The following is a 72,089-nucleotide window of genomic DNA, read 5'->3' as shown; positions in this document are numbered from 1 at the left end:
AGGCAGACCTCTGTGAGGTCAAGACCAACCTGGTGTATATAATGACTTCTAGGTCACCTGAGAAGATCTTGTCAATAAACAGATAAAACAAAAGCCAGTGTAGGTTAAATGGTAAGTTCAGATCATCTACAAGCTAAGATCTTATCTCAAGAAAGGAAGGAACAGGAGGGAGAGGAAGGGAGGAGGGGAAGAGAGAGGAAGGGTTAAGGTAAATAGGAAGCCAGATGCAACACGGTACCTGTGTGTTCAAAAGTAAAAATAATCACACTCTTATATAAAAGGGTTATGTCACTATACAGCCCAGGCTGGTCTCAAACTCGGAAATGCACAGTTTCGGTCTCAGAATGCTGATGTTGCAGGTGTGTGCCTCCTCAGACAGAGAAGACCATATTGCATGAGGTAAAAACAAAAATGTGCTCCGTTTTATAAAATAGCAAGGCCATAAATAAAAGGTTTTAGGACAAGATTCCCCAGCCAAATAATAATGAAGGCTAGAGAAAGAAGAAGCAGCTGGGAAGGCCTGGCATAAATATCCGGCTGTAAAACTGTTGCAGCAACTCGTGTCACCTGTTACTGTGTGAAGTATTCAGAGACACTAACAAATGAATGGGTATGGCTGCATTCCAATAAAACTACTTAAAACCCCAGCCATCCAGTTCACAGGTCCTGGTTGATGTCACTGGGTCTAGTAGTCCCTGACTTCCCATTGGCCTTGTCGCTGCCTCTATCCTCTGTCTGCTCAGCTCCCAATCTGGACTGACACTAATTTTTCCTGATTTTTCTATAATGTGAAACCTTTTCCTGAAAGAAACAGGCAAAAACATCATGGCCTGTGTCCTGCCATTGTGACTTCAGACTCCATTTTACCTGTAGGGTGAAATAAAGTTCAGGTTCCCAAGCCCTAGGGGAGCAGGAACCTTCTGATGGCTGACCCACCTCCTCCCTAAAGCATAGAGACAGTCCTTATGCATCTTTAGTTCTCTAGAAACATTATAGCTGTTGCTAACAGAAGAAACAAATGAATCTTATTGGTTGGACCGCAAGGCTTGCATTGTATGCCAGTTGACAATGGTGGAACATTCAAGGAAGCCTCTAATCTCTAAGTCCCGATCGGTGAAAATTGTAACTCGGCAATTAATGTTTGTGGATTTTATGTTTATAAACCCCACTTTTGCCCCTGCTCAGGGCTGTCAGGAGAAACAAGACTCCCGAGTCCTTGTCCTGAAGCCCCAATCTACCAATGACCCACTATGTGGTGAATTATTTTTAAAAGCCAGGCAGTGGTGGTACATGCCTTTAATCTCAGAACTCGGGAAGCAGAGGCAGGCTGATCTCTGTGAGTTCGAGGACAGCCTGGTCTACAGAGTGCTACAGAGTTCCAGGACAGGCTCCAACTACACAGAGAAACCCTGTCACACAAAAAAAGGAAAGAAAGAAAACTTTGGAAACCATAAGGATTGTCTCTCTCTCCTTCCTTGTGACACATACCGGGCTAGGTGTAAAATTCTCATCATGCAATCTTACTATTATGAATTCTCAGCCAGAACATTCTTGTGCCAGATCCTCACCCAGCTCACATCCTAATTACATGAAGACATCTGTTTGAATGCCATCTCCCAAAGGAACCTTCTGACCACCTGATCTAAGACACCTCCATGTCCTATATCAGCCTCCTTTGATTCATAATTTCTGACTGGCATTTGGGCACCCCCCCCCCGCAGACTGCATTTGGAGTGTATTATGGTGAAGACCACCTTCCCTCCCTAGTATGTGCACACTCTGAGCAAAGGACTCTGTCCACATTCTCAGAACTGAGTCTCCTGGATCTGGACCACTGCCTGAGAGACATCACTGAGGCTCAGGGAATATCTGCTGAGTCGGCCGATGAATGAATGCGTAAATGATTCTAACATGATTCCGACGACGAGTGAGTACCACCTTCTCTTTTAATCTAGAGGAAAGAACGTTATTTCACGGTCAGTCTGGCTTTCTATCTGTGATGGTCTGAAAGTAGATAAAGAAAGAAAGATTACATGGTTTGTAACTGAGTGATATAGATGCTAAGACCTACTCCTAATAAAGGAGCTATTGCAGTTGACAGCTGCTGGGAAAGGGGAGTCGGTTTTCTCCAATGGAGAGTCACTGGCCATGTCAACCACACTCCAGGGCAGTCTGGATGCCCAGGAATAGTTAGCAAAAAAAATAAACTTCAAGGGGGCTTTTGGGGGAGCAGGAGTTTTATTTCATTTTGTTTTATTTTGAAATTTTTGAGTATATTGAATTTGTTTGGTTTTGATTTTCTTTTCTTCTCTTTTGGTGTTTTTGTTTGGGAGGGGGTATTGGGTAGAGAGATGGGGAGCATCTGGAAAGAGCCAAGGAAAACATAAGCAAAATATATTGTATGAAAAGTGTTTTAAATTTTAAAAAGAAAAGAGAGAGAAGGAAAGGGAGGGAAAAAGGAAAGAGAGGATTCCCATAGTACCTTAACTGACAAATAGCACAAAACCCCTCACAGACATACTGGGGTCCTGGGAATTACAAAGACAAAGCAAACTATTGCTAGCTTTTCAAAAGACAGTTCCAGGTTTTCAAGAATCTTGTATCATCAAAAGCAAAAAGTTCATATTGCCTTCTGGTCTAGCCTTCTCCCCTCTGAAGGGAATAACCTTAGAGAAGAAAGGGTCTTGAAAGTCACAGGGCAGAAGTGAAAATATTGACCAGTACCTCCACCCTAACCACACCCACACCCACCCCACACCACACCCACCAATCCCACACCCACCCCACATTTACACCCATACCCACCCATCCCACACCCAACCCCCATGCCCCGTCACCCAGGGCACTTCCCTGTGCACCCCAACTTTATGCAGTTCAGACATTTGTCATTCTCAATCTCAAAGGCAACATTGAGAAAACCACTGGCTATTGCATGTGAGGTTTCACGTCTGGTGGATTCCTGCTCCTCTCTCAATTATAAGTGACAGATGGATACTGACCGATGGATACAATCTCCGTGTCTTTTAGGGGAAAGCCCCCATTCCATCTGAAATCACTTTTATCTTTGAAGCCAAAACATTGGCTTTGGAGTTGAATTAGTTAACCCTTGGTATCTAAGGATTGGTGCTAACCAGAGAGGGGCCTTTCATCTGCTTTCAAGCCGCTTTCTCTGATTTACGGTATTTGAAGAAGAAAGCATGTTTTCATCCTGCGCTGTCCCTCCCAATCCCACAGAGGCTGGAGAAGGAAGCCAAAGTTATTGAAAACAACAATTGACTCTGTTATGGGATTGACTTCATATGACCTCATTAATCCTCAGCGCAGCTCTTTGAGGGGTTTATTTTCACTTTATGGTTTTTAAAACAGGTTGAAAGAAATAAGCTCTCTCTTATTTTTCCAAGTTAGGGAAGTAACACAAACACAGAATTCAGAATCAGACAGATTCGGATTTAAATTTCACGACCTTAGGCAAATTCTACTCTTCTCAGAGTTTCCAGGTCAGGAACTGTCCAGGTAGCATGACCGTGGCAATAAAAGTGCCCTACACCTGAGCTGTCCATGTGGACACCATGAACTATGCTGTGGGCTCTTGACACGTGTCATATCATCCATGTTCTGACTCTCGTGTCTCTTTGATTTCCACACACAGAGTTCAATATGAACAGCACTTTCCCCTTTTTTATTTTTTTTAAACAAGAACTCTGAATCTAATATCCTTTGGATAGCTTTTATTCAGACCATTATACATAACATACCGTAACCAACACTCTAAACAAAGATAAATATCCATAATCCATTTTTGGAAATATGGGCATAGTTTTCCAGGCAACTTTCTGCTGATTAGGGGTGCTGATAATCTTACAGGGACCTAAAGAAAATTTAGAATTATGGTCAAGTCCTGACTGGAAAATTCTGTGAGGCTTGATCATCTCAGCTAGCAGTCTTGAAACTGCTATGGATATAGAACTCAGAGGAAACTCCAACAGAGGTCCTCTGAAACGCTGGATCATCTGAGCCATCTGCTTCTATCAGAGATGTCCCAGGTGGTCTTCATTGATTAAACCTGATTTTTCTTATCCCAAAATGAATCCATAGCCTCCCATTTCCTGTGGAAACAAAAACAAAACCTCTTCTCCAAAGTAACCTATCTTTTGACTTAAATTTTGAAGTTAAAGCATCAAAATATGTATGTTGGATTAATCCAGCAACATTTATAATCAAATGTCTTTCAACAGCTGTTGATTCTTCCTCAGCATTTAAACAATTCAAACAGAACGTAATAACATACAGTATCCAGATTCTCTGTGTGTTTTCCATCTTTGTGTGGCTTTATTTAAATTCTATTTCTTTTATTTTTACTTTTAATTTTTGGCTTTTTGAGACTAGTTTTCTCTGTGTATCTTTGGCTGTCCTGGCACTCACTGTGTAGATCAGGTTGTCATTGCACTCACAGAGATCCGCCTGCCTCTGTCTCCCAAGTGTTGGGATTAAAGGTGTGTGCCACCACAGCCAACTACTCTATTTTTTTTTTACTTTAAGGACTTTATCTTTTTTCTTTTCTCTCCCAAGCCTACATATATTTTTAAACCCACTGTAAATCATTTAAAGGTTTTTCTTTACCTGAATCTTTTTTATTGTATATCTCTTTTTTTCTGACCACATGAGTCTTTAATTTGCTAAGCCATATAGCTAGGACTAAAGCTGTGGCTTTGACAGCTGGATCCAGCCCATTCCTTAGCTTTCTGAGAGTCTACCCTAATGGCAGAGGTACTGGCTGGAGCCATGTTTATTACCACGACTCTATGGCATTTCAAGGTCCCTGCCACTACCAAGAAGCACGCTGTAGGCTATTCATCAACACCATTTAGGTGCTTTGTGGCAGAGACTCTTAAAATGGCTGCAAAGGTTTTGCAGATAAAGTTGAGTCAGGAAACCTCTCTTAATGAGATGCACTTGCCTCTAGCAAACAGAGCAAACCCGGGAAGTTGCTGCTACAAAGAAGCCATGCTTAATACTGTTATTTTTGCCTAGAATTACTTCCCAAGTTCTCCCAGGTTTTCTGTGGATGGGTGCCATTCTGTTGACAGAAGTTTCTGTCCCCCACTCCCTGATCCCACAGACATTCAGTCCCAAAGAAACATGTAAAGGTCTACATTAATTATAAATTGGTTGGCCTTAATGGGATTCTTATCACTTTTATAACCTATATTAGCCCATAATTCTTGTCTGTGCTAGCCTTGTGGCTTGGTACCTTTCATCAGCGAGGCATTTTCATCTTGCTTCCTCTATGTCTGGATGACTACTGCAGACTGCATCTTTCCTCTCCCAGAATTCCTCTGTTCTTGTCGCCCCGCCATTACTTCCCCTTTGGACTACATTTTTGAGTTTAGTTTACAATTCTTGCAAATTTCCAACCAAAGAACACAATTCACCACCCTTATCAAGTTCCTGGCTATTGTGGTTGCTCCTGTGTGAAGAAGGAAATGGAGTTGTGAAAGTTGCAAAGCCTTGGTTGTATCTTTGCAGACCTGTCTTCCCAGGAAAGACACCCCTCGATTTACAATGCCATCCTGTTCCTGCCACCTGTACCTGTGAGCAACTATTTTTCTAACTTATTAAAAACATATTTACTTGTCTATGGACATGCACCTGCCCCAGCACAGGTTTGGATGTAGGAGGGCTGCTTGCTGGAGTTGAGTCTCTTCTTCCACATGTGGGATCCTGGAATGAAATGCAGATCTTCACGCTTGGTGTCAAGAGCCCTTGCCCATAGAGCCTTCTTCACAGCCCAGAAATCAGCCATTTCTAGGAATGCAAACGCTAAGAGTAAAGTTAGAGACAAAACGTCTAATCAACATATTGAGAACTCACTGAGAACCGCATCTACTTCTGCTGGACCAGATATCAATCAGTGCACCGGGTTTTGTTGGTGTTTGTGTCTTATGTGTGGCTCAAGACCATTCTTGATCAGGTGTAAACCCAGAGAAGCCAAAAGGTTAGACACTCTGATTGGGAGTATCAGAGGATGTTCATAAGTTATATGCAAACACAGCACTATCGTATATGAGGAGCCTCCACTGCGAACTTTGGTATCCATGTGGGGTCCTTGTAACAGACCCCAGGGGACAACTATTAAGAAGGCAACTTTGAACTTCAAATTTTGAGCTGTGAATACATTTCCCACCAGATATATGAATTTATCTTGCTAATTCATTCTTACTTACTTATAAAATTTTAATCATTAAATTAATATTTAGTTCTAATTAATAATTTATTAAATCAATAAAATAACAGGGTATGGTATTACATGAAGAAATACAAAAATGGCAGTATTAAACTATTATTTATAAATAATTGAGATGTCTAGCTGCATTGACTGTCTTGGCATAGAAATTTATGGCATTTGATATTCCGAAGTAGAGAATCATAGGACAAACTCTCAGCTCAGAACTACGATACTGGATTAGCAGCCCGCCCTCCACCAGACTGTGAGAGCTCAGGTAGTCTCTGTCTCGGCTTCATTCCTGTGATAAAACACCTGACAAAGATAACTTGTGGGAAGGGGGCTTATTTTAGTTCCGTGCTCCAGGCCACCACCCATCCTTGCTGACAAGTCACAGCAGCAGGGCCTCTGGCCATCTTGGCACATTACACATATAAGGAAACAGCAAGAAAAGAATCAATGAATGCATGCTAGAGCTCAGCTCAGCTTCTCGATTCCTACAATCCACGATGCCCTGCCCAGGGAATTGTGCTACCCACAGTGGGCAGTCTCCCCCACAGATATGCCATGGGCCAACCTTTTCTAGACAGCCCCTCACTAAGACTCCCTTCCCCAGTGGTTTCAAGTTTGAGCTAAACTTTAGATACACTTATTCCAGCACGTAATATCAGAAGAGTGAATGAAAGCAACACGGTAGGTTTTTAAATTCATTTTTAATAAATTCTATTGAGTCTAAAATCTAGATAACTTTATCTCTCACTTTAGTTTCAATAAACTCAAAGCCAAGGCTATCAAATTTGTAACTGGAATCTATAAAGGGTTGGGGTAGATCCTTACTTTAGCAAACTCAAGATAAGAACAGTTAAGCGGCCTGGAGAGATGGCTTAGTGGTTAAAAGCACTGGTTGCTCTTTCAGAAGACCCAGGTTGAATTCCCAGAACCCACATGACAGCTCACAACCATCTGTAACTCCAGTTTCAGGGGACTGAATGCCTTCTTCTGACCTCCACAGGCTCCAACCAACTTGTGTGAGGCACAGACATAGTTGCAGGTAAAACACCCATACACACACACACACACACACACACACACACACACATCTTTAGTTTAGAGGAAAACATCATTCCACTTGCATATGGTGAGCCCTTCCTTGAGCCGGCCCTCCGTGTGCCGGCAGCAGTTCGCACAGTGTGATTCAGAAGTACTAAGTTTACAGCAGCCAAGGCATCCTTCAGATGCCGGGAGCTAAGCTGGCTTGTGTCTCTCTCTCTCTCTCTCTCTCTCTCTCTCTCTCTCTCTCTCTCTCTCTCTCTCTCTCTCTCTCTCTCTCTCTCTTCTATCATTGCAGAAGCCCAGCAGTTGCTCGCTTCTGCCCTCTCAGACTCTCCGAACTAGATGATCACAAGGCTGGCCTTAGTCACAATTCTGACACCTGGTGTTCATGCCCTCTCTCCCAAAATAAATAAATCCCCAAAATTTATAACCTTAGAAGACAAGAGAAAATAGCATCTCTGCAATTCCATTGACTTTACCCTCCTTTTCATTTTTCACAGAAATCATGGGAAATGGGGGGGGGGGCAGCGTCTCCACCTGTGTAACATGACCCCAAATCTACACATTCTGCATCCTTGCAAGGAGATAAGCATCGATACAGAAAACTGAAAACCTGCCCCCACCATTTCCAAGCTGGGTAGCCCTGGCAAGCTCTCAGAGCTCTGTTTTCTTCCACAATAAATTTATGTAATAATATTTATCTCCCAGAACTGCGGTGAAGACTCTGGTAATATGTATAAATCTCCCGGCACACCCCAGGCATTAGCAGGCACTCTCGCTCCTCACTCCCACCCATTCTCAGCTATGGAGTGGGTTGTGTCAAACAAGAGAACGTACTTCCCACACCCAGGAGAGCATGCTGTGAGCTACAGAGGGAACTGACTTGACACAAAGCCATTACCAGAACTCACAAACATTACTGAAAATTCCCCTGGTGCTCATAAGCTTCTGCGAGTCTTTCACCCTTGCGTTTGTCAAAGCACGTCTGGGAGCAGTTTACATTTTCAACCTGCAAACCCTCCTGCGATAACAAGCCCCACCTGCTAGTCCCGGTCCATAATCACCTCCTCACTGACAGTCACGTTCAGGGAGGCAATGAGAGGTGGAGGAGGTCAAAGGCTGTGCCCAGATGTAGCCTGAATTTGCTACTTTCTGCCTGTGAGATCTCAAGTAAGCAGCTTGCCTGCACATTCTTCAACTTCCTGCAAAGTGGAGATGATGGTACCCAAGCCAGTTGTTCTTCAGCGTCAGAACCTGTGGGGCATGCTGGCTCTTAAGAGATTGCTTCAGGTATATATTCATATCACTTGTGTGGTCATTCTGGCCCTGACATTTTTACTCTCCATCTGAGGCACTCTCCCCTCCCCCTGAAGCTGCTCCATGATCCCTGTTGCTGAACACACTACATTTTCTTTCCTGAATCCTAATCCAAAAGCTCTCTCTTCCCCATCTCCCTCCTCCAGGAAGCTGCCTAGATTAGCAGCTCGCCCACCCTATTCTTTTTCTCTCAAGCTCTGCTCTGGTCTAACTGTCCTTGAGCTTCCTCTAAATTCTTTTTATTAATGAAACTAAGAACCCAAAAAGGAACCCTGATTTGAGTCTGTAGACATTCCTGCCAGGGCTCCCCGAGGCCTGCCACCCTCCTGGACATTGATTGTTGGCCCTTCAGGAGTCCAGTTTTGAATGCTGGCCCCACCCCAGGGCAGTCTTTTGTGAAATTGTGTCACAGATATTGGTATGGTCTTAATAAGACAGATTGCAAATACTGACTCTATCCCTAGATAGACATCCTGATGTCAGGCATATTTCTTGGAACCTTTGTCAAGCTAAATGACAAGTCTCTCTCTCTCTCTCTCTCTCTCTCTCTCTCTCTCTCTCTCTCTCTCACACACACACACACACACACACACGCACACACATGCACACACGTGCACACGCGCACACACAAACACACACACTCACACACACACGCACACTCACACACACACACGCACACACATACACACAAACACACACACACGCACACTTACACACGCACACACAAGCACACACATACACACAAACACACACACACTCACACACACGCACACACACTCACATACACACACACATGCACACACGTGCACACGCGCACACACAAACACACACACTCACACACACACGCACGCACACACACATGCACACACAAACACACCACTCACACACACACACACACACACTCACACACACACACACACACACACACACACACACACACAAACACACCACTCACACACACACACGCACACGCACGCACACACACACGCACACACACACACTCACACACACGCACACACGCACACACCACTCACGCACACACACACGCACACACACACGCACACACACTCACACATACACACACACACACTCACACATATACACACACACACACACACACCACACCCTGCATCTCTCCTCCCCCCTTTGCCAGGTCATATATCCAAACCAAGGGCAGTGCTCATACTTTCTCTCACCAATGAAACACTGTGAATGCAGTTTCTTTGCAATTCAGTCCTTCACATGACTGATAAAAGTTGTTTTCTAGCTTCATTCAAAAATTCCAGACAAATTTACCCCAAATCTGACTGAAGCTCAACTTCTTAATAACCTTGATGTGGGTTAAAGATTGTAAAGTTTTCTAACACTTTTAGTGCATCTGGTTTGAACTTTCGGTGTGGGAGCTGACATCTCAAACAAAGCACCCATCCTCTGTATGCTTCAACCACAACAGAGATGAGTCTCATTTAAATGGACTAATATAGGCCCCTAGAAAATTAAGCAAACATAAAATGGAGTATTTATTCAGCCACCTAGGTGGTAGATATTGTTGTTAACTTCTTAGGCTTAGAGGATTCTTTTAGCATAATTTTGACAAGTTTATTAAACTAATCAGCATCTCTAAACTTCTGTTCATTGGGAGCATGCCTAAAACTAACAATATTAGAATTCATAAAGGGTCAGCACGTTACTAAGGATATTTTTATTTCCTGCACTTAAATGAACGCATGTTGAACAAGCAGTGGGGTGATACATGGTCCTGCATTTGTCCATGGTCATGCGTGTAGGTGGGCGTGGCTATGATTCACCCAGAAGAGTGGTGTCCGTTCAGTGGCAGAAGAAGACAGGTGCTGAACAGGGGCATTGGTACAGCCTAGGAAGGAAGAGGACCAGGACAGCTACTGTGGATTAAAAATCAGGCTCTGTCATGGGTTTCTATTTCAGAGTGAACAGGGAAATAGTTTATTACAGACAGTTGAATGAGAGGGTTAGCTGCTCCTGTTGGGGTCTCTGTAGAAGAGTAGTCTCATGGTGCAGTTATCTGAGAGGATGAAGATGTGGCTTTCTGCTTTCTGTGCACACTGCCAGCATCTGTACTTGGACCAAGGGAAGGCATTGACATTCCCATAGGCATGGAACACTGGGACCCTTGACATGACTGTCCTCATGCCAAAAATATACATTCACTCTGATGTGAGATTCCCCTCTGTATGCTGTGAATATTTTTATTATACTTGGTTCATAAAGAAACTGCTTTGGCATATGGCAGAACATAATATAGCTAGGCAGGAAAACTAAACTGAATGAAGGGAGAAAGAAGGTGGAGCCAGGAACACACCATGTAGCCGCCCAAGAAGCCAAAGGTAACAAACCACGAGTCTCATGGTAAAATATAAAATAATAGAAATGGGTTGATTTAAGATGTAAGACTTAGTTGATAAGAAGCCTGAGTTAGTAGGTCAAAGAGTATGTAATTAATATTAAGCCTCAGAGTGGTTATTTTATAAGTGGCTTTGGGAACACATGAAAGGGGAAAACCTGGTCCTGGGGAACCAGTGGGATGGAGAAATTTTGTAGCTACATCACTCAGGACCTTTTCTGCTCCCAGCATTGAGGGGCCATAAATTCTTCCTCCACGATGCGAAAGGATGAGAGATGTGTACTGTATTCAGAGCCCCTTATAAAGGCCTTAAGAGACCATTGTGGAAAACTGAATCTTGAGTTGTGGTGGAGATCAAAACAGTTGGTATTGCCAGAACTGTGTGACATCTGCTAAGGGAGCTGTGCAGAGGGCGTGGCTCAACCCCAAGAGGGAGACGTTTGCTACAGTCAGCAAAGTTAGATGGGCAGAGTCACCTAAGTCCTTTGAAATTGAAGCCCCGTGTAGCAGGCATGAACTAAATGGTTGGGGGATTACACTGTTGGGCCTTGGTCTTATTTTGGCTCGACATTTTCTCACTGTGCCCCATTTCTCAATTTTGGAATGAGAAGAGATATTCTGTAGCATTGTATGTTGAAAGTATAGAATTTAGGTTTTGATTTTATGGTGCAGGGGATGACAGCTAAAAACTTGCTCAGAGAAGACATTGAACTTTTGAGTGTTGTTGAGACTGTTAAAGACTATGTGAGCTTTGGAAGTGGACTAAATGCATTTTTCGTCATGACCTGGCCACGCACCCATGGAGGGCGGCTGTATAACGTGATGGCTTGACTGAAAGTTGCCCCGCCCTCAGCTCGGCCTCAGACACTCGAACACATGGTCCCCAGTGAGTGCCCTGTTGGGGGAAGTGACAGAATCTTTAGGAAGTAGAGCTTTACTAGAGGAAGCGCGCCACTGGAGGAGGGCTTTAAGGTTTTATGTGCTTGCCCACTTCCTGCTTGCTCTCTCTGCTCTCTCCATTTGGAGAGTGTATTTGTTTGTGGTGTGGCACGTGTGTGTGTGTGCGTGTGTGTGTGTGCATGTGTCCTGTTTGTGGATGAAGTGTGACCAGCCAGCTTCCTTCTGCTACCTTGCCTTTCCTGCCATAACAGACTCTATCCCTCTAAAACTACAACCAAAATCATTTTTTTCTTTTTTCCCAGAAAAGAAAAGTAAAAACAAAAAAAAGCCTAACTCTAAGTAATTCATAACAATTCATATTCCAGCTTCTGAAAACTGAAAAGCAAACTGTAAAGACACTTATCTGCTGGGGACAGTGGAATGGCAGACGGTTCTCGTCAAAACACCTGGGAATACTTTCTATAACTGTCAAGTCATACAACCAATAAACATATCCTTCAGGAACTAAAAAAGATCAAGACATTTTCAGATAAATAAAATCTCAGAAATTAAGATATAATGTTCATGAGCTGGAAAACTCAAGAAATAGAGTTTTCTTGATAAGGAGATCTGGATATCTCCTTAAATTGATATCCAGATTTAATATGTCAAGATTATATAACTAATGACAACTTTAGTCTAAAGTACATGTGAAAAGGCAAGAAAAGAGAGATGAGGATTCTTGTAAAATTCATATTAAAGTAAAAAACTAATTACATTAAATAATTCTATAAAAGAATAAAGTGGGCTACCTGTTCTCCCTGAGCTTCAAATTTATTATCTTATGTAGCTATAGAAATTATGAATGGACTGTTGGTAGAATTAAAGGCATAAATACATCGGAATAAAGAGTCAAGAAATAGCTGCACGCATGTGCATGCATAAGTAACTGACTTTAACAATGGAACAAGCTACTACTCAGTAAGAAGATGGGCAGAAGCATGAAGAGATGCTGCGTGGAAACAGCCTTGTGCCCTCTCTGTATTCGAAGTCACATCCTACCATGACAACGGGCTAACATACATGTTCTGCCAGCCTGGAGTCAGGGCTTTTGCACTGTGCAATTGTTCCTTGGCATCCATTGGCTTATTGATTCCAAAACCCCCTGAGGATACCCAAATCTGTCCCTGGAATTAAATGGCAGTGTTTGCAGCAGAAACTGGGCAGTCCTGGGTACCTTAACCATCCCCAGATTATTTATATCCGGCAATGCAACTGCTGTGTAAGTCACAGTTGTGCTGCATTGTTTATGGAATAGCAACCAAAACAATTTACACGGTCGGTACAGATGCAACTTATTTAAATATTTATTTTTTATGTGTAATGGGTTGAATATGTACACAGCCAGCTGATACGGAGAGTTGAGTGTGCTGTTATCATGACACGAAGAAATTTCATTTGAACCAACACAGATTTCCCCCAAGCCATTCCACTTAGCCTATTTGCCAGTCACTCTAAGGCAGGCAGGCTGATGCCCACTGGGTCATTGCCACTCACCTCCCTGGGGTACTCTCCAGCACTCTGTGTTCTCACACTCCCACCAGCAGAGCTGTCTGCTTACCGAGAATGAATTTTATTAGTTCCCAAGCCCACTACAGCTCCTTGAGCTGTTTTTCTAATTGTATAATTAAAATAAATGTTATGAAAACCAATTAAATAGAAGTGGGATAAATAAGAGAGTTGCTGTTTTCAATGGCAACTAAATTAAGGGCTTTGGAAGGGCTCAAGAAAGCAAATGACTTACGTAAAATTATAGATGTTGAATTGGGTGTGGGTAAACCAACAGAGAGAGCTTAAGAGGGGGTGGAAGTATAAAAAAGGATCCAGAGGCTTTTACAAAGCTAATTCTTCTAGAACTATCCCTTTCACAGAGGTCCACACTGGGAACTGAGAACAAGCACACTGCCAGTCAGTTCTTGTGCAGGAAAATACGTGACACTCACAACAGTCTTCGCCCTGTACCAAAAGATCACCAGCACAATGTTTAGATACAGACATTGTCAGAATAAAATGTTTATCAGGGCTGCATAGTTCCCAGTTCCTCATTTTAGTTAACTACCACTCTCAACTATAGCCACTCCCTAATACCCACAGGGGATTGGTTCCAGGACCCTCATGGATACCAAAATCCACAGGTGATCAAATCCTCATATACAATGGTGTAGTGTTTGCATATCATCTGCACTTACCTGAGATTGCTTCTGCTGTTTAATGGGAAAGCTGTATAAATTTTTGTTATACTGCATTATCAGGGAATGATGGGGAGGGAAATATCCATACATATTCAGTATATTTTGATCCTGAGTCATTTTGGATATATGGATACAGAACCTGTGACAATGAGGAGTGCTGACCTCTGACAAGGGTTTCTCTGTGCTTCCACAGATATGTATATATACATACATATGCACACATCTACATAATCAAAAATGTATGGTTCAAACCACCCCAAGAATTCTACCTCTTTACTCAGTTATTCTACCTTGAGAAAGTTCAACTCGAAACAATTGTTCCAAGACCTAGAAAAGGCAATGTGTGTTAAGACGTATTCATACAATGGAAAGGTGACTTACTGTTTCCCAATCCCTGTGCCTTTATTTTTGTTGAAGGGTTTCTACCTCTGTCCTACTGTGGGCAGTTTCAACCCTACTGTGAATCTAGGCATATATCTCCTCTATCTGGCAAACATCTTCTCTCTTGAGACTGTGTGTCTTATGAAGTAACCGAACAAGGACAGGAACCCCGGCTGATGTTGATTCCCTCCAGTAACACCAATGAGAGCAGACTGTCAAGTTACTCCTGCGTTCAGACCCCTTCAACTGCCCAAACCCTGTAGTTCTTGAACCTCTCACACACTGTGAGCACATTTCTAGCCTTATGCTGCCTAAACTACACAGCGCTGGTTTCTTTCAGCTCACCCTACCTGACTCAGTTTGTAAAAGTAGCAAAATATAGGAACTATGTAGCTGTCAAAGAAGTGGAAAACAGCCTAGCAAATTATAGTTTATTCACTCACAGAAATACTATGTTGTTAAAAATCAGAGTTATTAGGACATGACAAAATAGAAGTGTCAATGGTATCTATAAAAATAAATGAGGGTACAAGATTTTAATCCCAGCATGATTGCAGCTATGTAAAGTGTGCTCAGAAGAACTTCAAAACCAGAGCCATTGTGTTGAGACTACACAGTGTTTAGCTTTTGAAACTGTGTGTTGTATTTAGTCATATAATTTTAATTTTAAAAGATATGTAGCTACATTGCACACATAAAATAAGTGTCCTTATTTGTTTGAAAAACAAGAATAATAGGGGCTGCGTCTTTGGTTTCATTCACTCTTTAAAGTACTAACAGAGAAGGAGAAGGGAGTTTCTCTTTTTGATATAAGTGGTGAGAGGGCTAATAAGATCTGTGCTTGATTTCTTCATAAGCCATAAACCACCTGTATTGGTGCAACACATTGAATCTTAAATGCAGAGAGTTAAACCTTATTTTGGAGTGAGAAGGAAGGTTCCTCTTTCTATTAGTACAACCTCATCCTCACTGCTGGCATGGAATTTATTATTATTATTACTACTACTATTATTATTCCCCCATAATTTGTGCATTTTGGTTTTTTCATGGTGTCCCAAATACCTCACAGGCTCCATTCATACTTTAATCAAATGATCCAGTTCGTCCACCTCATCTTCAGCCCTGGACATTCTGTCCTCCACATGATCTGTTCTACAAGAGACTTTCCATTGAGTTTATTTGAATTATTGAATTTTTTATTTTCAGCATCATTTAATTTTTTCATTAATATTTCTCTCTCTTGGATAAATTCTATTTTCATATCCTGAAATATTTCCTTATTTCATTCATCTGTTTATGTGGTCTTGGAATCCATTCAAGAGATTAGTCATGCTGTCTTAGAATTCATTCACCACAAGTTTATTCATGTCCTCCCAGTTCTTTGAGCATATTTTCTATCATTCTTCTTAATTCTTTGTCTGAAACTCTGTCTAAACTGCTCTTGTTGGTGCCGTTGCTATTGAATTGGTGATCTGGGGAAGAGACATGTTCAGCTGGCTTTTCATGTCACTTGTTTTCGGTGGGACTTACGCATCTGGAGTTACTTTGTTGTTTAATCCTTCTGCCCATGTGTTTTGATTAATCTCTTAGATTGGTATTTGCTGTTACCTTTGCCTTGGCATGTTTTTGGCTCTGCTCGATTCTTTCTGAAGTTCTGTCCTGAGGACACATAGTGCTGATTCATGACTGAAGTAGCTGACATGACCCTGGCTCTTCTACGGGGTTACAGCCTCTGACTTCATCAGCTGGGAGTCACAGAGTACAGCAGAACTACATGCTGACAGAGTTGTGTGTACCCCAACACGAGCACCTGTATGTGCATGGTGTGGGGGCAGTATACACCATGGTCACACATCCTCTGGCCTTATAAACTAGGGGTGCATACAGGGTGTGTGTGTGTAGGGAATTGGGGAACAGTTTCTGCATCCTCGGTTGGGGGCCATACAAGAGGAACAGCAAGCAGCTTTGGAACTCATGGAAAGCGGCTCCCCAGTCAACATAAACACAAAATGGGTATGTCTCAGAGAGGCAGAACCCTGAAGACCACAAGGACCATGTGTTCTGAGGCCCTTATTCTGTTATGGAGCATAACTCTGCTTACTGCCCTCTTGCACGTCACAATGTCCCTGGTAATCTGTGAGTGATATAAAAACTCTGAGGGGGTTTCTAGCCCCTTGCTGGGCAGTGTCCTGATACCATCATAGCGACTGACTTTTTCCAAACATTGCTGCTGGAATAGATTAATGATTCAATCACCACTCTAAGAAAGCATTTAGAGATAGAGATTGTTAGTAAATTTAGGTTAAGATGTTTTTTTAATGGCTTTGATATAGAAGATCTTGGGGAGCAAGCTAAAGTTAGAAAGGCACACTTTTAATAGCTGAGTGAGGTAAAGGAATGAGAACAAAGACAGCCCGGCTATCGCTAGCTCATGAGCCTTTCTTGCTAAAGTTGGTTTGGTGATCAAAGGCGATGTTTAATTTCCTGTACCCATTTTTGTCCTTGGCTTCCTGCTGTGATTTAATGAAAAGCTGTTGATGAGTGGATGTGGACTCTCAGGACTTAACGTAGAGAAGAATGATTGTTTTTTATACGTAAATGTTTATATTTGTGATTCTTTAAAGATTTTTTTGTATTTTAAGGTAAATAATAAACCAATTGATACTTTTTTTGCAACTCCAAACAGTGGCCTGCTGGTAAAAGAACTAGCTGAGAAAAATATTTTGCCTGCTTACATTTTGTTAGTTTATAACAAGTTGCTTAGACATGAATATATGCAGGTCCTCAAGAATAATTCATTTTTACCTATAATACATAAAATGTTTCTTCATGTAAGGGTAATGGGAAGCATGCTAATTTCTGCTTGCATTCATTGTAGTTGCTCACTTGAAAAAAAGTAGAATTTAACCACATTGTGCTTTTTATATTATTTGAAAGATTTTGCTAGGGTGTATAAGTTATAAGGGGAAAGGAACAGAGGAGATAGAAGAAAAGGTGAAGAAGGAAAACATCAGGGTAAAAAACAGAACAGAGTGGGAACCAACCACAGAAAGAGAAAATAAAAGAAAGAATTAAGTTTTGACCCCTTTGATAAAGTCTCCTGTGTGTGTATGCAGCTGGGTCAACTCCACACCTCCTCTTCAGTTTCTCTGACTTCCTGGGGGCCGGTCCCTCGCAGCCCTCTAGCCTCACCAGCTGGAGTAGTTAGGTTCAGAGGGAATGTGCTGTGATCAGTGCATGACAGTCCCAGGCATCCTTTCAATTTTCCCTTTTGTCTAAATAAGAAGGTTCTAAACCCAATGCAAAACTATATACAATAAGAACAATTCTCAAGCATTGTTCAGGAGAAAGAAAGGGTAATAACATCAACAAAAATGGAACTAAAACCAAAAGAACAACATCAAGCAAGAAACACATACTAAGTGTCCAGGCCATAGGCAGTTGGCGAATAACAGATTATTCCAATAGCTGTCCTATCCTAAAGAGCCTGAGTCTTATACCTAACAGGCCCTGGCTAAGATATGAGAGCATAGTAACTGTGACTATCTAGTCTTCCACCCCATCAAAGACCTGAGAAGAAAAACAATATTACCTGAGTAAACAGGAAGTGCGAGAAAGCGACTTCCAAAAGATGCAAGAAAAGACAGAAACAGCTGGCTACCTGGACAGTCACCAAAGTCTCTGCTTTCATGCGATGAGATGTGTTTTCCTGTTTCAAAAATTATTCTTATAATGTTTAAAAATGGGAAATTCTTCAATGCTGCTTTTAGACATGTATTATGGTTTTCTTTCTAGACTAATCTGTAATCATATTTTATACTTTTTTTTTCTGGGGTGCCTAGAAAGAAACTCTATGCATGGCTCATAAAGAACAAATTTATTATCTGTAATTATGTCTGTCTTATCAATTAATCTTGTGTCCATTTGACCTGTCACTGGCAGAGTGAACTGAATTAAAGTCCCTACGAGCCCTGTGGTCCTGTCTTGTGTCTGTTTCACTCTTCAGGTAACTCTTGCTATTTTCTGTTAACCAGTGCTGGTACTCCTGCCCAGTTTACAACTGAGTGCATGCCATGGGCCCATTTTTCACTCTCAGCTCAGTATAGTCTTCAGTTTTACATGGGGATCACGAACATCGTGGTGTGGATCTTCACTAGTGACCCATCCATTTTCACTTTTCCACCCATAAGTGAGTAACATCAGTTTCCTGATGCTACTGCAACAGGTTCAAAGCCTGAAACAACTCAAAATTGTCTTTTGGTTCTGAATAGCTCTTGAGAGGTTAAAACTGAGGTTCTGGTCTGTCTGGGTTCCTTGCGATAGCTCTGAGGGATCCATTCCAGTCATAATCCCAAAATGCATAATCCCTGAAGCCACAGTCCTGAATATAAGTCTAAAATCCCGACTATTATAATTACAAAGGATTACAAATCTCAAATACTGAAATCCTGAAAAACAAAACCCCTAAGACCAGAACACAGTCAGAGGATAGAGTACCCAAGATGGCTACAGCTCTGTGCTCTGGAAAAGGAATTGGGTTTCAATAAGACAGCAGCAAGGTTTAAGTTAGGCAAGGGCTGCAGCTGAGTGGTAGAACATGTCTCTACATGTGCAAGATCTCATGTCCAGCTCTCAACAAAACACAAAAGAGCATCATTTCTCTGTGTTTCTCTGGGCCTTTAAAACACAGTTAGGAATTACACTGAGGAAAACGGCAGTAGTAGGTTCTTCTACATGGACCATGGTCATGGGTACCATGTATCACCAGCCATGGGTAATAGGATGTGTTTGCAGTAATAGACATGAATTCTCTCCTATGTAGAGGGCCATAAGTCCAGTTAGATGGCTGTTGGCTCCCCCACCACCTCCACCAGGATGTAAGTGCTACTGTTGCCCCTTTAGGTCAAACTTGCCTTTCTGATCATTGTTTTGATCATTACAACTGAGGAAGACTATTGATGGGTTTTCTCTTACAGCCTCTTCCAGTTCTATGAGTTCAGCCCTTGGGAAGGAGGCTTCCATGTCAGTGCCAGCTGGTTTCCTTCAATTCCTCAGTCCAAAGTGTGTGTATGAAACCAATGATATCACTGACTGATTCAAAATCTCTGTGCACACAGTAGAAAAAGGGGGTATTTGGTGGTGCTGCCATTCCAGTAGCAGAGATTTTTCTGCCAAATTGGCGATCCATGTATGAATGCCTTAGGGGTGGACTTTCATGTACCCAAATCAACACAGAAGCATGACACAGGAGAGAAGCGATTACAACAGGGAGTATTCTTAAGAGGAGATGTCAGATCATGGAATTTCAAAATGTACAGCACCCTATGAACATACTCTGTAAGGAGAGTCATGGTCTGAAAGGGAAACACCGTAAGTGTTCTCCCACCTGGGGCCCTCAAACTGCAGCGAGTGCTGTGCACTCCCTTAGGCTCCTCCACCCTGCAGGTCTAGCCCTGGATAAACTTCCAGGTGCCAAGTGCTTCTTTAAATGTTCCTTTGTTTCTGTTTCCTTTGTGGCAATTTTCCTTATCCTTTTAAACTATCAAAAATATTTTGTACAATTTTCTGTGCTATGTATTTCATCTTCGCATCATTTTCAATCCTAGGGTTATAAACTATGCAAAGACTTCTAATTTGTTTTATGTGTGTTTGTAGCTGTGACTCTGTGACAGGGCATTTTCACAGCAATTTCCATTGTGTGCAAACACTTCCAAGCTTCCCTGATAAATGACTGTCTTCTCTGTATGTCTGCAGCTGTGAAGGATGTTCCTCTACATGGGCAATTACATACACAGCATCTGTGAAGGATGTTCTACATAGGCATACATACAGACCAGTGACACTTTTCAGATTTGAGTCCAGTTCATCAAAGAATAGGCTACTTCATATGGTGTTTAAATGATCACAGCTATAAAGTCTAGCAATGCAACTACTGACCACAATGACTGGGATTGTTTGCTCATTTCTTTGTGAATATAGTTCATCTACTCAAAACCGTTACACCCAGGTGACGTCCACTAGCATATCTGCTTGTGCTTATAAAGGTAAGTATGTTTGGTGTGTTTTGAGCACCTCCTTCAGAAAGTCATTCCACCCCTACCTCCTGAGGCTCATCCCCAATATCCACCTTCACCCTCATTTCCTGAGATCTGCACACCCAGGACACCACCCTCAGACTTCTGAGGATCAACATTAAGAACTTCCTAACTCTACAGAAAACTTATTCCTATGCTCAAATGCATTGCCAAGCCCTCACTGAGCCATGACCACTTCTGGTACCCCATTGGCAAATATATCAACACTGAGTGGTCTCAAGACTAAACTCTGAGCACTATTTGGATGGTCAGTTGTTAAAGGAGGCCACTTGTTGGTTCCCAGCCACTTAGCCCCAAAATAATCACACATAAACTGTATTAATTAAATCACTGCTTAGTCAATTAGCCCTAGCTTCTTATTTGCTAACTCTTACCCATTTCCATTATTCTGTGCATCACCACAAGATTGTGGCCTACCAGCAAAGTTTCAGCACGTCTGTCTCTGGCGGCAGCTCCATGGCTTCTCCTTACTCTGCCTCCTTTCTTCCAGCATTCAGTTTAGTTTTCTCCATCTATCTATCCTATCAGGCCAAACCAGTTCCTTTATTAACCAATGGTATTCACAGCATACAGAGGGGAATCAGACTGTGGTGGTTTGAAAGAAAATGGCTCCCAAAGAGGGTAGCACTATTAGGAAGTATGGCCCTATTGGAATGGGTGTGGTCTTGTTGGAGGAAGTGTATCACTGTGGGGACAGGCTTTGAAGTCTCATATATGCTCAAGCCACACCCAGTAGACAGACCATTTCCTGTTTCCTTCTGATCAAGATGTAATGAGTACCACATCAGGCTGTACACTACCATGTCTCACCATGATGATAATGAACTGAACCTCTGAAACTGTAAGCCACCCCAATTAAGTGTTTTTCCTTTATAACTGTTGCTATGGTCATTGTGTCTCTTCACAGCAACAGAAACCTTAACTAAGATAGAAGTTGATACCATGTACTGGAGAACTGCTGTAATAGACCTGACCATGCTTTTGTTCGAAGGAATATGGAACTTGGGGCTGTGGATTAGAAAAGCAATTCAAGGGTTTTGGTGATACTTCCCATGAAGCATCATGCTTCCCATGAATCCTAGTAGGATCAAGGAAGACAGTGGTGCCAAATATGATCTGATGAACTGGGGTGGGGACTGGCTCAAGAGGTCACAGAGAAGAAAAATATTAATATATGGCCTATAGATTATTCGTTTGATGTTTTGGAAGAATGTGGCTGGGTTTTTTTTCCTTATTGGAAGAGTCTGCCTGAGACTAACTAAAGTGAAGAGTTTTAAACTAATTCCATTGGCAGAGGAAATCTCAAAGCATCCTAATATAGACTCTGTTGTGGTTAGTAATAGTGACTATAATGAAGATTTATAATGAAAAGGAGCAAAATGAGCAGGGTAAATTACAAAATGTACAATTTGAGGAGAAAAGGAGAAACAGGAATCAAATTAAATTCTGTGTTCAGGGAGATAAACAGATTAAGAAATGGAATAAAGGGGGTGGTGACCTCAGATTAAGATCCCACCTAGCTAAGTTTCCACCTTGTGAAAAGAAATTAGAAAAGTTGAGAGCAGTGGTGGTGCATGCCTTTAATTCCAGTACTCGAAAGAGACTGGAAAATCTCTGAGTTTGATGCCAGCATAATCTACAGAGAAAATTCCAGAAATGTCAACCTTAGGCAGTGAAGGAAACCATCAAAAACAGAAAGTTGGTGAAGATGCAACTGAACAAGGGGGCCATATTCCAGCCTCAGCAAGCTGCAGAACTTGGGAGGCTTGGTCTCGTGGTTCTGGCTTTAGAGTCAAGGATGAAGAAAAGTGTTATGGAATCTCCGTTTGAGACTAAGGAAAGCTGCTGAGGCCACGCATGTGGCAGGAGTGTCTCTGAATGAAGACCTAGAGACACCATTGTATGAAGCCATAAAGGTGAAATCTTGCCTTGAAGACCCCCCAAGAGGTTGGAGATGCCAGAGCTGTGGGATACCTCTGAAGAGATAGTCTAGCAACAGGAGGAACCAGCCCGAGAGAAAGAAGTGTGCTGCAGTCAGAAAAATTGGGAGGAGTAGGAGATATTGCAGATCTGAAGAGCATTTTGACCTCAGACATGGAGATGCAGAGTTTGGAGTTTCCCAGCTCATTTTTAGTCTTGCTTTAGTCTAGTATTTCCTTGCTGTGCTCTCCTCCCTATGTTTTAGAACAGTAATGTATATTCTATCCCATTAGATTTTGAAGTATGTGACCTGCTTTTATATTTTGATTTTATAGGGGATTGTAGTTAGGAGGTTGCCATTAGTCTCAGAAGACATGTTTGGATTTTAAACCAAATTTGAGATTGTTATAGACTATGGAATCTTTAGAACTTGGACATTTATATATTATGATATGGCTATAAGCTGTGGGAGGCTGGGAGTAGAATGTGGTGGTTTGAAAGAAAATGGCTCCCAAAGGAAATAGCACTATTAGGAGGTTTGGCCTTGTTGGAGGAGGTATGGTCTTATTGGAGGAACTGTGTCACTGTGGAGGCAGACTTTGGGGTCTCATATATGCTCAAGCCACATCCAGTGAGACAGATCACTTCCTGTTGCCTTCTGATCAAATGTAGCCAGCACCATGCTTGTCTGCATGCTTCTCTGTCCCTCCAGGACAATAATAGACTAAACCTCTGATCATGTAAGCTAGCTCAATTAAATGTTTTTCCTTTATAAGAATTGCTGTGGTCATGGTGTCTCTCTCTCCACAGCAATAGAAACCCTAACTAAGACATGGACCATAACATGAGAAGTTGTGACAATAGAAAACAGATACTCAAAGGCTCACACAATGAAATTAGGGCAGAGATTCATTCCAGGAAGTGCTGCCAGTGACCTAACTCCAGATGCCAAGATCTCATCACAAAAGGTACAAAGAACACAGATAACCAACACAAAATGTCTTTTTCAAAAGTGGACCCACAAATAGGAATATTTTCTGAGAAAATCAACTTAAACAACATACAAAGCAATGACTTCAAAATGGCTATTATAAAATGTCCAAGAAACTCAGAGGATGTGACTAAATGCCAGAATGAAGATCACAGAAAATGAAAACCATTGAATGAAACAGAACAGGTCAACATATGCAGATAGAAATTACTAAGATGGTAGAATTTCTGAGCAATAGTCCAACTATAATAAAATTTAAAATGAAATTTTTCATAAATCAAATAAAAAGCTCAATGGAAAGCCTCATCATTAGCCTCATCATGAGTAGGAAATGTCAGGGCTTGAGGACAAGGTAGAGCTGGGTCACTCCGCCAAAGGAAATGTTAAACCTTCAAAATGAAAACGAAATGTGAATGGAACATGCAGGAACATTAGAAAATTATTAAAAGGCCAAATTGACAACACTAGATACAAAGTAAGGAGAAGAAACCCAGGTCAAAGGCACAGACAATATTTTCAACAAGATCCTAAAAGGAAATTTCCAAAACCTAAGGAAAGAGATGTCACTGAAAACTTTGAGAGGAATACAGAGCACAAAAAGAGACATGGCTGTGAAAAGAAAACTACCCTACACATATTACAGTCAAAACACTAAATGTATAAGACAGAGAAAGGACATTGAAAGCTGCAGGAAAGAAAGTCAAGTCACTCCCAAAGGCGAACCCACAGACAACCACTGGTTTTCAGTGGAGTTATGAATAAACCACAGATTTCAGTCATAATTGAAAGAGAAAGAAAATATTCCACAATAAAAACAGATTAAAGGATTTTATGATAACTAGGTGAATTCTACAGAAGATGCTGGGAGAAATACTTTGGTATGGAAAAGTTAGCCACAGCCAAGAAGTTACAGGCAATGAATAGACCTCTTTTGATTAACTGTTCTGGAATTGTTTAAGAAAACAGCACAAAACCAAGACAATGACAGGAACTGATTCACATTGTTCAATAATAACTCTTAAGATTAATGGCCTCTATTCCCCCAATTAAGAGACACACAGATTAAGTCAGGTGGTGGTGGCGCACGCCTTTAGCCCCAGCAATCAGGAGGTAGAGGCAGGGAGATCTCTGTGAGCTCGAGGCCAGCCTGGTCTACAAGAGCTAGTTCCAGGACAGGCTCCAAAGCTACAGTGAAACCCTGTCTCGAAAAACCAAAAGTAAGGTGGTGGGACAAATCAGCAGATTGGATTGAAAAATAGGTTCCTTTTTTCCCCTCTGCCTCCAAGAAACACATTAATAATAGATATAACCTTAGGATAAAAGGATGGAAAAATATAGTCCATGAAAACTGAACTAAGAAACAGTGAGGCATAGCTATTCTAATATCTGACAAAATAAACTTCAAACTAGTTAAAGGAGATGAGGAAGTTCACTTCATACTCATTAAAGGAAAACCCACCAAGAAAATACTACAATTCCAAATATTTATGCATCAAAGTCAAATGTACCCAATTTCATAAAAGTAATACTATTAGATCTAAAGACACCGATTAAGCCCAATATAGTAATAGTGTATAACTTGAATACCCAGCTCTCACCAAGAAACAGGTCATCCAGACAAAAACTAAACAGAGAAGCATTGGAGTTAAATAACATCATAAATTAAATTGACAGAACAAACATCTACAAAACATTCCACTCAAAAACAAAGAATACGCATTCTTCTCGGCATGGAGCCTTCTCCAAAATCAGTCACCTATTAGAACACAAAGCAAGAGTGAACAGATCAGAAGAACTGCAGCACATCCTACATTCTAGCTGACCACATGCAAGGAAGCTAGACATCAGCAAAGGACACATATTCAGAGAAACTAAACAGCACATACTGAATAAAAACTGGGTCAGGAAAAACATCAAAGAGAAAAATTAAAGCTCCTGAATGAAAATTAAAATGTAACGTATCAAAAAATGTGTGTGGTACAAGGAAGACAGTACTACGAGGAAAGGCCATAGCACTACGTTCCTACAGAGAGAGAGAGAGGGAGGGAGAGAGAGAGAGAGAGAGAGAGAGAGAGAGAGAGAGAGAGAGAGAGAGAGAGAGAGAGAGAGAGAACTAATTAATACCTTGATGCACCTGAAGATCTTGGACAAGAACAAACAACACCTCAAACAGAAGCTGGAAACAGATAATCAAAATCATGGCTGAAATGAATGATTTAGAAACAGAAACAAAACAATGAAATAAAGAGTTGGTTCTCTGTGAAGATAAACAAGATTGCCAAACCTTTAGCCAAACTAACCAAAAGAATGAGAGCAAAGACCAAGATAAATCATAAATGAAAAGGGAAACACTATGACAGACACAGGACATTCAGAGAATCATAAATACTTTAAAAACTTATATTTGAGATTGGCCTGAGTGGACAGAAATCAGCCATGAGCTGCTCTGAGTTTCTAGGCCCAGGTGGGCATGGAACAGGGCACTGGGCGGTTGAGCACTGTTTTGGTGTGCCAGTACAGGGTAGGAAATGTGCTAGAGGCAGATCAGAAGAGGTGAAGTGGGGGAATGGACTGATGTCGATGGCCTGCTGATCATCTGGGTCCATGGTGATGTCTGGGCCTGAGCTGCTGCCAAGGGCCATGTGGTCCATGGCCCTGACACAGCTGTGGGGGAGATTTGTGTTGATGTCTGTGGCTCCTGTTACCACTGAAGGCCCTGCAAACACTCGGAGCCTGGGCCACCACCTGTGACCATGTCTGTGTTGGAGGGATGGCCTGTTCTGCCATCCTGGACCAATCCAGGAGGGGGAGATAGCCCCCTCACCACTTGCCCCTCACCCCTTGCCCTGGGGTCACAAGTTCTGTTCCTCACCAGTTCCAGCACTCAGGAGAGCAGGCCCTGTACCTCACCTGGGCAGCACAGTAGAGCTGCCCCTGTTGATGGGGATGCAGGTGATCCAGGCCTGAAAACATGCATGGGTCACCTGGCCCTACCCCTCAACTGCCATACAGTGTAGTGGGTGAAGGGGAGATGACCTCTCCCCTGTACCCACCCCTCACCACCCGTGGTGGGTAGCAGAGCTGGCCCTGAGAGAGAGCTGGCACTGCCCCTCACTGGCAGCAATACTTGGGACAGTAGGCCCTGCAGCTCACCAAGGCAGCACAGCTGAGCTGACCCTGTTGGCAGGGCTTCAGGTGAGCTGTCCTGGAGTAGGAGTGCTGCCCCCGCCCCTCTCCCTCCCTGTATGCCACGTGGCGGAATGGGTGAGGGAAATATGTTCCCTCACACACACACACTCTTTACCACCTATGGTGGGCAGGAGAGCTGACCTCGGTCAGGGGCATGAGAACAGAAGAGCAAGCCCTGCCCCTCACCAACGGCAACAATATGGGATGCGGGCCCTGCACCTCACCTGGGCAAAACAGTAAAGTTGACCCAGGTGATGCAAAAGCGGGCGAGCCACACCTAAGGGCAGGAGAGCAGGAGAACTGGCCTGGCTCCTTGCTGCCTGCTGCGTTGGGTTTTATTCTGGTAGTTAACTCAAGGCATTTTAAAGTCTTTGGTCTTCTTTTTTTTTTTTTTTTTTTTTTGCTTTCTATTAGTCATGTCAAGTTTTAGTTAATATTACCTTTCGCTTGTGTTTATATTTGCACATATTTAACTATGCGTATCACAGTATCACCTTGAATTCCTCACTGCAGGGGGATAGATTTTTCCTTACCTCCTTGATGATTGTCTTAGAAGTGTGAACTGATTTGGCCGATGAAATCTTAGCAAGTGGGGCATGAGAGGCCAGAAGTGTGTTTCGCTTGGCTTGATCTCCTGTGTCCACGCCTTGTGCTGTCAGAGGACCTTCCTCTGGGTGACTGATGCCCTTGTGCCTGGGTCCAGAACTAATGGATGTGAATATCCAAGCTCGGCCCACAATTGACAACGCAATCCAGATGGCCTGGAGCCCCGGGCAAAGGGACCCAACATCTCTGCTTTGGATGAGTTCAAACCAATGACAGATGGGTCAGTGTGAGAATGAACGCTCTGAGTTTGGCTCTTACACAGCAAAAGTCAGCTGCTATTTTTGTGTTCCTACTTTTAGCCAACTCCAAATATATACCCAGCTATGACATGAAAGAAATGTTTTTCCTATTTTCTTTACATCTTCCTCTCCTGGTCTCAGTAGGTCTCATCATTTTTATTGTGTTACATTTACAACTAATTCTGCCAACTAAATAATCACATTATTGTTCATCCTCATCCCACAGTCAATCAGGGCTGCTTAATTCTCACTAGGACACCTGGCAGACAGTTTCTTTAATGTTTTGGTTGACTAAAGTTTACTGTGTTTGTTTTTTTATTATTATTTTCCTACCAGAGGAATCAATGAGTAGACTCTGAGGCTCTTGGGTTTTTGAAATTGTCTTTCTGTAGCTTTTCTATGTAAGGAGGGTTTGTGTTTGGCTGGTTGGTTGGTTTTGGTCTTTGGTTTTTGGTTTTGTTTTGGTTTTACTAGTTCTAAAAATCACTGGTTCATGTTTGCTTTCCTTAAATGTTGTCTTATTATGACCTGAAGTTAAGTGCCCTTGAGAAATCTAAAGTCAGCCAAAGGGCAAATGAAGCAAGTTTCTGCATGTAATAAAGCAGCAGTCTCTCCACATGACATGCATGGCTTCCCTAGTTACATGTCTTTGCTTATCGGCACAGGTCTTCGGGGTCCCTTTCTTACACATCAGACGTGTCTGGAGCAGAATGTGGAATAACCTATTACTTCAGGAAGATGTTCTTGACTTTCCACTTGTTTTTGGTTTCTTTTCATTTGTTTGATATATTTTTTAAGGCCTCCAACTTTGTGTGGTATCTAGCCCACAGCCTCATGCATGCCAGAAAATTGCTGGACCACCAAACCACACTCTCCGTCCCAGCATGTGCGTATTTGGTCTGTTTCTAGATCAATCACTGTCTAACGTTTAATCTGACACTCCCTTTATTTACATTTTATTCTTCCAGTCTTCCTATCCTCAGTGGATTGTGCTATTTGTTAACATTTGTTATCTTTCAGTTTTTGTACGCAGGGTAATTGCCCCCCTCTGGCTTTTGGCACACCCCATTCTGTTCCTTGCCTTGTAGCTGCACTTCTGAGAGGCCTCACCTTGGTTGTTCATAGGGATTGCTACATCCTTTATAAATAGTCTGTGATAGGACATTTGTTTGTAATTATAATTTGTTCCATGTTATTTATAAAATCTGCTGCTTCTTTCCCTTTTCTTTTTTATCCTTAGAGTTTCTTTGCAAACCTCTAGCACTAGTTTTCTTCCCGTTGTCTGTTATGTAATGCTGTCCACTGCCGCCCCTCCCCCCCCCCCGCAGCAATTCTCTGAGTCAAGCGTTTTGGAAAATGGCTGTAGGTCAAGAGGCCAGGGTCAGATTGCCATTGATTTAATTCAGAGGCTGGTTTTTCACTTGCTACAAAATTAGACCACTGCTTCTCTAAGTAGATAGTCTAAGCATGCTTCTGCATGAGACCTGGGGTAAGCGCCGTTTGTGTCTGTACCTTCTCCTTCTGCTGCCGTGTGTCATATGTCCATAACTTCACTGTGATAAAATGGCTGGCAGATGACTGTAGTGCCCACTCCTTGGTGTTAGACTCAACCTTGCAACTTACTTCAGCTAATGAGCTACCGGTGGGCATGGCATGACCAGGGGCGTGAGCTGCCCTTATGTTGTTCAGCCCTTGGTTCTTGGTTATCATCATAAGAAAAACATGTGCTGAGTGGCCATTGCTTTAAGGAAGTTTAGGTCCACATGAAGCTAACTTGCACCCAACCCCTCCATCGGGAACCTAATGAAACTTAGAACAGCCTAGAGAGTTCAGCTCCAGCCATCTGGGAGGCACAGAAGCAAGAAACTGTATTGAGTTGGTAGAGTTTGCAGATGTTTGTTATGGAGCAAGAGCTGACAGATACATTCAAGTCTGCACTTCTTGACCTAACCGAGTCTGGTGTGGAAGACTTTATCTACCTTTCTACATCCCCTATTCCTTACTAAATTCTCTCTGCTTCTGGCTAGCTCCTTTCACATAGTGTCTGCATGGTTTGGGGGTCTTTACAAAACACTCCTCCATGTTTCTCCTAGCTTTACCAAAGTCATTTGAATTTTTGCTTCCTGCTCTCCTTATTGCTTTGGCTGACTTCAAAACAGAAGGGCTGAATGTTATCTATTTTCAAATGGATGTTCACCTGACTTCTAGAATAAAAAAAAAGATAGTACAGAGACTCAAAACAGCATGGGCTTTGAAATCCGACAAACTTGGACCAAATCCTAGTCTAGCACCAAGTTGTGCAAATATGAGAGACTTGCTTTGATCTTTCTGGGCTTCAGTATGCTCTCTCGATTTATAAAGATCTAGCAATGTTTGTCTCTAATAATTATAAGAAGGGTATCTTAAGAAAACGGGTGTGAAAATGTGGACGGCTTCCAACAGTGCAAATAATGAAAAAAAAACCCACGTGATTCTGCTCTCATCATGCTACTGCTGCAGTCAGGGGACAAAATGTCCAGGAAGAGGGTTTGAAGCACTAGGATGAGGAAGTGATTAGAGCACAGAGTATGTTCCCAGTCTGCAGGCTGCTTAGAGCAGTAAGTCACAGATTCCTTCCAAAACTCAGAAGGTGGCTTGTCTCTAACACTCTATCCCTCTTCTCCACATTTGGATTTTCTCGCCTTGGAACCTTGTCTAGGGACGGGGGGGGGGGGAGCTTCAAGACAAGCCAGCACCTCCTTGCCTGACCACTGTCCCCTAGTTCCCTGATGAAGACGTGACTCACTTAGCACCAATGAGATTGTAGATGTTCATAAGCAGCTTCAAGAAAACACGAGTTTCATCTTCTGGGATGTAGAAGAGCAGCCATCTGCATCACACCCCAGAAGAGTCTGGCAATTACCTCGCAGCTAACAAGAAAGGGAAATGGTCTTGGGATGGGACTGGCAGAGCAGAAAGGAAACACGAGAGAAAACTACCCTGGAGGCTTGATGGCCACTTAGCAGCACTATAAACCAGCACTGAGGTCCTCCAGCCTGGTTCCGTGCAGTGAAATGAACCAACTAAACTGTTGCTCAAATCACATAAACCCATTTGAGTTCAGTTTTGTTGTTGTCACCTGATGTGGGATTCCCCTCTGTATGCTGTGAATACCATTGGTGAATAAAGAAACTGCCTTGGCCTGCTGATAGGGCAGAACTTAGGTAGGCGGGGAAAACTAAACTGAATGCTAGAAGAAAGGAGGCGGAGTCAGAGAGAAGCCACACACACACACACTGCAGCATCTGCCCAGCCCTGGCCATACACCTTCACCTAATCCTCACAGTGCCCTTATGAAGTGAGCACTGTTGCCTCTTTAAACAATGAGTGAAACTGAAGCAGCCATCTGAGCTCTTCAGCTGTGGGTGAACAGAAAAGTGCATTCAAAAGTCAAACTTATATTCCCCTGCCTCCCTGTGTAAATGCTAGGCAGAACTGTCTCAGAAATGTGTTTGCTGAGTATCCTCTGTGTGATAACCAGCAGAGGCTCAGCGGAATCAGACAACGGTGGCTCCTGACAAGCTGAAGACGGGCTCTTGACAGTGGCAGGTGAGGTGGCAGCCCAGCAGGACATGCAGGAGCTGTGTCTGGCTCACCAGGACTGAACATACCAGCAGTGCCTTCAGTGTTCTATCATCACTGGCCACAAGGGAAAAGCCACCATTGTCATTGAAAAATATCTAAGTCAAGAGGACTGGAAGTCCTCCACAAGCCAGGGATAGGCTTGTATATTTGTATATTTGAAAGGATGCATCGCTAAGTACTTGCTCTCTGAAACCAGCCAACTGAGCATAAACCCCAAGCCTGCTTCCTGGGTAGAGATTTCATCGAAGCCCTTGCACTCTCGAGGTTTGTTTTTCTTCTGTAATTAAGAGCTTTAACAGCACCTACCTTGTCAAGGTATCACAAGGTGGTGTGGGTTAATAGCTTAATACAATTCCTGAGCCGGGCAGTGGTGGCGCACGCCTTTAATCCCAGTACTCGGGAGGCAGAGGCAGGCGGATCTCTGTGAGTTCAAGACCAGCCTGGTCTACAGAGCTAATTCCAGGACAGGCTCCAAAGCCACAGAGAAACCCTGTCTCGAAAAAACAAACAAACAAAAAAACAATTCCCAACAGATCAAGCTTTCTTTCCCTTTAAGAATTAACTATAATTGTTATCTTTTTAAAAATCCTCTCTTGACCTGTGTGAAATAAGAATTCGCATCTTCCAAAGGGGTGGGAGCACTAGAGCTCAGAGCAGGAAAATGGCTCCTGCTGGATAAGTGGCTGGGAGAATTGAGCATGGTCAGTCTGGCTGAGGGCAGGCTAGCGTTCTCTCTACTCCTCTTCCTCACCTCTAACTTACAAGTATGGTGCCCACACTCAAGATTCATATGCAATATGAATAATACAAGAAGAAAATCAAAAGTTCCATCGTCATAAGCCCAGAAAGTCAGGCTACTGACAACCGGAAACACGAAACTGCCTGGTGATCTCCAGTTCTGCTTTGGACACTGCGTTCCATCTGTCAGTCCAGCTACCCCCCCCCATCTGTTCATCTGTCGACTTGCTCACTTATTCAATCACTTGCTAGCAAACATTTAATTTTTAAATGAAATCTCACAGTCTTTATAATGCGGACGCATTGGTTGCCAGAGGGCCACAACACTCTTACCACAAATTGTCCTTTAGCTTTGCAATTCAGAATACACTCACCACTTACTTCCAGTACCCACCCCTCCCCAAGGAAAAATAATCAGTCGTGAAATATTTTTCAATTTCTAAAGCAAAGGACTTTCTGCTTATGTTGTCAGTGAATCTAACTTCACTAGTTTAATAGACATGTATTTTTTCTTGGAATTTAAATGAAACAGTTCTCTCCCATACAACATGGTATGGTCTAAATTCTGCTATTCTTCCCCAAGAGTCTTAACTGGGACGTGACTGGATGATTAGGGCTCATGAAATCAGTGTCCTTGGGGGAAAAAAGCCCCTTCCCTCTTCTACCACCTGAGCATAGGACAAGAAAGTAGTGAAGCAGAAACCAAGCCCCCATCAAACCCCACCTCTTCTGACCCTTTAATCAAAGGCTTCCCAGCCTCCCCAGGTTGTGAGAAAACAAGCCCCCATCAAACCCCACCTCTCCTGGCCCTTTATCAAGGACTTTCTAGTCTCCAGGTTGTGAGAAATAAATTTGTGTTGTTCAAAAGATATCTAGTATGTATTTTACGATAGTAGCCCAAATGGACTGACATATTACTCATCAAGAGAATGTCTTTCTTCCATCACAGGGTGGCCCTAAGTACCTGTAGGGTGTTCATCCAGTCTAAGGAGGTGAATGAGGTAAGCACCATCAAAAGATCAAAACATAAATAGTTCTGATTGGCCCAACTGTCAGCATAAGCAACCAGGTATCGAGCTGTCTGGGCAAATGAGGCCACATTGCTGTGTCTCTGAGAGGCGTTATATTAAGACTGCATCTGCCTGATACATTCATCTCCAGTGCTGGTCCTGGAATAGTCACTCTGTGTGCAGAATAAGAACGAGAATAGGGGGAACTCTTCCTATGTGTTTCTCTCCATTGAGGAAGGTGCAACGAGTCTCCATCTTCTGTCATGAAGCTCCCTGGGGACTCAATCCTCTCAGCACCCACCACCACACTTCTATTAGTCAGCTATGACCTGAAGTCTGTTAGGAAGAATTCAACTAACTGTCCCTAGATCCTGCCTGGATAGCGTTTACAAAGGAGTGGGTGGGTCACAGCATCAGATTCTAAGGTGCCTTACAGACCGAGGAGATCATAGCACCTACAGAACCTCCGTTTGGCCTCTGACCTCATCCTTAGCTGGTCCACAGGAAATTGTGCCCTTTCCCAGGCCTCAGTCCCACTACTTCCTGATCCCTGGATTATTTATAGTCAGAATTCTCACATTCTTACTCTGTATCTGCCTAGAGACTGATGATGCCCAGTTTCCTGCTGTCTAGGACACACCATGGTATAATATCATGTCCTAATTTTTTTTGTTTTGTTTTGTTTTTGAAACTATTTTTTTAATTTATATTTTTTTATATTTATTTATTTATTATGTATACAATATTCTGTCTGTATGTCTGCCGACCAGAAGAGGGCATGAGACGTTACTACGGATGGTTGTGAGCCACCATGTGGTTGCTGGGAATTGAACTCAGGACCTTTGGAAGAGCAGGCAATGCTCTTAACCACTGAGCCATCTCTCCAGCCCATTATGTCCTAATTATATACAACATTATTTTCTGGGACCCTAAGTCATTATCTGTGACACAGGAGTACGAGAGGGGAATTCGTGGAGACATTTTAAAGACTTATTCTGGGCACTGTATAAGGAAATGGTTTCTGAAATGTCCGACACCATGCCTAACTGAAATGAAAGGGCCAGCAAGCATCAGCTCTCTTCTCTGTACTTCTCATGACTTCATTTTCTTTGAAACTAAAACTTCTCTTCTAATTGCCCTTGACTTCCAATGTCACAGCCTCTAGCCCATACCCTGTTACTCGTTCCTCCCCGCCTGGATCCTCCTACATTCCTTTTGTTCCTACAGAAGATGACTTTTCTTCCCACCTGTTTAAGTCTTGCTGCCTCCTACACTGATGAATTCAGCTAGACTGAAAAAGAGGGCTCTTCCTCCATAAAACCCCAATTAATCAATCATCCAAGACAAAGCAATTTGCTGTGATGGTATTCAGGGGGAAGCGTAGCTCTGTCGCTGTCAGCTCTAGAATGTGACATTAACAGCAGAAAGGCCTAAGGAAAGTAATTTTACTTTTTTGTGCCACAGCTTGCTTGTTCATTGTACCCTAATTCTTAAGACTGATAAGAATAGAAATTACTCCCCGAGACATCCCCAGGACAAAGCCTGGTGCCCAGGTGAAGGCTGACATAGATTAAGAGTGCCTATACAGACAGGCCAGCTTGCAATTCTGTGTAGTAATAGGAGCGGCGGGGCTGCGTCCCCAACACCCCAGCCGCCTGCTCTGCTAGCTTATGCCCGAAATAACAACACACAAACTGTATTCATTTAATCTCTGCTTGGCCCATTTCTATCTAGCCTCTTCTAGGCTAATTCTCACATATTAATTTAGCCCATTTCTAATCATCTGTGTAGCGCCCCTAGGTGCACTTACTGGGAAGATTCTAGCCTATGTCCATCCTGGGTCGGAGCTTCATAGCTTGCATCTTCCCAGGAGCGGGGAGCATGGCGTCTCTCTGAGGCGTCTGCTCCCGAGAGGAGAGCCGTGGAGTCTGAGCTCACTTCCTCTTCCTCCCAGCACTCCGTTCTGTTTACTCCACCTACCTATGTTCTAACCAATAAAATGGGCCAAGGCAGTTAGTTCCTTTATTAGCCAATGACCTTCCTCCATCAATTCTGTTCACACCAGCTGTCATACAGGTTCAAAATACCCACAACGGTAGTAAAATACACACTTACTTAACATAGCACACACCATAACAAATGTAAACAGACACACACACAAAACATCAAAACCATCCACTTCCCTGGCCTTCCAGTTAGTCGTGGAAGGAATTTGGTGCTGGCCACAAGGGGACCAAGCAGAATATTATAGACCACAGGCCTGCAGTTCCTCCCTATTAACTAGCTCGATCTGCAGCTGTTTCTGGAGCCACCCGCATTTCACACCATCACTGCTCTGCTCTCATAGGACAGGTGCGTGAAGTTTATGGTCAAAGTGTGGCCTGTTTGCTCTGTCATCTTCTAACACTGTGAGGGATGCTTGAGTCTTGTGACCAAATTCAACCTTGAAAGCAGTGTGTTCACACAACCTTTCCTGGTATTTTTCCTTGTGTTTGACATAGATACAGACCACTCCCAGCACATCAAGGATGCTGTCTGTAGGGAACTGAAGGACCAGATGGACATTGCAGGGTTCCGCCCTCTGATCCCCTTCAGCACCATAGGACTTGAATTTCTGTTCTGTCTGGCTAAGAAATAGATCAGGAGCCAAGTGGAGTGCACTTTGTCACATGTAAGAGTCTGACTTGTTCCTTGTGACTCTCCCCTTTCCAAACCTTTGGCTCTGCCTCTTCTTTCCATTCTCCTTCAACTCACTGAAGTTTTCAATCCTGACTTGTGTGGTTTTTGTTGTCTATGTCAGACATACAGACAAATGTGGCTCTCTGTCAGCATCTCCCACATTCTGTTAAACACCATCAACCCCCCTTCTGTCCTCGTCTCCCACTCCCACTCATCCCTCATGCTCTTGACAAGAAAAAAAGAGTCAGCTTGTATGTAGCAGCTAGTTTGTCTCAGGAGAAAATCAACAGATCATACTTGGTGTCTTGAATCATTCTTTGTTATATTAGAAAAGAAATAATGGTCTAAAATCATGAGGAAATTAATTAGAAATTTAAAAAACATAAATATAATCCCCCAAATATTTCTAAAGAGCACATTTCTAAATTATTATAAAGATTAAGTCTCAATCAAAGTTAAATACACTTTAAGCTAAAGGGAAAATGTGGTCAGCACATGCAGGTCACATAAATACTACTGTTCTGCTACACAGTTCTGCTAAACTCTCCTGGTAAGGAATGCACCAATAAAATGCTTCCTAATGGATTTCTGCTATACTCATAGATCAGCGCCTTGCTCAGCCATTATCAGAGAAGCTTCCTCCTGCAGCAGATGGGAGCAAATACAGAGACCCACAGCCAGACACTCCACAGGAAATGAGAGACCTTGGAACGCTCAGCCTTCAATGGGATGTCTCCATCAAATCCCTCCACTTAGGGCTCAAGGAACCCTGTGGAAGAAGAGAGAGAAACAGTGTAGGAGCCAGAGGGGATGGAGGTCACCAAGGAAACAAGGCCCTCTAAACACAGCAGGACTTGCACACGGATGAACTCCCAGAGACTGATGCAGCAAGCACAGGGCCTGCTGGTCTATGGCAATGGCGTCCCAGCACTGAGAGAGGTGGACACAAGCTCCCATTCATAGCTCAGAAGTGATCTCCAATTGGTAACCACTCAGAAATAGAAAATTAGTTTTCTCCAACGGCATCTCACTGAGTATCCAAACCATTCTTCCAGCAGGCTTCATGCCCTGCTGTACCATGCCAGCATAAAGCAAACTCAATGGTATTTTTGGAAGTTCTTTATTGAATAATGCTCTGTCAGGGATTTTTTTTCCCTTACAGATCTTTTGTGTATATGTTATGACTTCAGCTCTGTGATTTTATGGGATTTCTGTGTGCAAAAGTGTGTGTCTCTGAATCTGTTTGTGTTTCTTGTGTTGGTTTTATTTTCTTTTTTTGTTCTTTTTCTTCTATTTGTTAGTTTTGCCCAATTCCACTTTATTTTGTTTTATATTATTTTACTATTGTTTAGATGTCTTCTTTGTAACGAGGGAGAGAAATAAAGGATATGAATTTGTATAGGAGAGGAAGTGGGGAAGATCTGGGAGGAGTTGGAGAAGGGGAAGCCATAATCAGAATATAGTGTATAAAAAAAGTCTATCTTAATAAAAGAAAAATAGGTTACAGAAAAGACAGAAGTTCAGGGAAAATTTGTAAATATAATTGAATATAATTTTTTATTATTTTGGGTTTCTCTGTGTAGCCCTGGCTGTCCTGAAACTAGCTCTTATAGACCAGGCTGGCCTCGACCTCACAGAGATCCACCTGCTTCTGCCTCCCGAGTGCTGGGATTAAAGGCATGCATCACCACCACCTGGCCAGTTCTTTGAAAGGATCAGTAAAATTGACAAATCAAGGAAAAGGGGAGGAAGACACAAATGATACTATCTGAAGTGTAAAACTGATTTTATAACTGGTTCCATGAAAACTGAAAGGATAGCACATACTTTGAATACTCAGTGCCCAAAAAGTTGACCCGGATAAAAAGAAAGTCAATTGAAAGACATAAACTGCCAAGGTCACACGAACTCTAGTAGAAAACCTGAATATTATTTTATCAGGCTTAAAATATAAATGAATAATTAGTGGGCTGGGAAGATAGCTCAGGGTTGGTGCACACCTACCTATGTTCAGTGTCTGTGCATACCTACTATGTGGGACAACCTGCCTTAAATCCCCATTAAACTGGTTTGCAAATAACCAAACAAAAACCTTGGGGAAAAGAAAGTACTGAGTTCAAAATATTCCATGGATGAATTAACAAACCTTTCAGAAGAAATGGTGCCTGCTCAGAAAACAGTAGCGGGAAGAGGGGGGGTGGCGTTTATTACAATAAAGGCAACCTTATTATAATGTCAAAACCAGAAAAGGACATCCTGAAGGCCTTTATCTTCAAGAATGAAAAAATATCTCCAAGAAAGGAAACTTAGACACCTACCCCTCGTGAACACGGGCGCAAAAATCCTCAAACTATTAGCAAATCAAACCCAACATGATGGAAAAATTACCTATGACAGCTGCTCTGGTCCATCCTTCAGAAACCACCCCGCTGGAAGACACCACCCCAGCAGCCAAAGAAGAAAAACTGGTGATGATAGCGAGTGATGGGCTAAAGGCTTTTATAATACCGACCGAGCATTTATGACTTTAAAAACTCTTAGTGTGTCAGGAATCGTTTGAGAACGCCTCAACTTGCGAACAGGAAGACTCTGAACACGAATTACCAGTCACCACCTCAGTGGCTCCCGAGCAGATGGTTCCCCTCAGCTAAGGAACAAGGAATGTTTCTCACCACTCACATTCAACACCTCTTGGAAACTATAGCTAATTCAGTAAATCGGGGCAGCAAATGCAAACACAAGGCACACAACTTGGAGAGCAAGAAATGAAATGGTCTTTGCTCACACATGACGTCATAGTCTATGTTCAAGAATTGAAACACACAGGCTGGAGAGGTGGCTCAGAACCTGAGCTCAGATTTCCAGCATCCACGTAAATCTGGGTGTGCTTGTGTGTCCAACTGCAACCCCAGTGCTGTGGAGAACAGAGACAGGAGGATGGCCAGGGCACTAGTCCACCTCCAGGCTCAGAGAAGGACTGTGCTCAGGGAACTAAGATAAAGAGAGATAGGGCAGGATGCCTGCTGTCTCTGGCCTCTCCACGTAAGCATGTGGCAGCATGCACATGTGCACATACACCACCTGCACACAGGTAAATAAATAAACGTACACACATTCATCCAAAGGAAAAGGAAAACTCATTTAGGTGCTCAAATTTTTAAGATGCCAGTTTCTGAACTTGGTCTGTGTATTTACTATAATCAAAATCAAAGGCACAAGAAAAAAATGTAAGCACCAATGAAGATATTCTGTTGTCTCCATGGAAGCAAAAGAGACCTAGAAGAACAAAAACCAATTTGAAAAAGCAAAGATGAAGAACCCACATGACCTAATCTCCAGACTCACTCTAAGGACCATGCTCCAGGGCAGCATGATAGTAGTTGAGGCACAGAGACAGACGCCCATCAATCTTCACTGTAGCCAGCTGATCTGGGACATGGGCACAAAGGCAATTTGCTTCTTTTTGGTTTGTATTTATTTTGTTTTATTTTAATTTCTGAAATTGTATTTCTATTTCATGTATGTGAGTGTTTTGCCTAAATCTGTGCACCATGGGCATGCAGTACTCACAGAAGCCAGAAGAGGGTAGCAGATCCTTAGGACTGGAGTAAACCATCTTGAGGGTGAACCACCTGGTCGTGAACCACCTTGAGGGTGCTGGGAATTGGACCCTGGTCCTCTGGGAAAGCAGCCAGGGCTCTTGACCACTGAGCCATCTCTCCAGCTATTTGTTTTTTGACATATGATTCTAGAATGCATGGGTCAACATATCCGTCTAGACCCAAGCTTTATATCACACACAGAATTTACAGCAGAACAGTTTTCTGTATACCTATGTGTGAAACATAAAGCTATAAGACATCTAGAACCAAATATGGAGGTGTGTGTATACCATTGGCTTTGATGGTGAGTCTTAAATGCTAGATTAGGAAATACTCAAGTCCAACCTAAAGCATCTTACAGTGCCTGGAAGCAGGGACATGCACCGAGACTCTCAATGACAGTGGCACATGAAAGGGCACTGAAGCAGATGACAGAACTCCCAAGGGTCAATGCTAACACCAAACAAAAAGGAGTATAGCACTATAGTTCAAAGTAAAACTTAGGTTCCCAAGATCCAGGTTGATATAAATAAGTAACTGAATAAACAGATGTGGGGCACAGTCATGTCTCCCACACAGATGTGGAGCATACACACCTCCCACACATGGATGTGGGGCACACACACCTTCCACACAGATGTGGGGCTCATACACGTCTCCCACACAGATGTGGGGCATACACACCTCCCACACACGGATGTGGGGCATACACGCCTCCCACACAGATGTAGGGCATATACACGTCTCCCACACAGATGTGGAGCATACACATGTCTCCCACACAGATGTGGGGCATACACATGTCTCCCACACAGATGTGGGGCACACACACGTCTCCCACACAGATGTGGAGCACACACACCTCCCACACATGGATGTGGGGCACACACACCTCCCACACAGATGTGGGGCTCATACACGTCTCCCACACAGATGTGGGGCATACACGTGTCTCCCACACAGATGTGGGGCACACACACGTCTCCCACACAGATGTGGAGCATACACACACCTCCCACACATGGATGTGGGGCACACATGTCTCCCACACAGATGTGGGGCTCATACACGTCTCCCACACAGATGTGGGGCATACACGTGTCTCCCACACAGATGTGGGGCACACACACATCTCCCACACAGATGTGGAGCATACACACACCTCCCACACATGGATGTGGGGCACACACGTCTCTCACACAGATGTGGAGCATACACACGTCTACCACACAGATGTGGAGCACACAAACGCCTCTCACACAGATGTGGAGATAACATACGTCTCCCACACAGATCTGGGGCATACACACGTCTACCCCAAAGAACTTAAGTAAGGTACTAGTCGCTGCTCAGTGGAAAGCCCAGCAAATGCTATCTCGGCTGTGCGAGCCAGGTCATAAGGAATAATGGCAGTGTTTTCTCTTGATGTGACCAGATGAAAGTGGCCCTTGACCTCTGCCACCTTCCTCCTCAAAACCCATCCACAGTCTGATTATGCAAACCTGACCAATCCCAGCTCAGAGGCAGAATGCCGCCTCTGACCATTATCCATCGAAACTGACAGGTTGCTCAAAGTTCCAAGAAACTGTCCCAGCCTAAGGACATCTGGTGGCCAGATCTGAGGTGGTATCATGGGTGGAATCCTATGAGAAGAAGCAGAAGCTAAGGGAAAAGGAAGGAAGCCTGGACAGATTGTGGGCTTCAGTTAATGCTTTTCATGAATTGTAACCATACTTAACTTTTTTAATATAATATCTTTATTGACTTTTTTGAGAATTTCATTCAGTGTATTTTGTTCGTTTTCAATACCTCTGGCAAGTGGGGGAAATGGGATGTATGGTTTTATACTATCTTCATAATTCTTCTGCCAATTTAAAGCTATTCTAAAATACCTTTTTTGGGGGGGTCACAAAAAGAGATCAGTCCTTAATTCTTAACAAGCCTCGAGGTCTTCCATCCATCAATCCTCTCCTCCATTATCCTCTCCTTCCTCCATCTTCGAGTGCTCTGCTGAACTTGAAGCCTCTGTCAGCTGCACATCTGTGGTTTAATAATCATTAAGTTGAGCCAAGAAATGGCAAGCTGGCTGCTCACACTTTGAACCTCTTGAGTGTGATGCTGGAGAAAGTCTGGGCCAAGGCGAGGAGCATGCGACCTTAGTCCCTCGGAAGCATGCCGCTTCCTATGACCTGATCCAAGAGAAAAGGACCCCAAACACCTTCTCCCCTACAAATATGTGTCTGAAATAACTAACCACCTCTCCCTACAACTAACTGTTAACACTGTGCTGGTCTGTTTCCTGTTGCCTCAGCAAAACATCGGAGATTAGGTACTTTTAAAAAGGGAAAAAAAAATAGTAAGTTTATTTAATTCATTTTGAAATTCCAAGACCAGATGTTTGATCTTAGTTGGGAGCTTTGTGGCAGAGGGTGTCACGTGCGGGCAAGGTCACGTGACACACAGGAAGTCAAAGTAATTCAGAGAGATCCACAGCTCTCGGGTTTGTTTTTGTTTGTTTGTTTGCTTGCTTGCTTGCAGGCTTGTTTTTGGAAAGTGCACCTTGGTGGGAACTAACCAAGGGAGGTCACACCAGAACTACCTTGGTCCCTGCTGAGAGCACCCTCAAGGTCACACTTCACCCAGGCCCTTTCCTTAGAGGCTCCTTCTCTCAACTGCCACACCGAGGACCATTTCACTCAAACCCCATCCAAACTGTTTCCTCCCCAATTCATTTCTGACCTGGTGTGCCTCCGCATTTTTCTCCTTCTAGATTATGGGACCGGGTACTTCATTCTTAAACATTTTTCCTCTCAAAAGACCAAACAAGGAGGTGCCTGACATTTCTATCCTGTTACCTTAATTGTTTTATCTCCAGTCCTGGGACTCTACTTGAAAGCCTTCATTGCTATTCTCTAGAAATATCTAAAATGAGCCTATGAGGACATTTAACATAAATCATATTGCTGAAACATTTGCTATTTGGATCAGTGATAAGAAAAATTAAATCTGGAAGTGTTCTCAGATGTTAAATCTAGGAACAAACACTGGGGTGTTTTCTAGTTTCAAATTAACTGGAGTCCATTTGTGTCATGGCGACGGCCGACTTCCGATGTAGAATCTGGAATCACCTAGGCAGATAGTGTCATTGAGAAATGGCCTAGATCCAATCAGTCTTTGTGCATGTCTATGGGGGATTTTCTCAGCTGGGTTAATGGAACTGGGAAGTCCCCAGCTGGAGAGTTCACTATTGGATGGAGCGTCATCCAGCTGAGATGTTATAAACTGCATGGTACTGTGGGCAAGTAAATGAGCTTTTGCTTCAGTCTTGATGCCAATGGATGCTTTCATAAAATGGCCTTTTGCTTTTGCCTTGACAGTACTAAAACCAAGCTTTTCAAACAATCCAAAGCCATCAGTGTATCGCCCCTGGTCCTCTCTAAAAGTAGGTCCTCTTTAATCTTCTTATGTCAATCAGAAACAGTCTGTTTATAGATAGCCTACTACGAGGTCAGTAAAACCCACAGATGTTTTGCACAATTGTGGGTGAGCATGCCCTACCCCCAGTTTAATAGCTAACAGCAGGGTGCGTTGAAAAAGCGTGTTTGAAATGGGACTGACCATTATCTTAATTACCACCAACCTGTTTATAATGCTAAATACATTTGCCCTAAAAACTCAGTCTCCACCCAGTGTGCATGTGGCCAGGGCATTCAGGAAAGCTCATGTTTCATTTCTTGGCATTTCCTCCCTCTCCTGTGCAAAAGCCTGAATTGGTATCCAGCCACTTAAGTATAAGAGCTATCATTGCCACTTAAATACTGTTTCAAACACTTCCTTCAATGGTGTCAGCAATAGAGAAACCCTTGCTGAGAACAACCCATACCACCTCAGCAGAGACAGCTCCACAGTGAAAGAGTCAAGCTGCACAAATGAGCGCCTCACCTCGCCATTTTTACCAAGATATTAACCTATCGATGTAGGCGGCATAATAACCAGGCTAGCTTAATATGAAGCAGCAAATTTTAATGAAGGAATAGCTTACAACACCAGGGATCCAGCGAGGAGCAGGAGACACAAAAACAGAGCCGCAGGGCTCATGCTTGCCAGATTTATATGTAAACATTAGCCCAAGGCGAACACACCCTCTAAGGGGCTGGACTATCTCTACAGATCAATGCCACTAAAATTCATTTGTCACCTACTGTGTGGTCAGCTGTGCTGGGCACTAAGAAGGTTTTGTTTTAAGGATGTGTGGTGCCCTCCAAGGACTCCCAAGTTCATAGAAGAAACAGAAAGCAGACAGCACAGAGGCTGGTCCTATCAGGAGCTGCAGGCTTCAGAGGGAGGCTTGAGGGAGAAGCACAGAGAGGTTCAGACCAGGGGGAGTCTCTTATGGATGGGAATGGCAACAAAAAAGACAAGCAAAGGGCCGCCCCCTGAAGCAGCATCCGGGTGGATATGGAAGGAGTGAGGACCATCAGGTTCATCTTCCGAGTGCATTAACACGGGGCTTTGCCGAAGGTGAGACCACATCAGAGCGATGCATGTGACAGTCTGTGAACCAAATCTTCATCTCTGCATCACGTCCTACATCCAGAGCACCAGCTCAGTACCCTTTCCCCAGCCTTGTGCAGACGCTAAGACACACAGCCCCTCTCCCTGCCCTTTTCTACCTTTCAAATTTCAAAATTCCAGCCATTCTTGCGGCCCACTTCCAGTGCTGCTCACTTCCAGCCCTAGACCTATCCCCATTAGCTCCCCATTAGCCCCACCCCTTCCATGCCGCAACCCCCCCTTTTCCTCCCCACTCTTCTATCCCCACCATAAAGCAGCCCTGACCACGAGGCAGGAGCAAATGTTTACTGAGGCTGGGTTAATGTGTCTAATCAGGCTGGCGTGCAAACAGAGCAGATCTTAGCTGTCAATAAGTCAACCCTGGATTTCCTTGAACTGTACCAGGTCATGATTTTTGAAATCTCAACGTCTTAAAGATCTGCTTGTCTTAACCTCAAAGACACACACTTCTCGTTGTCATGACTCACTGAACCGTTTCAAGACCCAACCTCCTGAGCTGTCCTAGCTTGGAGCTGGATGCAGGGATGGAACCACATAGATGAAGTTGCTGTTCCATCTAGTTTACAGTAATGGCATCGTTTTGTTCTGTATATACCTAAGCACGTCACCTGAAAGCTCTAGAAAAAAAAGAAGCAGACTCACCTAGGAGAAGTAGAAGACTGGAAATAATCAAACTGAGGGCTGAAATCAATAAAATAGAAACACAGAAAACAATCCAAAGAATCAATGAAACAAAAAGCTGGTTCCTGGAAAAAATCAACAAGATTGATAAACCCCTATCCAAACTAATCAAACGGCAGAGAGAGAATATGCAAATTAATAAGATCAGAAATGAAAAGGGGGCCATAACCACAGACACAGAGGAAATTCAGAGAATCATTAGATCTTACTACAAAAGCCTGTATAACACAAAACTGGAAAATGTAAAAGAAATGGACACGTTTTTAGATAAATACCATATACCAAAGTTAAACCAGGAACAGGTGAACAATCTAAATAGACCTGTTAGTCGCGAAGAATTAGAAACTGTTATCAAAACCCTCCCTACCAAAAAAAGCCCAGGACCAGATGGTTTCAATGCAGAATTCTACCAGAACTTCCAAGAAGACCTATACCTAAGCACGCGTCCAAAATTAAACGTCTTTCTACTCCACCCACTTGAAGTGATTTAGAACCCTTTTTAAGAAGTTAATCAATTAGCACTATTTTCTGGTAAAGAGAACAGCTTCACGGTTAAAAGGAATCATTTTTCCAGCTCTGTGACCTTGAACTCATCACACACCCTCTCTGAGGATTGATTGTGCTGTGGTGGGGATGGTGGTGACAACAGGGTCCTCTGGGGGTGGATGTGAGGAAGGAATGAGACCCCAAAGGACAGGGCTTGTGCTGGAGGCGCCATTCCTGAGGCTCCACATAATGGAGATACCGACACGACCTGGAAGGAAATTTCTTCCTCCTCCCTGCACACTTTCCACACTGCTCTGTTTGCACATCCATCTCCCTCTTGCCCAGTGGAAAGCTCCTCAGAGGCTGGGATAAAATCGGACTCTTTTCCGAGCCCCTGGCATCCAGCATGGGATCTGCTCATACACTATGTTCTTTGAAGGGTACTAACTAGAAACTATATCAACTTGTGTGTTCACACACACATGCATGCTGCACAAATATCCATACGTATATGAATCTAGCTGCACGAATGTGTATGTGTGTGCACATACAAAGTTTTCCTGTGATACATGTGTATTATTATCTCTGTACAGCCATGACAGACTTCAAGGCGTCAGGTGAAGAAAGCACCCAAACACATTAGAGAGAGCCTAAAAGATGTAAGCAAATATATCAAGGACTTTTCCAGGGGACACAGAGAGAATTCAGTCAGGAAAGAGTTTGCTATGAAAAATAAACCGGCCTGAGTTTGGACCCAACTCACCACATAAAAAAACCAGGCATGGCGGCATGGTTTGTAACTCATCACTGGGGTGGCAGAGTTAGAGCAACGAGCAACCCTTGGAGGTCACTAGCCAGCCAGCCTAGGCACCACTGAAAGCCTTTATCTAAAAATTAAAAAAAAAAGTGGTGGGCGGCTCCTGAGAAACAAGCCCAAGGCTGACCTCTGGTCTCCACATGCATGCATGTATATGTGCATATGTACCCCATCTATATGCCCACATGCATGCAAGTAAATACATACAGATAAATTCATGTCAACGATAAAAGTGTGTGGACTGTGAAAATACTAGTGAAGTGATTGCTGTGAGGGTCATAAACTGAGCCCAGGACCGCTGTTAAAACCTTCAAGTGTAGCCAGGTGGTGGCGCACGCCTTTAATCCCAGCACTCAGGAGGTGGAGGCAGGCGGATCTCTGTGAGTTCAAGGCCAGCCTGGTCTACAAGAGCTAGTTCCAGGACAGGCTCCAAAGCTACAGAGAAACCCTGTCTCGAAAAACCATAAAGAAAAAAAAAAACACTCAATTAGTGATACTAGAGAAGCTAAATAAGGAGAACCCAAAGACAAACACATAGGCATCCTCCTGAATATTAACCTTCATCAGGCGATGAAAGGAGACAGAGACAGAGACCCACATTGGAGCACAGGACTGAAATCTCAAGGTCCAAATCAGGAGCAGAAGGAGAGAGAGCATGAGCAAGGAACTCAGGACCGCAAGGGGTGCACCCACACACTGAGACAATGGGGATGTTCTACTGGGAACTCACCAAGGCCAGCTGACCTGGGTCTGGAAAAGCCTGGGATAAAACCGGACTCCCTGAACATAGCGGACAATGAGGACTAATGAGAACTCAAGAACAATGGCAATGGGTTTCTGATCCTACTGCATGCACTGGCTTTGTGGGAGCCTAGGCAGTTTGGATGCTCAACTTACTAGACCTGGATGGAGGTGGGGGTTCCTTGGACCTCCCACAGGACAGGGAACCCTGATTGCTTTTCGGGCTGGTGGGGGGGGACTTAATTGGGGGAGGGGGAGGGAAATGGGAGGCGTTGGCGGGGAAGAGACAGAAATCTTTAATAAATAAATAAATTTATAAAAAAAATAAATAAATTTACTAATCCATTGTATTAGTGAAAACAAAGCAGTAAAATTTGCGAAAAACCAAAAAGAAAAAAAACACTCATGTGTAGTTGCACAGCTGGAACCCTAGTGCAGCTGGCATGGAGAAGTCGGTCTAGGCAGCTCCGTGTAGAGGACCGAGGAAGACACTTGACATCACATGCATGCACACATGTAGACACACATATACTGAACGCACATGCATGCACACAAACAAATAAAAGCATAAATAAATCTGTGGCTCCAACATTCCCTGACTCAACTCGTTCATCCATTCAGTAGGAATATGATGAGCAACTTCTGTATGGCACACATCCTGAAAACTTAACAGTTTACACAGAGGGGCTGGAGAGGAGGCTCGGTGGTAAAGAGCACTAACTGTTCTTCCAGAGGATCCAGGTTCAATTCCCAGCACCCACATGGCAGCTCTCAGTCATCTGTAAGTCCAGTTCCAGGGAATCCAGTGTGTTCTCTGCAACAAGTCAGGCACAGAAGTACTGCACACAGACAAAATATCCATATATACCAAATAAAGTTCAATGTTGAAGTTATTAAAAGAATATAGAAGCATGGAAGAAAACAACTTCTGTTCTCCAAGGCCCATGACCTCAGAACAATAATGACAGAGACCGTCCCACAGCCGTGTGACTGTAGTGACAGAGACTGTCCCACAGCCGTGTGACTGTAATGACAGAGACTGTCCCACAGCGGTGTGACTGTAATGATGGAGACTGTCCCACAGCGGTGTGACTGTAGTGACAGAGACTGTCCCACAGCGGTGTGACTGTAGTGACGGAGACTGTCCCACAGCGGTGTGACTGTAGTGACGGAGACTGTCCCACAGCAGTGTGACTGTAGTAATGGAGACTGTCCCACAGCGGTGTGACTGTAATGACGGAGACTGTCCCACAGCAGTGTGACTGTAATGAGGGAGACTGTCCCACAGTGGTGTGACTGTAGTGACAGAGACTGTCCCACAGCGGTGTGACTGTAATGAGGGAGACTGTCCCACAGCGGTGTGACTGTAGTAACGGAGACTATCCCACAGCGGTGTGACTGTAGTAACGGAGACTGTCCCACAGCGGTGTGACTGTAGTGACAGAGACTGTCCCACAGCGGTGTGACTGTAATGAGGGAGACTGTCCCACAGCGGTGTGACTGTAGTGACAGAGACTGTCCCACAGCGGTGTGACTGTAATGACAGAGACTGTCCCACAGCGGTGTGACTGTAATGACGGAGACTGTCCCACAGCGGTGTGACTGTAGTAACGGAGACTATCCCACAGCGGTGTGACTGTAGTAACGGAGACTGTCCCACAGCGGTGTGACTGTAGTGACAGAGACTGTCCCACAGCGGTGTGACTGTAATGAGGGAGACTGTCCCACAGCGGTGTGACTGTAGTGACAGAGACTGTCCCACAGCGGTGTGACTGTAATGACAGAGACTGTCCCACAGCGGTGTGACTGTAATGACGGAGACTGTCCCACAGCGGTGTGACTGTAGTGACGGAGACTGTCCCACAGCGGTGTGACTGTAGTAACGGAGACTGTCCCACAGCGGTGTGACTGTAGTAACGGAGACTGTCCCACAGCGGTGTGACTGTAATGACAGAGACTGTCCCACAGCGGTGTGACTGTAGTGACAGAGACTGTCCCACAGCGGTGTGACTGTAATGACAGAGACTGTCCCACAGTGGTGTGACTGTAATGACGGAGACTGTCCCACAGCAGTGTGACTGTAGTGACGGAGACTGTCCCACAGCGGTGTGACTGTAGTGACGGAGACTGTCCCACAGCGGTGTGACTGTAGTGACAGAGACTGTCCCACAGCGGTGTGACTGTAATGAGGGAGACTGTCCCACAGCGGTGTGACTGTAGTGACGGAGACTGTCCCACAGCGGTGTGACTGTAATGACGGAGACTGTCCCATAGAGGTGTGACTGTAATGGTGGAGACTGTCCCAAGGCAGTCTGATAGAAAAATGGAAGCAAAGGTTAAGGTAGGGCCTCTGGCAATTTCACCTAGCATAATCTTCCAGGGTGCCTAGTGGTGGGAAACACTGGCAGCAGGGAAGGTTGTCCCAGCAGAATGGAGAGTGTGTGCAAAGGTATAAACCTTGAGAGGACTCCAGATACTGCATGCAGTTGGGAATGCCTATGGGGTGGTGCTGGTGGGGTAATGACAAGAGACAAGGTGGCAGAAGCTACCAGGCCACCTTAGGCTAGATCATGATGGTCTTTGATGATGAACTTGATTGGTTTTTTTTTTCTAAAAATTAATTGGGAGTCATTAAAGAATGCTGTGTTGGGTATAAAACAGTTCCATTTGCACTTTAAAAACACCTTTCTGAAATGCAAATTAAAACTGCTTTGAGATTCAGCCTCTCCCCAGCCAGAATGGCTATCCTGAAAAATAAATTGCCGGCACTGCTGCGGGGGCTGGTAGCAGCATGCCCTTCTTCACTCCAGGTTGGAATGTAAACTGGTACAGCACTGTGGAAGTCAGTCTGAAGGTTTCTCCGAAAGCTAGAAGTGGGACTCCTGTGTAACCAGCTACAGCACTCCTGGGCATATACCCAAAAAACTCGAAGGTCTACAATGGAGGCATTTACACATCCGTGTTTGCTGCTGCACTGTTCATAACAGGTAGGAACCGGACCAGCCTAGACATCTGTCAACGGGCGAACGGGTAAAGGAAATGTGCTGTACATCCACAGTGAAATCCGACTCTGTCTTAAAGAAAAATGAAATCACGACATTTGCAAGAAAATGGATGCAACCTCAAATTATCCTGCGAAGCTAAGAAATCCAGACTCAGACAAGAACCACGTTTTCTCTCATCTACAGATCCGAGATTTAAATGTTTATATATGGGAATGTATTTTGGTGGGAATGGGGGTCTGGGGCATGAAACCACAAAGAGGCCTCTGAGAAAGGGAAAAGAAGTCGGGGGGTGGGGGCGGGGATGGGGGCTAGTGCACCGAACACATGTGCCAGGGAAGCAGAGGGGGAAAGGAAAGGGGCAGCAGGAGAAGAGGGGGAGGGAGGGGGTAGACTGGGGACAAAGTATCAGCCAAAAAGAAAAGAGGTGTGAGACCCATCCTGTGTTAGTGAAAACTATCGTCTGCCGAGGTTTTTTTAAAAAAATATTTATTTATTATGTATACAATATTCTGTCTGTGTGTATGCCTTCAGGCCAGAAGAGGATACCAGACTCCATGACAGATGGTTGTGAGCCACCATGTGGTTTCTGGGAATTAAACTCAGGACCTTTGGAAGAGCAGGCAATGCTCTTAACCTCTGAGCCATCTCTCCAGCCCCTCCATCGAAACTCACTCTCTCTCTCTCTCTCTCTCTCTCTCTCTCTCTCTCTCTCTCTCTCTCTCTCTCGGAACCTGTCACAGTCAAAGTTTGCTGTAATGGAGCTTACATCTCAGAATGTGTCTGAGGACTCTCCCAAACCACATCCTTGCTGTAGAGATGAAAACTTACTTACGGGGGTGCAATAATGGATCCATTTGTTAAAAGAAACAAAACCTCCTGCCCTGAAACCCAGTCTTCCCGGGCCCCAGTGCCATTTGCCACTTTGCTCGTATCTCTGTCCCCCTCGATGGTCAAGGTGGTCCCTGAGCCCGTCCTCCTCGATGGCTAAAGGCATCCACAAATGCCTAGTGCCAAGGGAATCTGCTCTGCAGCCACGAGAAACATTCTAACTGGCCCCGTACATTTTCTCTCATAGCGATTAGAAGCTTAACCCTTTTTTAAGCCAGAGCTTAATCCTGAGTGTCTAATACTATTTAAATTACAACTCGCAAATCTTAAACTGCCTAGAGTCCAAATGCTACTACTCTAAATCTGTGCGTCGCATGAGCATGAACGTGACAGAAGGGCCAGGCAGCAACCTTGGCCGTATGTTTGTGCTGTATACTCTGCGCTCTCGGTCCTCTGGCAAATAAACCGGTCATGCTTCCTACTCAGTGACCTCAAACAAATCTGTAGGGCTACATCATGTCCACAGAGTATCACAATCTTGTGACCTACATGCTAACTCCTTCCAATGACCCCTGCAAGCCAGCCTTATAGACAAGCAAGCTGCATAGTCACCGGCGCAGACGGAGCAAGTCGTTGGCTTATGATTCCTGAAATAAATTCTCCAAGATAAGGAGATTTGGTGGATTAAAACGTGATGGGGGAGTGTCATATATCAATCTGTTGATTTCCTTGGTTAAGCAATAAAGAAACTGCTAGGCCCATTGGATAGGCCCACCCTTAGGTGGGTGGAGTAAACAGAACAGAATGCCGGGAGGAAGAGGAAGTGAGGTCAGACTCCGCAGCTCTCCTCTCCGGAGCAGACGCCTCAGGAGAGACGCCATGCTACCTGCTCCAGGGAAGACGCATGCTATGAAGCTCCGACCCACGATGGACTTAGGCTTAGAATCTTCCCGGTAAGCGCACCTAGGGGCGCTACACAGATGATTAGAAATGGGCCAGAGCAGTGTTTAAAAGAATACAGTGTCCGTGTAATTATTTGGGGCATAAGCTAGCCGGAGCCGGTGGCTGGGGTTTTGGGGATAGCCCCGCCGCACCCCCTATTACTACAAATGACGCCCAGACGTGTGGCTAACTAAACCCACTTAAAAAACCTGAGAAGGCTTAAAAATAATGGAGAGAGAGTTTAACACAGATTTTTGCTGTTTGTTGGTGGCGTGCTGTAGAGAGATTTCCCGATTCAGCAACAGCAGCAGAAAAAAAGCTGCGTTATTTTTTTAAAGTGTGGCTTCCTGGGGCTGTGCCGCCAGTGCAAACTCTGGCTTTATGTTTGTGTTCCCGCTTGGGATCGGAAGGAGAGTGCTCTGAGACCTTGATGATGATGCAGAGCTCCCCGCCTGCTCCTGGGCAGAAGGCAGAATCAGGCTTAGGCAGGCGGAAGAGCATGGCGGATTCCTGCTGCCATACAGGGATGTGTTTTCAGACTGCGCAGTGCTCTGCGTGTCAGATTTGGATGTAACTTGGATCAAAAGAATTTCTGTGCTGTACGCTCAGTCTCAGAATTAAAGTGCTGAGTGCCGCTCCTACCTGGTAGCCCCAAGAGGCTTCCTGACTCAGCTTTAGCTGCAAAACCCAGCAGCTCATTAAGAGGTCCTGCCACGAAACACTTAAACGGTGTTGACAAAGCTGAACGCATGCTTTTCGGTTTTCAGGCGTAGCAGGAAAAAAGCTGTGCCGTTTAAAAATGCCGGCTTTCTGGGCCATCCTGCCAGGGCAAACTCTGACTGTTTGAGGCAGGAGGGCCGGCTACCGAGAGAGGACTTGAGTGTTGTCTGTTGTAGCTGGCTGGCTGGCAGGGACCTTGAAATGCTATAAACATGGCTACAGCCTGTACATCAGCCATGAGGCTGGAAAGCTAAGGAATGGACTGGATCTAGCTGGCAAAGCCACGCCTTTAGTCCTACTGATATTGCTTGGTAAAGTAAAGGCTCTTGTGGTCAGAAAAAGAGAGATATACAGTAAAGAGAGATTCAAAGACAGAGAAAATTTCTGAATGGTTTAAAATGTGTTAAAAATATATGCAAGCTGAAAGTTGAAGTTCTTAAAGCAAAAAACAAAAAAAGGAAGAGAGTTGTTGTGTGTACACACCTTTAATCCCAACACGTGGGAGGCACAGGGAGATAGACCTCTGTGACTTCAAGGTGTGGTAGCACACGCCTTTAATCCCAATGCCTGGAAGGCAGAGACAGGCGGATCTCCGAGAGTTCAAAGACAGCCTGGTCTACAGATATACGCTCAAAAAGCAAAAAGTTAACATAGGAATGTCACAGCTTAGATTCTTAAGCGCCTAATGATTTAAAGGCGCAAATCAAAAGTGCTCCTGGATAGTAAAAAATTGCAGATTCACAATAGGACAGATTCAGACCACTAAATGAGTCACACTGTTGGAGTACGTTGGCTTGGGAGAGAGAAGAAAAAGAATACAGAGAATAAAGTTAATGGTTTAAAAAGAAAAAAAGTAAAAGTAAAGTCTTTAAAGAGACAGAGTACAGATAGTTAAGAGATTAAAAGAAATAAAGAAATATAAGCCACGTAAAAGATGGAAAATTCACAGAGAGTCTGGATTATGTACATTGTGTTTTCTTTAAAATTTTTGACTGTGAAGGAGCTAAGTACAGAGAGACATTTCATTACATGGGCTGCCAAGCTAAACCAGAATGGATATAAGGGTATTACGATTTCAGAATTTGGGTCTAAGGATATGATGCTTTGGAGAGAGTCTTCTTTTGTTTTCACAGAGGATGAGACCCTGTTCATTTCTTCAATTCCGATTTGGTATGATGGACCACGTCCTCCTGAAGGGTTGCTGTGAACATCTTCAGAAAATTGCCTTGCTCAACTGCCAACTGAGATAAACCTGGCACACAGGTTACACCCTAAATAATCTGATTAACGACGCCCCCATTCAGCAGGAAGCAGTTTGGAGAGAAAAAACTGCGCCCATGTTCCCAAATATAGTTTATAAATGTTCTTTTACATTTAAAGGGGGATATGATATAGGTATGAATAATTTGCATTAGTATAGATTTTGCTTTATTTATAGAGATTTAAGGTCAATTTTGTTATATGTATAAATGTTTCTGATGTAACTTTTACTTGATAACTGTTTTGTTATATGTAATTTTGCTATTTTAAAGTTAAAGCCTTTCTTTTTTTTGTTTAAACAGAAAAAGGGGAAGTGATGGGGGAGTGTCATATATCAATCTGTTGATTTCCTTGGTTAAGCAATAAAGAAACTGCTAGGCCCATTGGATAGGCCCACCCTTAGGTGGGTGGAGTAAACAGAACAGAATGCCGGGAGGAAGAGGAAGTGAGGTCAGACTCCGCAGCTCTCCTCTCCGGAGCAGACGCCTCAGGAGAGACGCCATGCTACCTGCTCCAGGGAAGACGCATGCTATGAAGCTCCGACCCACGATGGACTTAGGCTTAGAATCTTCCCGGTAAGCGCACCTAGGGGCGCTACACAGATGATTAGAAATGGGCCAGAGCAGTGTTTAAAAGAATACAGTGTCCGTGTAATTATTTGGGGCATAAGCTAGCCGGGCAGACGGCTTGGGGTGTTTGGGGACGCAGCCCTGCCGCCGCCCATATTACTACAAAAACGTTATGGGCAGATTCGATCACCATGTAGTGACAGCTTAAGGCAATTTTCTTAACCAGGAACCCATAAAATGTCACTTGTTTCTGAAAGGGCAAATAGCGACAGCAGAAGACAGTGGTGTCTGGGAGAATCCCAGACTACATGTGTGCTGAAAATCAATTCCATTCCATACAAAAATTCAAATGCATGCAGAGCCATTAACACTAACAGGCAATGTTACCAGATTTCCACACATTCATTTCAACCCTCAGGCAGCCTGCACACTTATCCTCATCTCATAAAAGGGCACGAGAGAGGAAAATATACCCACTCATGCTCACTCCCTTATTGACGGAAGACCCTAGACTTTCTGCATTCCCAGACCCTAATTGTGGACTGGCACTGGGCAGAGAGCTTGAGATAAAACATAGAAATGAGACGGAATGCCAGTGCATGCCTGGGCCAAGGCCACGCAGGGGTCCCCAGAAAGAATGAAGAGCTGGCATTAGGCTGAGCCTTCACTGAAGAAACCTAAGCAGAAGCCCCACCCTTCTTGTTGATGGACATGCTCACAGTAACTCTTGCTTAGATCCCAGAAGGAGCCAGTGGCTGACCTAAGTGATCATGTCCGTTCACAGGCCTGGAGCTCAAACTTCCTTCCTCTCCTGTTGCTCACTACGTGTGTCTTTATTGAAGGCAGCTTTTTCCATGAAGAAGAAAGAGAAACTCTGAAATTGTCTCATAACCCATCACTAGAGTAAAAAATTGAATACAAGTCTTACCACAATGTTGCTTCTATAGTTTTCAGAACTAGCCTTTTTAGATGGTCTTGATCAATCCAGCACCCGAGAAACCCAAAGTACATCTTTTTCAAGGCGAGCAAGGTGTGCTGAATTTTATAATGATTTAAAATCACTTCTAAATAACCTATTAAGGGAGCCCCTTGGGTCAGGTTTCATGGGCTCTACAGTGACAGCCTTGCCTGTGCATGGTGGTAGCCTGTGGCTGAGCTCCTGCCTGGACCATGGTGAGCCCCCAGAAGTAAAACCCTCCAGAAGTCATGAGGTATGAAGAAAAGGCGCAAGGCTTTCCTTGTGCTCATTCCAGATGTGTTCACTGAGAGCCAGAGCCTGGGAGAAGCAAGTGGGGGTTCTATAGAGATGCCATCTGCTGTGTGATATTCCAAATTATAAACTTAACCCTTAATTTCTGCATCCCCAGCTGCTGAGCCCTTTCCCACTTTGAGTTAGGAGGGAAGTCGCGTTGACAGAATCCAAGGATGTGCCTGTTAAGCATCGTGGCGATCCCAGCATTGCAACCCATGAGTTCTGTAGAACAGGTCATTTCTAGCTGCATTTGGAAGTAAGCACCACTTGCATGCGTAGTGGCTGCTGTCGGACATGAAATCACAGTCACCCAGAGCAAGCCAGCTTTTTCTAAAAGTCTACTCCATTTACAAATAATCTCTTAAAAAGAAAGAGCCGAAAATGAGAAGCAGACTGATTCCTCAAGTGGACAAAGGTTTCTTTTTCAGAACACGGTTAAAACACAAGGAAAGCACGAGACACTAGTTTTCACTGAAATAACCAAAAGCAGCTTGGGGCAAATACAAGAGAGATTCCCGTCTTAAGCAAGGAAAGCGTATCTGAGATGGCCTCGCTCCCCTAGCTGTCGACCTGAAACAGCCTAGCTTTTAATATGTGTTTAACAAATGCAACACAGCTCCACTGAGGTCGATTTGAATTCACAAAATATTTTTTATTGTAAGAAAGCATACAAGCAGCAGAGCTGAGAACACATTCGAAATACAGAATGACACAGACCCGAGGCAGGAGCTGCTGACAGCAAGCTCTTCCCTTTTCATCAGTCTGGTTCACATGGAACCAACTGCTTAGCTAGAACACTTGTAAACATTTCAGAAAGGAAACTGTTGCATGCCCCACATGAGTTTGCATCCCCACATGAGGGGACTTGATGGTACTTTTTGCAGTCCAGGCTGTGAAGTGAAAACTAGATTCAAAAGCACAGAGGGAAAAAAATAGCGTTTGTGACTAGGGATGCTGATAACACTGGGGTGCTCAAGACACAGGGGAAGGGCCTCTTCTGGTCCTTCCACCAGCAGAAGCATCTTAAGTGACGATGGGGCACCATTCATTAGCTAGCTTCCCACCAACATTGAAGAACTTTTTCGAAAAGGGGATACTAAATTCTGATTAAATCTCTACAAAAGTAGCCCCTTGAGCAGCCGGCTTAGTTAGACACGAGCAGCTGAAGAACCAGTGATGAAGGCTTCCCAGCAGAGGGGCAGCTGTGACCCATGAATTTACAGCTCATGCCCGCTGCAGATCTTAATCCTGGACAGCCATTTGTTTGTTTCAGAAAGCTATTTCAAGCATGAAATGAGGAACGACAGGGAGGGCCAATTATTTTACATAAATACAAAGTGGCATATGCTCTTCCTCACCATCCAAAGACAGAAATGAAAAGTTGTATCCTTCTTGAGCTGGCTTTTACATAGATATTTACAGAAGTGCAAATTCACCCCGGGAAAGCCCCTGCCTTATTAGACACTCAGAACACAATAGTAGCTTCTTTTTTTAAAAAAAAAAATCTTTTCAAAATATTTTTAGGGTCGAGAGCATTGGTGGCATTAGTCACTTCTCATCTTGTATGTATTCGTGTCCATGTGGAGTTAAGCAGCCACCACATCAGTCTTTGCTGTGTTTTCTAGAAGCAATTCACAACTCAGAATCTCAGAGTCTGTGTCTTTGTTTCACGGGCTCATAAAGTGCTAGTACAATGGACTGTTCAGTCACGGAACACACTGGTTTGTTCTATTAAATATGATTAATATAGATTCACTATGATAAATTTAAAATATCCATATAATGCAATAAATAAATAATAAATAAAACCATTACCAACAGAACATCTGTCAACCCTGAAAAAGAGAAATTCCACTCTTGCTGTAAGGCTCGATTATTGTAGAAATAATTAACGAAGGCGTGTACCTACCTTTACAATCTGGAAACTGCTAGGACAGTTTTAGCACCTGTTTGGACACAGCAAACTCAATTCTCTCCCTTCCTTCCTAGGAAAGTTTTGATTTCTAAGTGAAGCTGTTTACGGTTCACTCTTGACTCTAGCTTTTTTTGTAACATCCTAGAGACAATAAGTTTCAAAAATGATTTCAGAGCCAAAGTCACTTCCCCTGTGGCTCTTGGCATGTCCCTAGAAAACACACTGGAAGTAATGCATTTGGAAAGTTTTGCAATTGTTCAGAAGCAGCAGAGGGAATCTCACGGTGGCTCACAGTCCCACCGGACCGTAATTCCTTAAGAGCAAGCTCGAGGGAAATCCTAGCTTCAGAGATGAGGACCCAGCATTCAGGTCGGGTGCTGTCCACTGTGTGTGACAGGTTGGATCTTCTCTAGAGAGACATCGGTGTCATAATCCAATATGACGGATAAGGCCGGGGACAGTTTCTCCAGAGGTTTAGCTATTCCACCTGCCTCCTCCTTCTTCAGATCCTCGGAGGAACCCACGGCATGAGGGATCAGGTAAACCAGATTGCAGTCCTTAGAGATGGAGCCTCGAGGCTCATGGTGGCTGGAAAACACAGCCCCGTTGTTGTTGATGCTAACTGTCTCTATGGCGTTATTCGTCGTAGGACAGAGCCTGTAGCATCCTAAGAGGGTTGAGAATGCCTTTTGGAAATCAGCATTAAAGGCGTAGATAATGGGGTTCAAGGAAGAATTTGCCCACCCAAACCACACAAACACATCAAAGGTGATGGAATCGATGCAAAAGGGCTGAGTCTCCTCAGAGCCACAGAAGGGAACCATGCAGTTCGAGATGAAGAAGGGGAGCCAGCAGCACACAAACACCCCCATGATCACCGACAGGGTCTTCAGCACTTTAGTCTCTCTCTTGAAGGACATCTTAAAGGAACTTTCTGATTGAGAGCATTCCACGGGGTTGCCATTACCCGTGGTGGTCTGGCAATTCTTGGCATGGACCGCTGCCCTCTCCAAGGCTGAGATGCGCCGGATTTGTTTCTGGGCAATCCTGTAGATACTGGTGTAGGTGACGATCATAATGGCTACGGGGATGTAAAAGCTTATGAGGGAGGATGAAATGGCATACGTCCTGCTCAACCTGGTGTCACAGTTGGCATCCTCGGTGTCTTCCAGCAAAGTGGCATTGTCATCCAAGGGCCACGTGGGTTTTGCCTTGTGCCAGCTTAACTGCACTGGGATAAAGGAGATGAGGACAGACAGAGTCCAGGCTACGCTGATCAAGATGAAGGCTGCCTTGGGGGTCATCTTCCTCTCGTACTGGAAAGGGCTGGAAATAGCCCAGTACCTGTCCACGCTGATCACACAGAGGTTAAGGATGGATGCGGTGGAGCACATGATGTCAAAGGCTACCCAAATGTTGCAAAAGGACCCAAAGGGCCAAAAGCCAGCAATTTCAGCCACGGCTTTCCAGGGCATGACCAAGACAGCCACCAAGAGATCTGACACAGCTAGAGAGATGACGAAGAAGTTGGTCACCTTGGACCGCAGGTGTCGAAACCTGATGACAGCCGCACAGACGAGGGTGTTCCCCAGGAGAGTGGACAGGATGAGCAGTGACAGGAAACAGGCCGTAAGGATGCGGAAGGAGAAATCCCTCTCCACGGCCAGCCCTGCTCCATCCATGGTAGAAGTGTTCAGAGCCATTTTCTAGACAAAAAGCACTTCTGGGTGGCTTGGTCCTTGTGTTCTTGAGCAGGCTTAGCCAGACTTCCTCTGGTCACTCATCAGGCAGCAGCCCCTTGCCCAGCCCCAATTACTGCCCAGACTAAAGGACAGAGGTGTTCGATCAGGAGCTTCCCCGTAGCAACCCAAGCCATGCCGGGAAAAGGACCTTCTTGCTTTCCATCTGTCTTCTGGGTTCCGTGCTCCAGGTCGCTCTCCGGGGCACTGGCTGATCCCTAGATTCCCCAAGGATAGCACCGGCTTTTTCAGCATATACTAAGCCTTTAACTCGAGAATCTGCAGCCTCTTCCTGGTCAATTATAGTCACTTTTCAGGGTTGCTGTCTCTTCCTCCGAGACACAGCCTAAAATACATGTATTTCTCCCCCAAGTCCCTGGAGCCCCATGTATCACGATGCCCTAAAAAGCAAAGGAAAATACAAAGTCGTTCACCAAGATGATATACAGCTCGCATGTTTAGCAACGTTAAATACCAGCTCATCAACTCCTGGGCGAGTTTATCAAGACCACCTACCTTGTTTTGGGGTCGCCTCTCCCAAAACCCCTGGAGCTCCCAAAGTGAGTCCAGGCGGCCTAGCAAGTGGTTCCCCTCCTGATGCACAAAAAAATTCTCTGGGCTGGATTTGGGTAAGGAATCCCAGACCAGGTACGAAGGAAGCTGTGCCCTCCTGCTACCTTGGTCACCTACACATCGCTGCCCCAGGGGCTCTCAGAGAGGCACCACCAGGGCTGGGACAGCTTTCTGTTTTGTCTGAAGGAACCCAGTGCTTGGTTCCCTTCGGCTCCTAGGTCTTAGGGCAGGACCCCCGAGCCTCCCCGTGGCGTACCCCATCAGCAGTGGCAAGAGCTGCAGGTAGGCAAGGGCACGGGCCACCCGCCTCTGCATCCCCTCCTGGCCCTGGGGATGGGCTCAGCTTGACAGGCAGAGTGGCGGGCTACAGCCACACGTGGTTCCCTGATGGCGCAGCTGGAGCAGAGCTATGGGACGCCTACGTGATCGCTTTGCCTCCTCTGGCTACCTCGCCCACCCTGGGAACCCCGGATCAAGACAGAACCCAAGGGACAAACCCTGACGTTCAAATCTTTAGTAAGCCGAACTTGGGTCCCTGCACTCAGCGCCTCTTCAGGTCAACCCCAAGTTCCATCCAAAGTTCGGGGTTAAAGCGGACGCTGCCCACACCCACGCCTCGCAAGCCCCGGACAGCTGCCCGCTTCAGTCATTGCGCGGTCTCCGAGTGCCCCGCAACTGGGGTACGAGGAGCCCCGGGACACGGGTGCTTACCGCTCCGAGAGGCCACGCTCCGCGACTCTGCCAAACCTGCGCCAGCTCCCGGGCCGCTCTCTGCGTGTTCCGCCTGCCGAGGCGCTTCTACGGTCAACTCACGAGTGCAGCCCGTGACCCGCGCCCCGCAAGCACCCCGAACGCCGTGCCACATGCTCTGCGGGAATCTGGCGCCCTCTGCCGGCGCCTATGGTTTCCTGCACCCCGCCTGCGCCCTAACTGGAGCAGATCACAGAGACGTCAGCCTATGGTATCCCCAAGATTCAGGGCTTAGACACTGCTTTCCCCCATCCCCGACTACCAGAATCTGAAAGATTAGAGGCACGGTCTTCCACATTCTGAACTCCTTCACTTGAAATACCACTAAAACTTACAAGAGCAGGACGTCCCTTCGGCTAGCATGTAATTCACTGAGCCAGGATTTCGCCTTTGTGCCCACTGTGTGCCAGGGTTGGAGCAGTAATGAACAATGTGTCATCTTACTCTGCAAGTGAACAAAGACTTGGCATAAACTCAAAAGCCTCTGTGCCCCCCAAACACACACACACACGTGTGCACACACCCTCTGGCATTGAACGTCTGGCAAAACTCCTTCCTCACAGGCCTGCACATCTCTAGCTCAACTGTGGAAAACGATGCTCAGAAATGTGTGGGGCTTGTTCAAAGTTAACACATCAGCTAGCGAGCATAGTGACCTGTCCGCCTGACCTCCGCTTGCATGTTCTTCAACACGACCACGTCTAGTATGTAATCCAAAATCTGAACAATTACCACAAGGGCAAAGTGGAGACGGGAATGCCTGGCCCCAGGAAATGTGTCAGTGCATGGAGGAGACATTAGAGAGTCTTCCTATCTCTGTGAAAAGAGATGAACTATGGAACCCGGAAGTCACTCTGCCTGGATTCTCATCCTTACTGATGAGGGCTGCTCTAAGTATTAAATGAGATGCTTATTCCAGAAGGCTTGGGGCACCAGATACAGACCTAGACAAGGATTTCATGGGCAGAAATCCTCTGAGATCATTTTTTTTTAAAGAATAGTCCTGTCTCCATGAGAACCACACACCCCAGTGAATGCCAACATTTTCTCTCAGTTATCTAAACAGCCATCCTAATTAGCCAGCAGAAATCTGATCTTGGGCTTAGGTGCAGTACCCATGTGAATGACACAGATGCTCCTCCACCTGGGCACGTAGTTCTGTCCTCCCACCAGTATCCTTGCTGCCGCACACCAAGTTCCACGGGCTAGCCATCAGATAGATGCCCCAAGAACCCCTTTAGAGCAGCGGTTCTCAACCTGTCGGTCATGATCCCCACAGGGGTCACATATCAGACATCCTGCGTGTCAGATATTTATATCACAATTTATAACAGTAGCAAAGTGAGTTATGAAGTAGCAATGAACTGATTTTATGGTTGGGGGGTCACCACAACATAAGGAACTGTATTAAAGGGCCGCGGTGTCAGGAAGATTGACAAGCATTTGCCTTAAAGCCTTAAGCCAGCACAATGCAGCATCCCAAGTTTCAGCCCCCTGACAGTCACTCTCTAAGCAATTGGAAATTCAGTTCACTATACTTTCTTCCCTTCTTATCAGTAGACACAGATTAGGATGTTTCTCGTCCAAGATGGCCAGGTGAGTCTGAAACTGTGTAACTCCTCACACTCTGCCTACCCCGCCACTGTCTGGAATGAGCAAGATAAGGGCACCTTTGACAGCACAGGAAGCGTTGGGGTCCTTTAGGGCAGGACTGAGGAGCCTGCTGTAAGAGGAAGAACTCCTTAGGGAGGGAAAGCACTCCTGTAGCTAGCTCTTGCAGAAGAGACGGCAGTACAGTGACGCTCTGCGTGGGGGACGCACAGTGACACTCCTTTGGAGGGGAGGCTCTACAGTAACATTCCTCAGAGTATAGCAACAGAAGCTGGAGATGGCAATGGGGACAATCTGAGGGGTAAAACGTCCCTTTAGGGCTGCCCTTGAGAGGCGCTCCCAAGTCAACAACCCTGGAAATGATCACTGCTCTTTAAATTAAAAGTAGGGTGACAACCATAACAAGACTCTCAGGGGGCATCGCATTGCCTGCAACACCAGTCCCTGGCAAAAGCATTCACGTAAACTGGGAAGAAAGGCTGGTCGTGGTGCACGGGGCAACCATGGTTTCTTTCAACACTGGCAGCTGTTCAGAGAGATCTCTGTTCTAAAATGTCTCTGAGTTATTAAAAGCAGCCCAACCCTGTGTCGGGTGTCACTTTGCTCATGGTAATGCCCTACCACAAGAAAATGTCAGCCATTTTCCATGTCAAAGCATCAAAATGTCTCCTTTTCTATATCAAAGCCAGCAAACAGAAGATGCCTGGGAAGAGCAGAGAAGGAAGAGAAGAAGCAATGTGCTCCTGAAGGGGTGATTTGTTCCTCGTCGCAGGAAACAAGAGTGTTGGATTATTCCCCTATGGTTCTGTAACTCAGAAACAGAAACCCAGGACCCTTTCCTGCCAGCTCAGCTCACTGACGTGTGAATGCAATCACTAGAACAGGGAAGAATAAAGGGTAGCTTGAATCTCAGGGTTTCACCGTGCAAGGTGTGATTGTCAGAGGATCCCAAAGTTTGCCTAGAGATTTGGGTTTTTTATTTTGTTTTGTTTTGCTTTGTTCCCCGCCTGCCCCCCTTGGAGTCAAAGTGTAGCAAAGCTTCCATTTTGTTCTTTAAAAATCTCCCTACAAACAGTAAGAACATGAATATAAATGCACGCAGATATTAGCATTTGATCTTGCTGGGAATGTAGACACTAACACAAAAGCATCTTTGTCTCCCAAATCAGCATGTCTTTGAAGCTATACTGTGATTTATGCATGGTGAGGAGGTAGAGATTAAATAATAACTTTTTTATTTGGGGATTGTACAGGTCAGTGGGTACAGAAGGCACTGTCAGACACCTGCACTGACGAGTGTTCTCACGTGATGTATGCAGGCAGCTTTGGGATTATTAAAAGTGGCTTTATACCTAAAATGATCGCTTACAATGCTATGAAGAGAGTAGATGGCTTGGTCATCAGCAAGTAACTAGAATGCTTGTTACATACAACGACACCGGGATCCGTAGTCCCTAGTCTGTTTTCTGCTTCCGTGACTATCCGATAGCTTTAAATCAGTACACGTCCCTTTGGGTAGGTCTTGGCAGCTAGAGTGCATATTGTTTTTGTTATGGTTACTTCGTTCTTTTTTTCTCTTTCAGAGGGTTAGCTAAGGTTTGGTTTTGGTTTTGCAGGTGCCGGGACTGAACCTAAGACCTCTCACACGCTAGGCAAGTAAACTCCAGCTGAGCCACATTCCAAACCTGAGTTGTTGTATAACGTCACTGCATTTCCTTTATCATTTTATTTTTTATAAACCATTATATGTCTGTGATACCTTCTGATTCTGCATCATAGAGATGCAGAAATCCATCTTCTAACAGCCTACATCCAACTGACAGGTTAGCCCATAGATACAAAAGGGCATTATAATGGCGTTCGTCTGGGTCTCCTCAAACATTTATACCTCAAAAGTTGGACCTTTTTTAACTCCAAGAGTCCTAGAGTTACCCAGAAAAGGCCCGATTATTTCAGATCTTGCATTGAAGACTTATTGAGTAGAAGAAGGCCATTGTTGATTCAAGGCTTTTGTTATAAAAGGGAGACAAGATGGATTTTTCTGTGTCCCTCTGTCCTATGCCCCTTGAGTGGAGGGGTTTTCGAGTCTGGCTGTTGATAGCAGGTACTGACCATGGCCCTTTGTAAGTGCCCATCAAATTCTCCTTTACATTCCCTCATTCTCATGGAATGGTTAGTTCCCTGATGAACTCAAAAGAGGTTCTCTCTCTCTCTGTTTCTCTCCCTCCCCCTCTCTCTTGCAATTTTAGACATTTTCTTTGACTCTTCAGTTTGGAGAGTCTTCCATACTGCATCATGGATGGGAACTTCTCTTGAAGCAGGAAGTGGATGTACCTGTCTGCCAGTATCACCTCCCTGGTCTCCCATCTTGGGGGAATCACTGTCCTCCCTGGGTTCCTATCTAAAGGAACTTTACTGTCCTCTGTTGTTTGACGTCAAAAAGCAAAGAAAGATCTCAACTTTTACATTTTATTCTTGACATTTTTTTATTTAAACCTAAAAAGGCAAAAGATTCTTGGCAGGCAAGGGCAACTGGAGTTGGGGGGTGAACAACACAGCTTGGGGATATGGGTTCTCATTTGGATTTTTTCTTTTAATAACATGTTTTACATCTATATATTCCTGTACAGGCACTCATGTGCCATAGCACACATGTGGAGACCAGAGGACAGACAACCCATGGGACAATTCTCCTTCCATGGTGGGTGAGCATTCTGGGAGTTAAGCTAAGGCTGTCCCACCGAGCAGCAAGCGCCTTTATCAGCTAAGCTGTCTTGCTGTCCCATGGGTTTTCTTTTTCTGCTGACACAGCTCTGCTATTTCATGGTCCTGACCTGCTCTTACACAGGTCCTAGCCCTGGCCCCTCTTGTGGTAAGGACACCCAAGTTCTCTGTCTCCCATCTAAATCCCTTAGTTTGAGAGATGGAGAATCTTGTTTGACCTAGACTGGCTTTGGGGGTCAGGAGCATAGTCAGTTCTTTGATAAGAGATATAACCATTGCAAATGTCAGCATGTCATCATCTATAAATGTCATTGAGCATCTGTTACTAGCCAGCTAGCACGTGCTAAGATCACAGCCCTAAGAAAGCAAACATCTCCATGATCATGGAGTTTCTATTTCAGTGTTAGACGACAGCTACCTTTTGCACACAGGACAGTGCGGGTCCTTCTTGTGTAAAAAGCAAAGAAGGAGCTTAGTAAAAAAAAAAAAAAGAAAGAAAGAAAGAGAAGGAAGACCTAAGCCAAGATACAATAAATGTTAATTCACAAAAGCTTTTTACACTATGTTCAGAAACTGTCTCAGACCCTACAGAGAGCCTTTTGTACCCACTTATGGACAATATGGTGCCTGACAGGAATCCTTGCGAACATACTGCTGAAACAGAATTCTTCAGGCTGGAAATGGATGCTCTGTGGAGAAACTAAAGCTACGAGCATTTCCACTGGGCCCAAAAGATATGTGACAGTCCCCAGAGGGACTCTTTGGTTCTGGAAGCAATTCCTGTTCCCAGGCCTTTCCCACGGTTCCTTTGGAAGTTGTCAAATCTTAGGAGGTGGAGTTTCGCTGCAGGAAGTTGGTCATTAGAGGTGGGCCTTGAGGTCTTAAAAACCATTTCTGCATCTGGTTTGCTCACTGCTTCCTGGTCCATTTCCAGCCACCTCTCCAGCTAGTATGACCATCCAGTGAAGTCCCCTGTGCTTAGCATAGCCACGGTGAACTCATGTGGCTCACATTCAGAAAGCAGCCTCTGATCAGGAGGAGGAGGAGGAGGAGGAAGGGCATATGTCGTGTTTTACTTTTATTTAAATGAACTGCGAGCATTGTTTTCATTTGCCTCGGCAGCAAAGAGAAAAGCTGAATACAAAGAGTCCCAGGATTTCTCCCTGGCAGGTTAGCCTGCATAATTTACCTGCTAACACATCTTCCCGATCTCATTTATAAAATTCCGTCCTTAACATCAACCACATGCAACAGATTAAACAATCAAGCAGTGTGTCTTTCCCTTCCCTCGATCAACTGCCTGTGTTTGACCCCGGTACACAGATACTGGGGAGGGGGGGAGTTCTCATTTTCTCATTAACAGAGTTCTGTGGCAGCTGGCAGTGATGAGGCCACCGCAATGTGAGTGTGCTCGGGTGGTAAATTTTGTGTTATTTTATCACAATAAGGTAAAAAAAAAAAGATGTCAGAACTGAACCAACAATAGTGACCCCCTGTTAGGTGTTGTTGCTGCACCCCCAGGGTGTTGCTGCTAGTCGGTAAGGCCTGGTGGACCAGAGCTCCTCTCTGGCCTGTGGACTCATCCGTCACCTGCACGATGAAGCCCTCTTGTGGCCTGAGGCAGCCAGTGTTGGCTCATTTTTGCCAAAGAAGATCAGCTGAAAAACTGACTGCTGCAAGATGTGGCAGAAGCGAGGAGCATCCTTAATTTACTTTTCCCTGGGTGACATGTGTGCACCCCAGCTCAGTAACAAGTCAAAACCACCGACCTGCAAGGTCTTGGGTTTTAGCCGTGACATAATATTCCATAAGAATCCTGTGTGGATGGAAAGATGGAGGGATGAAAGGGAAATGTGTCTGCCCAAAGCCACAGAACAAAGTTCTGGTTAAGACTCTGTGGACACAATCTCCACTTGGCAAAGAGAGGAAGCTGTGTTGGTCCGTCTTCCGTGGCTACAATGAATATCTAAGATTAGGTTTATTTAAACACAGCCGAGATGGAATTTTCTCACAGTCCTGGGGATTCTGGAGCATGGGGTGCTTGTCTCCTTGGCTCTTGGGAGAGGACCTCTGACACTATCACAAAGTGACAGGTCTGAAGGCAGGTGTGTGTGCAAGAAAGAAAGGTCACAGGAGAAGGCAGGGAGTGAGAGAGTGGAGGCCCAGGCATTCTCTTTTCCACAGCTCAGTTTTGCAGGAACTAAGCCAGTCTCTCTAAGAGCCATGTTAACCCTTCCTACAGCAATGACCTAGGACCCGCTGACCTCCCACTCGGCTTCATATCCTTAAGGTTCTACTGGCTTAGCATGGCGCACTGGAGGCTTCTAACACATGACCCTTTGGGGACACAATGAAGCCATATCTGCGGCAATCCTTAACTATAACAGAGTAAGTATTCTATCAATCCCTAGAGAGTCAAAACTAACTCCTCAAACACACAGATTCGGACAAGGAAGCAACATCATTTTTTTTAATTAGAATTTTTTGACTACTTGGAAGAGTGAAAACAAATTCATAAATTGAAACGAAACAGGCTTCGTATCAGTACACATTATTTCTAAACCCAGATTGAGCATATAATTAGTGTATAAGATTCAATGGCAGGGTAAGAGGTCATTAAGCTAATGTACAAATTATAGAATTAATTAGTTGTATGAAACTATATCAAAGCAAAGCCAATTTCCCAAAGATGGGGGTTTCTGAGTCAAAGCCAGCATAAAAATATTTTATTTTCACCCTAGTGTGATAAATGCCATTATTACTGTTCATATTGGTTAAAATGAAACACATCACATACAAAAAAAAAAACCAAAAAACTAAAAAAGCAGCAGCAAGAAGGAAATATTGTTCCATTAGTGCCCTCTATGGACCAACTCTGGTGCAAGTTTTATCGGCCTATTTCAAAGGAGAAGACACTTGCCTGAGATCACTCACTAATAAGAGGCAGGACTGATTAAAGAAAGCATCTATCTCCATAATCCTTCACTAATCTACACTGCCTGGTCTGAAGGCTGACCAGGGCGGCTGTTTTACTCTCTGATCTTCAGGCAAGCTTTATTTATTAAAATACAAATGAAATATCACCACAGGGCTTCAGGCAGTCACACATGCTGGTTGGTCCCTTTCCCCACCTCTTCTCCAGTTTATCCTTTGACCATTGGCTATTCTGTCCCCTATTCCCAGAATCCTCCCCAGTACACTCCCAGGATGGACCAGTTCCTCTAGGCCTGTCTTCTGCTGAGATCACCTGATTCTAGTCTGGATTTTCATCCCTTTCTCCTTCAGTCTGAATAACTTGATTGGGGAACTGTATCTAACTCACCCCAATGTTCCCACCACCCTGAGCTCAGCCTCACCTAAGATAAACATCTTAGAACATCATGATTGACATGGGGCAGTGAGGAACTGAGAGTTTGGGCCTTGGGATACAGGCCAATCAGCATTATAGCTACAAGCAAGCCTATTTTCATCATTTTTGTTTTTATTCTTTCCAAGTAGGGTTTATTGGGATGCATATTTTATATAGGAAAGCCCTACACGCAAAGCACAAATTACTGCCCAGAGTCACAAGCCTGGTATGTGACAACTTTGAGCCATATCACCTTAATAATAACTTAGTTGCCAACATTCAAAACACTAGAAAACTTTGCATTGAAAGTCCTGATCTATGGCTTCTGTTGGAGCAAATCAGAAAAGGTGGTCACAGCAAATCCCTCATTCCCACGGTGACACTGTGCACACCCAGTCCTTGGGTGGTGGCTGTGCCATCTTCACTTGGCCCAGAACCATGTCATGCTCTCATTATCCTGACCCTGCTCAGCCTCTGAGCCTTTGACCTCCAGCCTGTGATACTGATTAACCTTGCTTGTGCTGGTTAGTATAAGACCGAGCCTGTGCTGTTAAAGACAGTTAACACAGTGAGACAGATCCTTCTCAATTTCACTGCACGTGGACCATCAAATTGCTTTATTACAAAGCATTTTAAGATTTGTTGTAAACAACATTTTGGTTATTACTGACTTAACTTCATGTAAATCTTTCTTTTAAGATTTACCTTTCTTACTGAGTTTGTTTTCTTTTTTTGATTTATTTATGTTATGTATATTAGTGCTCTATCTAAATGTACAACTTCATGCCAGAAGAGGGCACCAGATCTCATTATAGATGGTTGTGAGCAACCATGCCATTGCTGGGAATTAAACTTGGGACATCTGGAAAAGCAGCCAGTGCTCTTAACCGCTGAGTCATCTCTCCAGCCCATAAGATTTAGTTTATGAGCTTTTTCACTATATACTTCAGACAAATTATGGGTATCATTTATACACATAAACATTATATATTTCTTTAAAGTAGCATCTCAAAACCATAAAAAGTAACATTTCTAGTGAGTTTTTATCATGTTGCATCTGTCAGAAACTTGATTATATAGACTATATTGTAGTAATAGTAAGTCTGCTCAGAGACTTAATTAGATAGCATATATTTTAGTAATATTAAGTCTAATAGTCGATAGTCATAGAGACTCAAAATTTAACAAGTTTGTTAGATTTTAATGAAAAATACTGGTTCTAGCTAAATAATTTTATAGTATATATATGCATACCAACTTATATCTTAAAATATCAAACTTCATAAAATCATTTATAACAAAATGCATTGTAGCACAATTAATAAAAACCCAGAGACAGATATTGGGGTTCAACCTAAAGGTCAGCAAAGCAAAACAGCCAGCCACTGGCTCTTACCTCTACCTCAGTACAAAATGCTTCCAGGAATCTCAGAATGAGACTGACTGAGAGCTGTCTCCTCCCATTTTATATTCTCCAGGCCTGGGATGAAAGGCGTGCACCACTACTGCCCAGTTTCTATGGCAAACTAGTGTGGCTACTGCAATTAAAGGTGTGTGTCACCACTGCCTGGTCTGTAAGGCTGACCAGGGCAGCTGTTTTATTCTCTGATCTTCAGGCAAGCTTTATATATTAAAATACAAATGAAATACCTCTACACCGCATAATCTGTTACCACTGAGTTAGCGTGAGTGACAACTTTATCATTCCTAGAGCAAAAATAGTCTATCCCAACATCCACAAACTATACATGTATTTCCTGTGAAGAAAAGTCTAGAAGCAGTGTAAATCCAGTTCTGTGAATAGACCAGTTCTTCAGTCCTTTACCTTGGTGAATGGTTATGTTTTAACTAGAGGAAATTGCTCATCACAGTACATGCCCCGCCCACGGTGGGCACCTGCTTCCTGCCAGTCTCCTATCTGTTAGGCTCTGCTGAATTGCTGGAATCAGAACATTTAGATTGCTCCATCACCGGAGGGAAAACAACCAACCAATATAGCCCTCCCAGGATAAGATGGGATTCTCTACAGCTCTTCACAGGAGGTCGGGGACCTTCCCCATGGGGCCACCTGCACAATTCCTGCCCCCTCCCCCTTTGTTCACTTGTCGATGACAGGTGCTCCCTTTCTGGCATGCTGTGCATCTCACTCCCCTTTGTGCTTATACTCTGTTTTCGCTTCCAAGTCTAAGATCTGCCTGAACACAGGGTAAACCTGCTCCATCCGGGGCAGCTCCTCCAGCACTTGGAAGATGCACCATGAGATGATGCATTTGCCATGAGCAGGTTCACATCCGTGAGTATAAATCATGAGTGAACAGTAAAGAATTATATTGAACTCTAACTCAAGGAAAGGAAGGAGAGCATAAAACACAGGTGTGTGTCTAACATCATATTTTACAAGCACGTGTTTAATCCAAGGGATGTCCTGTTTGACTGTAGGGATATAAAGCTGGACAAAGAAACTAAGAGTTTTGTTTTTTGTTGTTGTTGTTGGGTTTTTTTTTTTTCAAGACAGGGTTTCTCTGTGGTTTTGGAGCCTGTCCTGAAACTAGCTCTTGCAGACCAGGCTGGTCTCGAACTCACAGAGATCCGCCTGCCTCTGCCCCCTGAGTGCTGGAATTAAAGGCATGCGCCACCACCGCCCGGCTTAAGCGGCTTCTTTTAAACGGATTTTACAGATCCCAACTATAGTTTACCAGTGGAGCACTGGCCTACTGTGTGTGAGGGACTAAGTTCTGTCCAATCCCTGTGCTTTAAAGTTTCTCATACAAACACTTTGAATAATCCTTACTCCCTGGAGCCTGGTGCCCTGCTGATCTTCGATGTCCACAACTTTGGCCATCTTCACACTAGGCCCTGATATGTGCTTTAACTCACCCTAGGGCTGAAAACACCAAGGCATGGAGAGGTTCAGGTACCAACTGGTCTGGGTTTCATTGACATCAAAACAGAGGTGGACTCAGAAGCCAAGACCGCCTGCCTGCAAGGTTGTCTTGCTGAAGGCACTTTCGTTACTTAGTTACTTTCCTGGCTGTGATAAAAAAGCAACTTAAGAGGGAAAGGGTTTGTTTTGAGTTACTGTTCCAGGGGGAGACATCAAAGCAGCGAAGGCATTGTAGCAAAAGCCTGGTTGGTCACACTGTATCCACACTCAGGAAGCAGAAAAGGACAGGAAATAAATCCTGGAGGCCAATTCCCAGGGACTCACTTCCGCCCGCAAGGCTCTACCTCCTTAAAGTTACTGGGGACCAAGCATTCAAACATGTGAGCCTACCTAACAGGGCAGTTCACATTCAAACCACAGCAGGCACAGTGCTGTCTAGAGGGGATATATTCAGACAGAGTGAATAGAACAGTCCATGGCTGTCTAGAGGTGATAATATTCACACAGTGAACAGAAGTTTAAAGGGTTAGAAAAAGAAATATTGGAAGGAAGTGTAGTAATTTTTTTTTAAAAAAATCACCATTCTCTGAGCTAGGGAGATGGCTCACCTGTTAAGAATGTGAACTGTTCTTGCAGAGGGCCTGAATTTGGTCCCAGCACCCATACCCAGCAACTCACAACAGCCTTTAATTCCCGCTCCAGGGAATCTGACACCCTCTTCTGACCTCTGTAAGTACCTGCATGCACGTGGTGCACATACATTTGTGCAGGCACACACACGTGCACATAAATTTTAAATTAATTTTTTAAGTGCAGCCCTTACCTTAAAAGAAATAAGAGGTAGTTCATTTTTGAGCCAAATATGAGCCACCATGACCTAGAAACACAGACAGTTTGCCCCAAATAACACGTTCCAATGTGGAGACTGTTTCACGATTTTTCTAACAAATACAGAATAAAAGAAAGTCACAAACTGCCGCATTTTTCAAACACATTGATGGGAACATCAGTTAGGTGGTCCCAGCAAGGTAGGGAAGCCTCTGCTATTGGCCTCAGCAACCATCTGAGCGTTCTTGCCTTTACCTTCTGAAAGGTTTTAATATGCTATGGCTAATGAGTGTTGTGATCCAGCTGCCCTCACTCCTCCTGACCGGCAGGGGAACTTCCTTGTGGTCTGTAATTAACAAAGATGTTTGTGTTCTTTCTGGCTGGAGGGTCTCCACAGAAGGAGTAGAAGTATAAAAGTTTGCTGGGCAAAATAAGGTTGCTGTTCTTCCACCTGAAAAGAAGCCTCCGTGTCTCAATCCAGGCACCCCCCTCCAGTCTTGGCTATCCAGGCTGCGCTCGCTGCAGCAATGGGGTGCTATTAACCGGACTAAAGTTAATTAGTGTCTGTTTCTGTAACATTCCAACTCTGTGCAATTACCAACTTCTAACCAGCCAGCCGGTTTCATGTGGAATCTTTAACGCAGGTGTGGCTTTAGTTTACA

General features: G+C 44.2%; 1 protein-coding gene across 2 annotated transcripts; it reads right to left on the bottom strand.

Moving 5' to 3' along the window:
* Nucleotides 1-55,681: 55,681 nt before the first annotated feature.
* On the bottom strand, nt 55,682-60,127 carry Drd1 (dopamine receptor D1). Of its 2 annotated transcripts, none has more exons than XM_075969615.1 (2): nt 59,993-60,127; nt 55,682-59,109 (listed from the first exon to the last, which is right to left on the bottom strand). In XM_075969615.1, the coding sequence occupies exon 2, from the start codon at nt 58,670-58,672 to the stop codon at nt 57,335-57,337; it is 1,338 nt and encodes a 445-aa protein (XP_075825730.1). In that variant the 5' UTR covers nt 58,673-59,109; nt 59,993-60,127; the 3' UTR covers nt 55,682-57,334. The 2 variants fall into 2 exon arrangements, with proteins under 2 accessions (XP_075825730.1, XP_075825731.1); XM_075969616.1 differs by lacking the exon at nt 59,993-60,127 and adding an exon at nt 59,225-59,690.
* Between the last annotated feature and the right edge of the window lie 11,962 nt (nt 60,128-72,089).

Source organism: Microtus pennsylvanicus, chromosome 4, assembly GCF_037038515.1.
Source record: "Microtus pennsylvanicus isolate mMicPen1 chromosome 4, mMicPen1.hap1, whole genome shotgun sequence".
Lineage (NCBI taxonomy): Eukaryota > Metazoa > Chordata > Mammalia > Rodentia > Cricetidae > Microtus > Microtus pennsylvanicus.
The sequence above is the reverse complement of the archived record's forward strand: the minus strand, read 5'-3'. Positions and strand labels throughout refer to the sequence as shown.

What these genes read in the sequence shown, in the direction of transcription:
- Drd1 (XM_075969615.1), bottom strand. Translation starts at nt 58,672, where the DNA reads ATGGCTCTGAACACTTCTACCATGGATGGAGCAGGGCTGGCCGTGGAG.